The sequence below is a fragment of the Botryllus schlosseri genome, chromosome 8 (assembly GCF_051294905.1).
Source record: "Botryllus schlosseri isolate E-star chromosome 8, Bs_hap1, whole genome shotgun sequence".
Taxonomy (NCBI): Eukaryota; Metazoa; Chordata; class Ascidiacea; order Stolidobranchia; family Styelidae; genus Botryllus; species Botryllus schlosseri.
Window position 1 is genome coordinate 20,941,678 of NC_137243.1, and position 60,948 is coordinate 21,002,625.

General features: G+C 39.9%; 1 protein-coding gene and 1 long non-coding RNA gene across 4 annotated transcripts; both read right to left on the reverse strand.

Annotated features, from left to right (window-relative positions):
• Window positions 1-34,722: 34,722 nt before the first annotated feature.
• On the reverse strand, window positions 34,723-36,472 carry LOC145444052 (uncharacterized). Its single transcript, XM_080321959.1, has one exon. The coding sequence runs from the start codon at window positions 36,342-36,344 to the stop codon at window positions 34,878-34,880; it is 1,467 nt and encodes a 488-aa protein (XP_080178085.1). The 5' UTR covers window positions 36,345-36,472; the 3' UTR covers window positions 34,723-34,877.
• Window positions 36,473-44,700: 8,228 nt separating this feature from the next.
• Window positions 44,701-49,984, reverse strand: LOC145444694 (uncharacterized). Of its 3 annotated transcripts, XR_013916760.1 has the most exons (7): window positions 48,805-49,984; window positions 48,472-48,527; window positions 47,932-48,124; window positions 47,429-47,548; window positions 46,683-46,872; window positions 46,098-46,196; window positions 44,701-45,730 (listed from the first exon to the last, which is right to left on the reverse strand). It is a non-coding gene; the product is annotated as an uncharacterized LOC145444694 (long non-coding RNA). The 3 variants fall into 3 exon arrangements; XR_013916759.1 differs by lacking the exon at window positions 44,701-45,730 and having other exon boundaries at window positions 45,841-46,196; window positions 48,805-49,981; XR_013916761.1 differs by lacking the exons at window positions 44,701-45,730; window positions 48,472-48,527 and having other exon boundaries at window positions 45,841-46,196; window positions 48,805-49,979.
• Between the last annotated feature and the right edge of the window lie 10,964 nt (window positions 49,985-60,948).

Genomic DNA, 60,948 nt, shown 5'->3' on the forward strand with positions numbered 1-60,948 from the left:
TGTGAAATATCGAACGACATTGGAGCACAAGCTAGTTATTAGTAATCATGAATATTCAAAAAAGCCGACCGCGATCGGCGTTGTTTGTAGCGAATACCCATCTTAATTCAACCAATTTATGAAGTCATAGTATCTTGGGCGTATATAATTCGTGAGTCGTGGGTACATTTACGGGACAAGCCCTCATCTTCAAGACATGCGATCGAACCAATGATGGATCTTATCAATATAGTCCTAAAAATCGATATTTATGATTGACTTCTTGTTAATCATACCGATTGATCGTGATTCTTGCGTGTTGTGAAATATCGAACGACATTGGAGCACGAGCTTGTTATTAGTACTCATAAATAATAAAAAAAGCCGACCGCGATCGGCGTTGTCTGTAGCGAATACCCTCCTTAATTCAACCAATTTGTGAAGTCATGGTATCTTGGGTATACATAATTCGTGAGTCGTGTGTACATTTGCGGGACACGCCCTCATCTTCAAGTCATGCGATCGAACCAATGATGGATCTTATCAATATAGTCCTAAAAATCGATATTTATGATTAACTTCTAGATAATCATACAGATAGATCGCGATTCTTGCGTGCTGTGAAATATCGAACAACATTGGAGCACGAGCTAGTTATTAGTAATCATAAATAATCAAAAAAGCCGACCGCGATTGGCGTTGTTTGTAGCGAATACCCACCTTAATTCAACCAAGTTGTGAAGTCATAGTATCTTGGGCGCATATAATTCGTGAGTCGTGTGCACAATTACGGGACAAGCCCTCATCTTCAAGTCATGCGATCGAACCAATGATGGATCTTATCAATATAGTCCTAAAAATCGATATTTATGATTAACTTCTAGATAATCATACCGATAGATCGTGATTCTTGCGTGCTGTGAAATATCGAACGACATTGGAGCACGAGCTATAGTTATTAGTTATCATAAATAATCGAAAAAGGCGACCGTGATCGGCGTTGTTTGTAGCGAATACCCACCTTAATTCAACCAATTTGGGAAGTCATAGTATCTTGGGCGCATATAATTCGTGTGTCGTGTGTACAATTACGGGACAAGCCCTCATCTTCAAGTCATGCGATCGAACCAATGATGGATCTTATCGATATAGTCCTAAAAATCGATATTTATGATTGACGTCTAGATAATCATACCGATAGATCGTGATTCTTGCGTGCTGTGAAATATCGAACGACATTGGAGCACGAGCTAGTTATTAGTAATCATAAATAATCAAAAAAGCCGACCGCGATCGGCGTTGTCTGTAGCGAATACCCTCCCTAACTCAACCAATTTGTGAAGTCATGGTATCTTGGGTATACATACCTCGTGAGTCGTGTGTACATTTACAGTTAATGGCCTTATCTTCATTCTTCAGTACATGCGATCGAACCAATGATGGATCTTATCAATTAAGTCCCAGCATCGATATCTATGATTGACTTCTTGATAATCATACTGATAGATCGCTATTCTTGCGTGCTGTGAAATATCGAACGACATTGGAGCACGAGCTAGTTATTAGTTATCAAAAAAGCCGACCACGATCGACGTTTTTTGTAGCGAATACCCACCTTAATTCAACCAAGTTGTGAAGTCATAGTATCTTGGGCGCATATAATTCGTGAGTCGTGTGCACAATTACGGGACAAGCCCTCATCTTCAAGTCATGCGATCGAACCAATGATGGATCGTATCGATCTAGTCCTAAAAATCGATATTTATGATTGACTTCTACATAATCATACCGATAGATCGTGATTCTTGCGTGCTGTGAAATATCGAACGACATTGGAGCACAAGCTAGTTATTAGTAATCATGAATATTCAAAAAAGCCGACCGCGATCGGCGTTGTTTGTAGCTAATACCCACTTTAATTCAACCAATTTGTGAAGTCATGGTATCTTGGGCGTATATAATTCGTGAGTCGTGTGTACATTTACGGGACAAGCCCTCATCTTCAAGTCATGCGATCGAACCAATGATGGATCGTATCGATATAGTCCTAAAAATCGATATTTATGATTGACTTCTACATAATCATACCGATAGATCGTGATTCTTGCGTGCTGTGAAATATCGAACGACATTGGAGCTCAAGCTAGTTATTAGTAATCATGAATATTCAAAAAAGCCGACCGCGATCGGCGTTGTTTGTGGCGAATACCCATCTTAATTCAACCAATTTATGAAGTCATAGTATCTTGGGCGTATATAATTCGTGAGTCGTGGGTACATTTACGGGACAAGCCCTCATCTTCAAGACATGCGATCGAACCAATGATGGATCTTATCAATATAGTCCTAAAAATCGATATTTATGATTGACTTCTTGACATTCATACCGATAGATCGTGATTCTGGCGTGCTGTGAAATATCGAACGACATTGGAGCACAAGCTAGTTATTAGTTATCATGAATAATCAAAAAAGACGACTGCGATCGGCGTTGTTTGTAGGGAATACCCACCTTAATTCAACCAATTTGTGAAGTCATGGTATCTTGGGTATACATAATTCGTGAGTCGTGTGTACATTTACGGGACAAGCCCTCATCTTCAAGTCATGCGATCGAACCAATGATGGATCTTATCGATATAGTCCTAAAAATCGATATTTATGATTGACTTCTAGATAATCATACCGATAGATCGTGATTCTTGCGTGCTGTGAAATATCGAACGACATTGGAGCACGAGCTATAGTTATTAGTTATCATAAATAATCGAAAAAGGCGACCGTGATCGGCGTTGTTTGTAGCGAATACCCACCTTAATTCAACCAATTTGGGAAGTCATAGTATCTTGGGCGTATATAATTCGTGAATCGTGTGTACATTTACGGGACAAGCCCTCATCTTCAAGGCACGCGATCGAACCAATAATAGATCTCATCAATATAGTCCTAAAAATCGATATTTATGATTGACTTCTTGTTAATCATACCGATTGATCGCGATTCTTGCGTGCTGTGAAATATCGAACGACATTGGAGCACGAGCTAGTTATTAGTAATCATAAATAATCAAAAAAGCCGACCGCGATCGGCGTTGTCTGTAGCGAATACCCTCCCTAACTCAACCAATTTGTGAAGTCATGGTATCTTGGGTATACATACCTCGTGAGTCGTGTGTACATTTACAGTTAATGGCCTTATCTTCATTCTTCAGTACATGCGATCGAACCAATGATGGATCTTATCAATTAAGTCCTAGCATCGATATCTATGATTGACTTCTTGATAATCATACTGATAGATCGCTATTCTTGCGTGCTGTGAAATATCGAACGACATTGGAGCACGAGCTAGTTATTAGTTATCAAAAAAGCCGACCACGATCGACGTTGTTTGTAGCGAATACCCACCTTAATTCAACCAAGTTGTGAAGTCATAGTATCTTGGGCGCATATAATTCGTGAGTCGTGTGCACAATTACGGGACAAGCCCTCATCTTCAAGTCATGCGATCGAACCAATGATGGATCGTATCGATATAGTCCTAAAAATCGATATTTATGATTGACTTCTACATAATCATACCGATAGATCGTGATTCTTGCGTGCTGTGAAATATCGAACGACATTGGAGCACAAGCTAGTTATTAGTAATCATGAATATTCAAAAAAGCCGACCGCGATCGGCGTTGTTTGTAGCGAATACCCATCTTAATTCAACCAATTTATGAAGTCATAGTATCTTGGGCGTATATAATTCGTGAGTCGTGGGTACATTTACGGGACAAGCCCTCATCTTCAAGACATGCGATCGAACCAATGATGGATCTTATCAATATAGTCCTAAAAATCGATATTTATGATTGACTTCTTGACATTCATACCGATAGATCGTGATTCTGGCGTGCTGTGAAATATCGAACGACATTGGAGCACAAGCTAGTTATTAGTTATCATGAATAATCAAAAAAGACGACTGCGATCGGCGTTGTTTGTAGGGAATACCCACCTTAATTCAACCAATTTGTGAAGTCATGGTATCTTGGGTATACATAATTCGTGAGTCGTGTGTACATTTACGGGACAAGCCCTCATCTTCAAGTCATGCGATCGAACCAATGATGGATCTTATCAATATAGTCCTAAAAATCGATATTTATGATTAACTTCTAGATAATCATACAGATAGATCGCGATTCTTGCGTGCTGTGAAATATCGAACAACATTGGAGCACGAGCTAGTTATTAGTAATCATAAATAATCAAAAAAGCCGACCGCGATTGGCGTTGTTTGTAGCGAATACCCACCTTAATTCAACCAAGTTGTGAAGTCATAGTATCTTGGGCGCATATAATTCGTGAGTCGTGTGCACAATTACGGGACAAGCCCTCATCTTCAAGTCATGCGATCGAACCAATGATGGATCTTATCAATATAGTCCTAAAAATCGATATTTATGATTAACTTCTAGATAATCATACCGATAGATCGTGATTCTTGCGTGCTGTGAAATATCGAACGACATTGGAGCACGAGCTATAGTTATTAGTTATCATAAATAATCGAAAAAGGCGACCGTGATCGGCGTTGTTTGTAGCGAATACCCACCTTAATTCAACCAATTTGGGAAGTCATAGTATCTTGGGCGCATATAATTCGTGTGTCGTGTGTACAATTACGGGACAAGCCCTCATCTTCAAGTCATGCGATCGAACCAATGATGGATCTTATCGATATAGTCCTAAAAATCGATATTTATGATTGACGTCTAGATAATCATACCGATAGATCGTGATTCTTGCGTGCTGTGAAATATCGAACGACATTGGAGCACGAGCTAGTTATTAGTAATCATAAATAATCAAAAAAGCCGACCGCGATCGGCGTTGTCTGTAGCGAATACCCTCCCTAACTCAACCAATTTGTGAAGTCATGGTATCTTGGGTATACATACCTCGTGAGTCGTGTGTACATTTACAGTTAATGGCCTTATCTTCATTCTTCAGTACATGCGATCGAACCAATGATGGATCTTATCAATTAAGTCCTAGCATCGATATCTATGATTGACTTCTTGATAATCATACTGATAGATCGCTATTCTTGCGTGCTGTGAAATATCGAACGACATTGGAGCACGAGCTAGTTATTAGTTATCAAAAAAGCCGACCACGATCGACGTTGTTTGTAGCGAATACCCACCTTAATTCAACCAAGTTGTGAAGTCATAGTATCTTGGGCGCATATAATTCGTGAGTCGTGTGCACAATTACGGGACAAGCCCTCATCTTCAAGTCATGCGATCGAACCAATGATGGATCGTATCGATCTAGTCCTAAAAATCGATATTTATGATTGACTTCTACATAATCATACCGATAGATCGTGATTCTTGCGTGCTGTGAAATATCGAACGACATTGGAGCACAAGCTAGTTATTAGTAATCATGAATATTCAAAAAAGCCGACCGCGATCGGCGTTGTTTGTAGCTAATACCCACTTTAATTCAACCAATTTGTGAAGTCATGGTATCTTGGGCGTATATAATTCGTGAGTCGTGTGTACATTTACGGGACAAGCCCTCATCTTCAAGTCATGCGATCGAACCAATGATGGATCGTATCGATATAGTCCTAAAAATCGATATTTATGATTGACTTCTACATAATCATACCGATAGATCGTGATTCTTGCGTGCTGTGAAATATCGAACGACATTGGAGCTCAAGCTAGTTATTAGTAATCATGAATATTCAAAAAAGCCGACCGCGATCGGCGTTGTTTGTGGCGAATACCCATCTTAATTCAACCAATTTATGAAGTCATAGTATCTTGGGCGTATATAATTCGTGAGTCGTGGGTACATTTACGGGACAAGCCCTCATCTTCAAGACATGCGATCGAACCAATGATGGATCTTATCAATATAGTCCTAAAAATCGATATTTATGATTGACTTCTTGACATTCATACCGATAGATCGTGATTCTGGCGTGCTGTGAAATATCGAACGACATTGGAGCACAAGCTAGTTATTAGTTATCATGAATAATCAAAAAAGACGACTGCGATCGGCGTTGTTTGTAGGGAATACCCACCTTAATTCAACCAATTTGTGAAGTCATGGTATCTTGGGTATACATAATTCGTGAGTCGTGTGTACATTTACGGGACAAGCCCTCATCTTCAAGTCATGCGATCGAACCAATGATGGATCTTATCAATATAGTCCTAAAAATCGATATTTATGATTGACTTCTTGACATTCATACCGATAGATCGTGATTCTGGCGTGCTGTGAAATATCGAACGACATTGGAGCACAAGCTAGTTATTAGTTATCATGAATAATCAAAAAAGACGACTGCGATCGGCGTTGTTTGTAGCGAATACCCACCTTAATTCAACCAAGTTGTGAAGTCATAGTGTCTTGGGCGCATATAATTCGTATGTCGTGAGTACATTTACGGGACAAGCCCTCATCTTCAAGTCATGCGATCGAACCAATTATGGATCTTATCGATATAGTCCTAAAAATCGATATTTATGATCGACTTCTTGATAATCATACTGATAGATCGCTATTCTTGCGTGCTGTGAAATATCGAACGACATTGGAGCACGAGCTAGTTATTAGTTATCAAAAAAGCCGACCACGATCGACGTTGTTTGTAGCGAATACCCACCTTAATTCAACCAAGTTGTGAAGTCATAGTATCTTGGGCGCATATAATTCGTGTGTCGTGTGTACAATTACGGGACAAGCCCTCATCTTCAAGGCACGCGATCGAACCAATGATGGATCTTATCAATATAGTCCTAAAAATCGATATTTATGATTGACTTCTTGTTAATCATACCGATTGATCGTGATTCTTGCGTGCTGTGAAATATCGAACGACATTGGAGCACGAGCTTGTTATTAGTACTCATAAATAATAAAAAAAGCCGACCGCGATCGGCGTTGTCTGTAGCGAATACCCTCCTTAATTCAACCAATTTGTGAAGTCATGGTATCTTGGGTATACATAATTCGTGAGTCTTGTGTACATTTGCGGGACACGCCCTCATCTTCAAGTCATGCGATCGAACCAATGATGGATCTTATCGATATAGTCCTAAAAATCGATATTTATGATTGACTTCTAGATAATCATACCGATAGATCATGATTCTTGCGTGCTGTGAAATATCGAACGACATTGGAGCACGAGCTAGTTATTAGTAATCATAAATAATCAAAAAAGCCGACCGCGATCGGCGATGTCTGTAGCGAATACCCTCCCTAACTCAACCAATTTGTGAAGTCATGGTATCTTGGGTATACATACCTCGTGAGTCGTGTGTACATTTACAGTTAATGGCCTTATCTTCATTCTTCAGTACATGCGATCGAACCAATGATGGATCTTATCAATTAAGTCCTAGCATCGATATCTATGATTGACTTCTTGATAATCATACTGATAGATCGCTATTCTTGCGTGCTGTGAAATATCGAACGACATTGGAGCACGAGCTAGTTATTAGTTATCAAAAAAGCCGACCACGATCGACGTTGTTTGTAGCGAATACCCACCTTAATTCAACCAAGTTGTGAAGTCATAGTATCTTGGGCGCATATAATTCGTGAGTCGTGTGCACAATTACGGGACAAGCCCTCATCTTCAAGTCATGCGATCGAACCAATGATGGATCGTATCGATCTAGTCCTAAAAATCGATATTTATGATTGACTTCTACATAATCATACCGATAGATCGTGATTCTTGCGTGCTGTGAAATATCGAACGACATTGGAGCACAAGCTAGTTTTTAGTAATCATTGTTAATCAAAAAAGCCGACCGAGATCGGCGTTGTTGGTAGCGAATACCAACCTTAATTCAACCAATTTGTGAAGTCATAGTATCTTGGGCATACATAATTCGTGAGTCGTGTGTACATTTGCGGGACAAGCCCTCATCTTCAAGACATGCGATCGAACCAATGATGGATCTTATCAATAAAGTCCTAAAATCGATATTTATGATTGACTTCTTGATAATCATACCGATAGATCGCGATTCTTGCGTGCTGTGAAATACGGAACTACATTGGAGCACGAGCTATAGTTATTAGTTATCATAAATAATCGAAAAAGGCGACCGTGATCGGCGTTGTTTGTAGCGAATACCCACCTTAATTCAACCAATTTGGGAAGTCATAGTAACTTGGGCGTATATAATTCGTGAATCGTGTGTACATTTACGGGACAAGCCCTCATCTTCAAGGCACGCGATCGAACCAATAATGGATCTTATCAATATAGTCCTAAAAGTCGATATTTATGATTGACTTCTTGTTAATCATACCGATTGATCGCGATTCTTGCGTGCTGTGAAATATCGAACGACATTGGAGCACGAGCTAGTTATTAGTAATCATAAATAATCAAAAAAGCCGACCGCGATCGGCGTTGTCTGTAGCGAATACCCTCCCTAACTCAACCAATTTGTGAAGTCATGGTATCTTGGGTATACATACCTCGTGAGTCGTGTGTACATTTACAGTTAATGGCCTTATCTTCATTCTTCAGTACATGCGATCGAACCAATGATGGATCTTATCAATTAAGTCCTAGCATCGATATCTATGATTGACTTCTTGATAATCATACCGATAGATCGCGATTCTTGCGTGCTGTGAAATACGGAACGACATTGGAGCACGAGCTATAGTTATTAGTTATCATAAATAATCGAAAAAGGCGACCGTGATCGGCGTTGTTTGTAGCGAATACCCACCTGAATTCAACCAATTAGTGAAGTCATGGTATCTTGGGTATACATAATTCGTGAGTCGTGTGTACATTTAAGGGACAAGCCCTCATCTTCAAGTCACGCGATCAAACCAATAATGGATCTTATCAATATAGTCCTAAAAATCGATATTTATGATTGACCTCTTGTTAATCATACCGATTGATCGCAATTCTTGCGTGCTGTGAAAAATCGAACGACATTGGAGCACGAGCTTGTTATTAGTAATCATAAATAATCAAAAAAGCCGACCGCGATCGGCGTTGTCTGTAGCGAATACCCTCCTTAATTCAACCAATTTGTGAAGTCATGGTATCTTGGGTATACATAATTCGTGAGTCGTGTGTACATTTGCGGGACACGCCCTCATCTTCAAGTCATGCGATCGAACCAATGATGGATCTTATCGATATAGTCCTAAAAATCGATATTTATGATTGACTTCTAGATAATCATACCGATAGATCGCGATTCTTGCGTGCTGTGAAATATCGAACGACATTGGAGCACGAGCTAGTTATTAGTAATCATAAATAATCAAAAAAGCCGACCGCGATCGGCGTTGTTTGTAGCGAATACCCACCTTAATTCAACCAAGTTGTGAAGTCATAGTGTCTTGGGCGCATATAATTCGTGTGTCGTGTGTACATTTGCGGGACACGCCCTCATCTTCAAGTCATGCGATCGAACCAATGATGGATCTTATCGATATAGTCCTAAAAATCGATATTTATGATTGACTTCTTGATAATCATACTGATAGATCGCTATTCTTGCGTGCTGTGAAATATCGAACGACATTGGAGCACGAGCTAGTTATTAGTTATCAAAAAAGCCGACCACGATCGACGTTGTTTGTAGCGAATACCCACCTTAATTCAACCAAGTTGTGAAGTCATAGTATCTTGGGCGCATATAATTCGTGTGTCGTGTGTACATTTACGGGACACGCCCTCATCTTCAAGTCATGCGATCGAACCAATGATGGATCTTATCGATATAGTCCTAGAAATCGATATTTATGATTGACTTCTAGATAATCATACCGATAGATCGTGATTCTTGCGTGCTGTGAAATATCGAACGACATTGGAGCACGAGCTATAGTTATTAGTTATCATAAATAATCGAAAAAGGCGACCGTGATCGGCGTTGTTTGTAGCGAATACCCACCTTAATTCAACCAATTTGGGAAGTCATAGTATCTTGGGCGTATATAATTCGTGAATCGTGTGTACATTTACGGGACAAGCCCTCATCTTCAAGGCACGCGATCGAACCAATAATAGATCTCATCAATATAGTCCTAAAAATCGATATTTATGATTGACTTCTTGTTAATCATACCGATTGATCGCGATTCTTGCGTGCTGTGAAATATCGAACGACATTGGAGCACGAGCTAGTTATTAGTAATCATAAATAATCAAAAAAGCCGACCGCGATCGGCGTTGTCTGTAGCGAATACCCTCCCTAACTCAACCAATTTGTGAAGTCATGGTATCTTGGGTATACATACCTCGTGAGTCGTGTGTACATTTACAGTTAATGGCCTTATCTTCATTCTTCAGTACATGCGATCGAACCAATGATGGATCTTATCAATTAAGTCCTAGCATCGATATCTATGATTGACTTCTTGATAATCATACTGAGAGATCGCTATTCTTGCGTGCTGTGAAATATCGAACGACATTGGAGCACGAGCTAGTTATTAGTTATCAAAAAAGCCGACCACGATCGACGTTGTTTGTAGCGAATACCCACCTTAATTCAACCAAGTTGTGAAGTCATAGTATCTTGGGCGCATATAATTCGTGAGTCGTGTGCACAATTACGGGACAAGCCCTCATCTTCAAGTCATGCGATCGAACCAATGATGGATCGTATCGATATAGTCCTAAAAATCGATATTTATGATTGACTTCTACATAATCATACCGATAGATCGTGATTCTTGCGTGCTGTGAAATATCGAACGACATTGGAGCACAAGCTAGTTATTAGTAATCATGAATATTCAAAAAAGCCGACCGCGATCGGCGTTGTTTGTAGCGAATACCCATCTTAATTCAACCAATTTATGAAGTCATAGTATCTTGGGCGTATATAATTCGTGAGTCGTGGGTACATTTACGGGACAAGCCCTCATCTTCAAGACATGCGATCGAACCAATGATGGATCTTATCAATATAGTCCTAAAAATCGATATTTATGATTGACTTCTTGACATTCATACCGATAGATCGTGATTCTGGCGTGCTGTGAAATATCGAACGACATTGGAGCACAAGCTAGTTATTAGTTATCATGAATAATCAAAAAAGACGACTGCGATCGGCGTTGTTTGTAGGGAATACCCACCTTAATTCAACCAATTTGTGAAGTCATGGTATCTTGGGTATACATAATTCGTGAGTCGTGTGTACATTTACGGGACAAGCCCTCATCTTCAAGTCATGCGATCGAACCAATGATGGATCTTATCAATATAGTCCTAAAAATCGATATTTATGATTAACTTCTAGATAATCATACAGATAGATCGCGATTCTTGCGTGCTGTGAAATATCGAACAACATTGGAGCACGAGCTAGTTATTAGTAATCATAAATAATCAAAAAAGCCGACCGCGATTGGCGTTGTCTGTAGCGAATACCCTCCCTAACTCAACATATTTGTGAAGTCATGGTATCTTGGGAATACGTAATTCGTGAGTCGTGTGTACATTTACAGTTAATGGCCTTATCTTCATTCTTCAGTACATGCGATCGAACCAATGATGGATCTTATCAATTATGTCCTAACATCGATATCTATGATTGACTTCTTGATAATCATACTGATAGATCGCTATTCTTGCGTGCTGTGAAATATCGAACGACATTGGAGCACGAGCTAGTTATTAGTTATCATGAATAATCAAAAAAGACGACCGCGATCGGCGTTGTTTGTAGCGAATACCCACCGTAATTCAACCAATTTGTGAAGTCATAGTATCTTGGGCGTATATAATTCGTGAGTCGTGTGTACATTTACGGGACAAGCCCTCATCTTCAAGGCATGCGATCGAGCCAATGATGGATCTTATCAATATAGTCCTAAAAATCGATATTTATGATTGACTTCTTGATATTCATACCGATAAATCGTGATTCTAGCGTGCTGTGAAATATCGAACGACATTGGAGCACGAGCTAGTTATTAGTTATCATGAATAATCAAAAAAGACGACCGCGATCGGCGTTGTTTGTAGCGAATACCCACCGTAATTCAACCAATTTGTGAAGTCATAGTATCCTGGGCGTATATAATTCGTGAGTCGTGTGTACATTTACGGGACAAGCCCTCATCTTCAAGGCATGCGATCGAACCAATGATGGATCTTATCAATAAAGTCCTAAAATCGATATTTATGATTGACTTCTTGATAATCATACCGATAGATCGCGATTCTTGCGTGCTGTGAAATATGGAACGACATTGGAGCACGAGCTATAGTTATTAGTTATCATAAATAATCGAAAAAGGCGACCGTGATCGGCGTTGTTTGTAGCGAATACCCACCTTAATTCAACCAATTTGGGAAGTCATTGTATCTTGGGCGTATATAATTCGTGAATCGTGTGTACATTTACGGGACAAGCCCCCATCTTCAAGGCACGCGATCGAACCAATGATGGATCTTATCAATATAGTCCTAAAAATCGATATTTATGATTGACTTCTTGTTAATCATACCGATTGATCGCGATTCTTGCGTGCTGTGAAATATCGAACGACATTGGAGCACGAGCTAGTTATTAGTAATCATAAATAATCAAAAAAGCCGACCGCGATCGGCGTTGTTTGTAGCGAATACCCACCTTAATTCAACCAAGTTGTGAAGTCATAGTATCTTGGGCGCATATAATTCGTGAGTCGTGAGTACATTTACGGGACAAGCCCTCATCTTCAAGTCATGCGATCGAACCAATTATGGATCTTATCGATATAGTCCTAAAAATCGATATTTATGATTGACTTCTAGATAATCATACCGATGGATCGTGATTCTTGCGTGCTGTGAAATATCTAACGACATTGGAGCACAAGCTAGTTTTTAGTAATCATTAATAATCAAAAAAGCCGACCGCGATCGGCGTTGTCTGTAGCGAATACCCTCCTTAATTCAACCAATTTGTGAAGTCATGGTATCTAAGGTATACATAATTCGTGAGTCGTGTGTACATTTGCGGGACACGCCCTCATCTTCAAGTCATGCGATCGAACCAATGATGGATTTTATCGATATAGTCCTAAAAATCGATATTTATGATTGACTTCTACATAATCATACCGATAGATTGTGATTCTTGCGTGCTGTGAAATATCGAACGACATTGGAGCACAAGCTAGTTATTAGTAATCATAAATATTCAAAAAAGCCGACCGCGATCGGCGTTGTTTGTAGCAAATAAAAACCTTAATTCAACCAATTTGTGAAGTCATAGTATCTTGGGCGTATATAATTCGTGAGTCGTGTGTACATTTACGGGACAAGCCCTCATCTTCAAGGCATGCGATCGAGCCAATGATGGATCTTATCAATATAGTCCTAAAAATCGATATTTATGATTGACTTCTTGATATTCATACCGATAAATCGTGATTCTAGCGTGCTGTGAAATATCGAACGACATTGGAGCACGAGCTAGTTATTAGTTATCATGAATAATCAAAAAAGACGACCGTGATCGGCGTTGTTTGTAGCGAATACCCACCGTAATTCAACCAATTTGTGAAGTCATAGTATCCTGGGCGTATATAATTCGTGAGTCGTGTGTACATTTACGGGACAAGCCCTCATCTTCAAGGCATGCGATCGAACCAATGATGGATCTTATCAATAAAGTACTAAAATCGATATTTATGATTGACTTCTTGATAATCATACCGATAGATCGCGATTCTTGCGTGCTGTGAAATACGGAACGACATTGGAGCACGAGCTATAGTTATTAGTTATCATAAATAATCGAAAAAGGCGACCGTGATCGGCGTTGTTTGTAGCGAATACCCACCTTAATTCAACCAATTTGTGAAGTCATTGTATCTTGGGCGTATATAATTCGTGAATCGTGTGTACATTTACGGGACAAGCCCCCATCTTCAAGGCACGCGATCGAACCAATGATGGATCTTATCAATATAGTCCTAAAAATCGATATTTATGATTGACTTCTTGTTAATCATACCGATTGATCGCGATTCTTGCGTGCTGTGAAATATCGAACGACATTGGAGCACGAGCTAGTTATTAGTAATCATAAATAATCAAAAAAGCCGACCGCGATCGGCGTTGTTTGTAGGGAATACCCACCTTAATTCAACCAATTTGTGAAGTCATGGTATCTTGGGTATACATAATTCGTGAGTCGTGTGTACATTTACGGGACAAGCCCTCATCTTCAAGTCATGCGATCGAACCAATGATGGATCTTATCAATATAGTCCTAAAAATCGATATTTATGATTAACTTCTAGATAATCATACAGATAGATCGCGATTCTTGCGTGCTGTGAAATATCGAACAACATTGGAGCACGAGCTAGTTATTAGTAATCATAAATAATCAAAAAAGCCGACCGCGATTGTCGTTGTCTGTAGCGAATACCCTCCCTAACTCAACATATTTGTGAAGTCATGGTATCTTGGGAATACGTAATTCGTGAGTCGTGTGTACATTTACAGTTAATGGCCTTATCTTCATTCTTCAGTACATGCGATCGAACCAATGATGGATCTTATCAATTATGTCCTAACATCGATATCTATGATTGACTTCTTGATAATCATACTGATAGATCGCTATTCTTGCGTGCTGTGAAATATCGAACGACATTGGAGCACGAGCTAGTTATTAGTTATCATGAATAATCAAAAAAGACGACCGCGATCGGCGTTGTTTGTAGCGAATACCCACCGTAATTCAACCAATTTGTGAAGTCATAGTATCTTGGGCGTATATAATTCGTGAGTCGTGTGTACATTTACGGGACAAGCCCTCATCTTCAAGGCATGCGATCGAGCCAATGATGGATCTTATCAATATAGTCCTAAAAATCGATATTTATGATTGACTTCTTGATATTCATACCGATAAATCGTGATTCTAGCGTGCTGTGAAATATCGAACGACATTGGAGCACGAGCTAGTTATTAGTTATCATGAATAATCAAAAAAGACGACCGCGATCGGCGTTGTTTGTAGCGAATACCCACCGTAATTCAACCAATTTGTGAAGTCATAGTATCCTGGGCGTATATAATTCGTGAGTCGTGTGTACATTTACGGGACAAGCCCTCATCTTCAAGGCATGCGATCGAACCAATGATGGATCTAATCAATAAAGTCCTAAAATCGATATTTATGATTGACTTCTTGATAATCATACCGATAGATCGCGATTCTTGCGTGCTGTGAAATATGGAACGACATTGGAGCACGAGCTATAGTTATTAGTTATCATAAATAATCGAAAAAGGCGACCGTGATCGGCGTTGTTTGTAGCGAATACCCACCTTAATTCAACCAATTTGGGAAGTCATTGTATCTTGGGCGTATATAATTCGTGAATCGTGTGTACATTTACGGGACAAGCCCCCATCTTCAAGGCACGCGATCGAACCAATGATGGATCTTATCAATATAGCCCTAAAAATCGATATTTATGATTGACTTCTTGTTAATCATACCGATTGATCGCGATTCTTGCGTGCTGTGAAATATCGAACGACATTGGAGCACGAGCTAGTTATTAGTAATCATAAATAATCAAAAAAGCCGACCGCGATCGGCGTTGTTTGTAGCGAATACCCACCTTAATTCAACCAAGTTGTGAAGTCATAGTATCTTGGGCGCATATAATTCGTGAGTCGTGAGTACATTTACGGGACAAGCCCTCATCTTCAAGTCATGCGATCGAACCAATTATGGATCTTATCGATATAGTCCTAAAAATCGATATTTATGATTGACTTCTAGATAATCATACCGATGGATCGTGATTCTTGCGTGCTGTGAAATATCTAACGACATTGGAGCACAAGCTAGTTTTTAGTAATCATTAATAATCAAAAAAGCCGACCGCGATCGGCGTTGTCTGTAGCGAATACCCTCCTTAATTCAACCAATTTGTGAAGTCATGGTATCTAAGGTATACATAATTCGTGAGTCGTGTGTACATTTGCGGGACACGCCCTCATCTTCAAGTCATGCGATCGAACCAATGATGGATTTTATCGATATAGTCCTAAAAATCGATATTTATGATTGACTTCTACATAATCATACCGATAGATTGTGATTCTTGCGTGCTGTGAAATATCGAACGACATTGGAGCACAAGCTAGTTATTAGTAATCATAAATATTCAAAAAAGCCGACCGCGATCGGCGTTGTTTGTAGCAAATAAAAACCTTAATTCAACCAATTTGTGAAGTCATAGTATCTTGGGCGTATATAATTCGTGAGTCGTGTGTACATTTACGGGACAAGCCCTCATCTTCAAGGCATGCGATCGAGCCAATGATGGATCTTATCAATATAGTCCTAAAAATCGATATTTATGATTGACTTCTTGATATTCATACCGATAAATCGTGATTCTAGCGTGCTGTGAAATATCGAACGACATTGGAGCACGAGCTAGTTATTAGTTATCATGAATAATCAAAAAAGACGACCGTGATCGGCGTTGTTTGTAGCGAATACCCACCGTAATTCAACCAATTTGTGAAGTCATAGTATCCTGGGCGTATATAATTCGTGAGTCGTGTGTACATTTACGGGACAAGCCCTCATCTTCAAGGCATGCGATCGAACCAATGATGGATCTTATCAATAAAGTCCTAAAATCGATATTTATGATTGACTTCTTGATAATCATACCGATAGATCGCGATTCTTGCGTGCTGTGAAATACGGAACTAAATTGGAGCACGAGCTATAGTTATTAGTTATCATAAATAATCGAAAAAGGCGACCGTGATCGGCGTTGTTTGTAGCGAATACCCACCTTAATTCAACAAATTTGGGAAGTCATAGTATCTTGGGCGTATATAATTCGTGAATCGTGTGTACATTTACGGGACAAGCCCTCATCTTCAAGGCACGCGATCGAACCAATAATGGATCTTATCAATATAGTCCTAAAAATCGATATTTATGATTGACTTCTTGATAATCATACCGATAGATCGCTATTCTTGCGTGCTGTGAAATATCGAACGACATTGGAGCACGAGCTAGTTATTAGTTATGAAAGAAGCCGACCGCGATCGGCGTTGTTTGTAGCAAATACCCACCTTAATTCAACCAAATTGTCAAGTCATATTATCTTCGGTATACATAATTCGTGAGTCGTGTGTACATTTACAGGACATGGCCTTATCTTCATTCTTCAGTACAGGCGATCGAACCAATGATGGATCTTATCAATAAAGTCCTAAAATCGATATTTCTGATTGACTTCTAGATAATCATACCGATAGATCGTGATTCTTGCGTGCTGTGAAATATCGAACGACATTGGAGCACAAGCTAGTTTTTAGTAATCATTGATAATCAAAAACGCCGACCGAGATCGGCGTTGTTGGTAGCGAATACCCACCTTAATTCAACCAATTTGTGAAGTCATAGTATCTTGGGCATACATAATTCGTGAGTCGTGTGTACATTTGCGGGACAAGCCCTCATCTTCAAGACATGCGATCGAACCAATGATGGATCTTATCAATAAACTCCTAAAATCGATATTTATGATTGACTTCTTGATAATCATACCGATTGATCGCGATTCTTGCGTGCTGTGAAATATCGAACTACATTGGAGCACGAGCTAGTTATTAGTAATCATAAATTATCAAAAAAGCCGACCGCGATCGGCGTTGTCTGTAGCGAATACCCTCCCTAACTCAACCAATTTGTGAAGTCATGGTATCTTGGGTATACATACCTAGTGAGTCGTGTGTACATTTACAGTTAATGGCCTTATCTTCATTCTTCAGTACATGCGATCGAACCAATGATGGATCTTATCAATTAAGTCCTAGCATCGATATCTATGATTGAATTCTTGATAATCATACCGATAGATCGCGATTCTTGCGTGCTGTGAAATACGGAACGACATTGGAGCACGAGCTATAGTTATTAGTTATCATAAATAATCGAAAAAGGCGACCGTGATCGGCGTTGTTTGTAGCGAATACCCACCTGAATTCAACCAATTAGTGAAGTCATGGTATCTTGGGTATACATAATTCGTGAGTCGTGTGTACATTTACGGGACAAGCCCTCATCTTCAAGTCACGCGATCAAACCAATAATGGATCTTATCAATATAGTCCTAAAAATCGATATTTATGATTGACTTCTTGTTAATCATACCGATTGATCGCGATTCTTGCGTGCTGTGAAATATCGAACGACATTGGAGCACGAGCTTGTTATTAGTAATCATAAATAATCAAAAAAGCCGATCGTGATCGGCGTTGTCTGTAGCGAATACCCTCCTTAATTCAACCAATTTGTGAAGTCATAGTATCTTGGGCGTATATAATTCGTGAGTCGTGTGTACATTTACGGGACAAGCCCTCATCTTCAAGTCATGCGATCGAACCAATGATGGATCTTATCGATATAGTCCTAAAAATCGATATTAATGATTGACTTCTAGATAATCATACCGATAGATCGCGATTCTTGCGTGCTGTGAAATATCGAACGACATTGGAGCACGAGCTAGTTATTAGTAATCATAAATAATCAAAAAAGCCGACCGCGATCGGCGTTGTTTGTAGCGAATACCCACCTTAATTCAACCAAGTTGTGAAGTCATAGTATCTTGGGCGTATATAATTCGTGAGTCGTGTGTACATTTACGGGACAAGCCCTCATCTTCAAGGCATGCGATCGAACCAATGATGGATCTTATCAATATAGTCCTAAAAATCGATATTTATGATTGACTTCTTGATAATCATACCGATAGATCGCTATTCTTGCGTGCTGTGAAATATCGAACGACATTGGAGCACGAGCTAGTTATTAGTAATCATAAATAATCAAAAAAGCCGACCGCGATCGGCGTTGTTTGTAGCGAATACCCACCTTAATTCAACCAAGTTGTGAAGTCATAGTATCTTGGGCGTATATAATTCGTGAGTCGTGTGTACATTTACGGGACAAGCCCTCATCTTCAAGGCATGCGATCGAACCAATGATGGATCTTATCAATATAGTCCTAAAAATCGATATTTATGATTGACTTCTTGATAATCATACCGATAGATCGCTATTCTTGCGTGCTGTGAAATATCGAACGACATTGGAGCACGAGCTAGTTATTAGTTATGAAAAAAGCCGACCGCGATCGGCGTTGTTTGTAGCGAATACCCACCTTAATTCAACCAAATTGTCAAGTCATACTATCTTCGGTATACATAATTCGTGAGTCGTGTGTACATTTACAGGACATGGCCTTATCTTCATTCTTCAGTACAGGCGATCGAACCAATGATGGATCTTATCAATAAAGTCCTAAAATCGATATTTCTGATTGACTTCTAGATAATCATACTGATAGATCGTGATTCTTGCGTGCTGTGAAATATCGAACGACATTGGAGCACAAGCTAGTTTTTAGTAATCATTGATAATCAAAAACGCCGACCGCGATCGGCGTTGTTTGTAGCGAATACCCACCTTAATTCAACCAAATTGTCAAGTCATACTATCTTTGGTATACATAATTCGTGAGTCGTGTGTACATTTACAGGACATGGCCTTATCTTCATTCTTCAGTACAGGCGATCGAACCAATGATGGATCTTATCAATAAAGTCCTAAAATCGATATTTCTGATTGACTTCTAGATAATCATACCGATAGATCGTGATTTTTGCGTGCTGTGAAATATCGAACGACATTGGAGCACAAGCTAGTTATTAGTAATCATAAATATTCAAAAAAGCCGACCGCGATCGGCGTTGTTTGTAGCGAATAAAAACCTTAATTCAACCAATTTGTGAAGTCATAGTATCTTGGGCTTATATAATTCGTGAGTCGTGTGTACATTTACGGGACAAGCCCTCATCTTCAAGGCATGCGATCGAGCCAATGATGGATCTTATCAATATAGTCCTAAAAATCGATATTTATGATTGACTTCTTGATATTCATACCGATAAATCGTGATTCTAGCGTGCTGTGAAATATCGAACGACATTGGAGCACGAGCTAGTTATTAGTTATCATGAATAATCAAAAAAGACGACCGCGATCGGCGTTGTTTGTAGCGAATACCCACCGTAATTCAACCAATTTGTGAAGTCATAGTATCCTGGGCGTATATAATTCGTGAGTCGTGTGTACATTTACGGGACAAGCCCTCATCTTCAAGGCATGCGATCGAACCAATGATGGATCTTATCAATAAAGTCCTAAAATCGATATTTATGATTGACTTCTTGATAATCATACCGATAGATCGCGATTCTTGCGTGTTGTGAAATACGGAACGACATTGGAGCACGAGCTATAGTTATTAGTTATCATAAATAATCGAAAAAGGCGACCGTGATCGGCGTTGTTTGTAGCGAATACCCACCTTAATTCAACCAATTTGGGAAGTCATTGTATCTTGGGCGTATATAATTCGTGAATCGTGTGTACATTTACGGGACAAGCCCCCATCTTCAAGGCACGCGATCGAACCAATGATGGATCTTATCAATATAGTCCTAAAAATCGATATTTATGATTGACTTCTTGTTAATCATACCGATTGATCGCGATTCTTGCGTGCTGTGAAATATCGAACGACATTGGAGCACGAGCTAGTTATTAGTAATCATAAATAATCAAAAAAGCCGACCGCGATCGGCGTTGTTTGTAGCGAATACCCACCTTAATTCAACCAATTTGTGAAGTCATAGTATCTTGGGCGTATATAATTCGTGAGTCGTGTGTACATTTACGGGACAAGCCCTCATCTTCAAGGCATGCGATCGAACCAATGATGGATCTTATCAATATAGTCTTAAAAATCGATATTTATGATTGACTTCTTGATAATCATACCGATAGATCGCTATTCTTGCGTGCTGTGAAATATCGAACGACATTGGAGCACGAGCTATAGTTATTAGTTATCATAAATAATCGAAAAAGGCGACCGTGATCGGCGTTGTTTGTAGCGAATACCCACCTTAATTCAACCAATTTGGGAAGTCATTGTATCTTGGGCGTATATAATTCGTGAATCGTGTGTACATTTACGGGACAAGCCCCCATCTTCAAGGCACGCGATCGAACCAATGATGGATCTTATCAATATAGTCCTAAAAATCGATATTTATGATTGACTTCTTGTTAATCATACCGATTGATCGCGATTCTTGCGTGCTGTGAAATATCGAACGACATTGGAGCACGAGCTAGTTATTAGTAATCATAAATAATCAAAAAAGCCGACCGCGATCGGCGTTGTTTGTAGCGAATAAAAACCTTAATTCAACAAATTTGTGAAGTCATAGTATCTTGGGCGTATATAATTCGTGAGTCGTGTGTACATTTACGGGACAAGCCCTCATCTTCAAGGCATGCGATCGAGCCAATGATGGATCTTATCAATATAGTCCTAAAAATCGATATTTATGATTGACTTCTTGATATTCATACCGATAAATCGTGATTCTAGCGTGCTGTGAAATATCGAACGACATTGGAGCACGAGCTAGTTATTAGTTATCATGAATAATCAAAAAAGACGACCGCGATCGGCGTTGTTTGTAGCGAATACCCACCGTAATTCAACCAATTTGTGAAGTCATAGTATCCTGGGCGTATATAATTCGTGAGTCGTGTGTACATTTACGGGACAAGCCCTCATCTTCAAGGCATGCGATCGAACCAATGATGGATCTTATCAATATAGTCCTAAAAATCGATATTTATGATTGACTTCTTGATAATCATACCGATAGATCGCTATTCTTGCGTGCTGTGAAATATCGAACGACATTGGAGCACGAGCTAGTTATTAGTTATGAAAAAAGCCGACCGCGATCGGCGTTGTTTGTAGCGAATACCCACCTTAATTCAACCAAATTGTCAAGTCATACTATCTTCGGTATACATAATTCGTGAGTCGTGTGTACATTTACAGGACATGGCCTTTTCTTCATTCTTCAGTACAGGCGATCGAACCAATGATGGATCTTATCAATAAAGTCCTAAAATCGATATTTCTGATTGACTTCTAGATAATCATACCCATAGATCGTGATTCTTGCGTGCTGTGAAATATCGAACGACATTGGAGCACAAGCTAGTTTTTAGTAATCATTGATAATCAAAAACGCCGACCGAGATCGGCGTTGTTGGTAGCGAATACCCACCTTAATTCAACCAATTTGTGAAGTCATAGTATCTTGGGCATACATAATTCGTGAGTCGTGTGTACATTTGCGGGACAAGCCCTCATCTTCAAGACATGCGATCGAACCAATGATGGATCTTATCAATTAAGTCCTAGCATCGATATCTATGATTGACTTCTTGATAATCATACCGATAGATCGCGATTCTTGCGTGCTGTGAAATACGTAACGACATTGGAGCACGAGCTATAGTTATTAGTTATCATAAATAATCGAAAAAGGCGACCGTGATCGGCGTTGTTTGTAGCGAATACCCACCTGAATTCAACCAATTAGTGAAGTCATGGTATCTTGGGTATACATAATTCGTGAGTCGTGTGTACATTTACGGGACAAGCCCTCATCTTCAAGTCACGCGATCAAACCAATAATGGATCTTATCAATATAGTCCTAAAAATCGATATTTATGATTGACTTCTTGTTAATCATACCGATTGATCGCGATTCTTGCGTGCTGTGAAATATCGAACGACATTGGAGCACGAGCTAGTTATTAGTAATCATAAATAATCAAAAAAGCCGACCGCGATCGGCGTTGTTTGTAGCGAATACCCACCTTAATTCAACCAAGTTGTGAAGTCATAGTGTCTTGGGCGCATATAATTCGTGTGTCGTGAGTACATTTACGGGACACGCCCTCATCTTCAAGTCATGCGATCGAACCAATGATGGATCTTATCGATATAGTCCTAAAAATCGATATTTATGATTGACTTCTAGATAATCATACAGATAGATCGCGATTCTTGCGTGCTGTGAAATATCGAACGACATTGGAGCACGAGCTAGTTATTAGTAATCATAAATAATCAAAAAAGCCGACCGCGATCGGCGTTGTTTGTAGCGAATACCCACCTTAATTCAACCAAGTTGTGAAGTCATAGTGTCTTGGGCGCATATAATTCGTGTGTCGTGAGTACATTTACGGGACAAGCCCTCATCTTCAAGTCATGCGATCGAACCAATTATGGATCTTATCGATATAGTCCTAAAAATCGATATTTATGATTGACTTCTTGATAATCATACTGATAGATCGCTATTCTTGCGTGCTGTGAAATGTCGAACGACATTGGAGCACGAGCTAGTTATTAGTTATCAAAAAAGCCGACCACGATCGACGTTGTTTGTAGCGAATACCCACCTTAATTCAACCAAGTTGTGAAGTCATAGTATCTTGGGCGCATATAATTCGTGTGTCGTGTGTACAATTACGGGACAAGCCCTCATCTTCAAGTCATGCGATCGAACCAATGATGGATCTTATCGATATAGTCCTAAAAATCGATATTTATGATTGACGTCTAGATAATCATACCGATAGATCGTGATTCTTGCGTGCTGTGAAATATCGAACGACATTGGAGCACGAGCTAGTTATTAGTAATCATAAATAATCAAAAAAGCCGACCGCGATCGGCGTTGTCTGTAGCGAATACCCTCCCTAACTCAACCAATTTGTGAAGTCATGGTATCTTGGGTATACATAATTCGTGAGTCGTGTGTACATTTACAGTTAATGGCCTTATCTTCATTCTTCAGTACATGCGATCGAACCAATGATGGATCTTATCAATTAAGTCCTAGCATCGATATCTATGATTGACTTCTTGATAATCATACTGATAGATCGCTATTCTTGCGTGCTGTGAAATATCGAACGACATTGGAGCACGAGCGAGTTATTAGTTATCAAAAAAGCCGACCACGATCGACGTTGTTTGTAGCGAATACCCACCTTAATTCAACCAAGTTGTGAAGTCATAGTATCTTGGGTATACATAATTCGTGAGTCGTGTGTACATTTACGGGACAAGCCCTCATCTTCAAGTCACGCGATCAAACCAATAATGGATCTTATCAATATAGTCCTAAAAATCGATATTTATGATTGACTTCTTGTTAATCATACCGATTGATCGCGATTCTTGCGTGCTGTGAAATATCGAACGACATTGGAGCACGAGCTTGTTATTAGTAATCATAAATAATCAAAAAAGCCGATCGTGATCGGCGTTGTCTGTAGCGAATACCCTCCTTAATTCAACCAATTTGTGAAGTCATAGTATCTTGGGCGTATATAATTCGTGAGTCGTGTGTACATTTACGGGACAAGCCCTCATCTTCAAGTCATGCGATCGAACCAATGATGGATCTTATCGATATAGTCCTAAAAATCGATATTAATGATTGACTTCTAGATAATCATACCGATAGATCGCGATTCTTGCGTGCTGTGAAATATCGAACGACATTGGAGCACGAGCTAGTTATTAGTAATCATAAATAATCAAAAAAGCCGACCGCGATCGGCGTTGTTTGTAGCGAATACCCACCTTAATTCAACCAAGTTGTGAAGTCATAGTATCTTGGGCGTATATAATTCGTGAGTCGTGTGTACATTTACGGGACAAGCCCTCATCTTCAAGGCATGCGATCGAACCAATGATGGATCTTATCAATATAGTCCTAAAAATCGATATTTATGATTGACTTCTTGATAATCATACCGATAGATCGCTATTCTTGCGTGCTGTGAAATATCGAACGACATTGGAGCACGAGCTAGTTATTAGTAATCATAAATAATCAAAAAAGCCGACCGCGATCGGCGTTGTTTGTAGCGAATACCCACCTTAATTCAACCAAGTTGTGAAGTCATAGTATCTTGGGCGTATATAATTCGTGAGTCGTGTGTACATTTACGGGACAAGCCCTCATCTTCAAGGCATGCGATCGAACCAATGATGGATCTTATCAATATAGTCCTAAAAATCGATATTTATGATTGACTTCTTGATAATCATACCGATAGATCGCTATTCTTGCGTGCTGTGAAATATCGAACGACATTGGAGCACGAGCTAGTTATTAGTTATGAAAAAAGCCGACCGCGATCGGCGTTGTTTGTAGCGAATACCCACCTTAATTCAACCAAATTGTCAAGTCATACTATCTTCGGTATACATAATTCGTGAGTCGTGTGTACATTTACAGGACATGGCCTTATCTTCATTCTTCAGTACAGGCGATCGAACCAATGATGGATCTTATCAATAAAGTCCTAAAATCGATATTTCTGATTGACTTCTAGATAATCATACTGATAGATCGTGATTCTTGCGTGCTGTGAAATATCGAACGACATTGGAGCACAAGCTAGTTTTTAGTAATCATTGATAATCAAAAACGCCGACCGCGATCGGCGTTGTTTGTAGCGAATACCCACCTTAATTCAACCAAATTGTCAAGTCATACTATCTTTGGTATACATAATTCGTGAGTCGTGTGTACATTTACAGGACATGGCCTTATCTTCATTCTTCAGTACAGGCGATCGAACCAATGATGGATCTTATCAATAAAGTCCTAAAATCGATATTTCTGATTGACTTCTAGATAATCATACCGATAGATCGTGATTCTTGCGTGCTGTGAAATATCGAACGACATTGGAGCACAAGCTAGTTATTAGTAATCATAAATATTCAAAAAAGCCGACCGCGATCGGCGTTGTTTGTAGCGAATAAAAACCTTAATTCAACCAATTTGTGAAGTCATAGTATCTTGGGCTTATATAATTCGTGAGTCGTGTGTACATTTACGGGACAAGCCCTCATCTTCAAGGCATGCGATCGAGCCAATGATGGATCTTATCAATATAGTCCTAAAAATCGATATTTATGATTGACTTCTTGATATTCATACCGATAAATCGTGATTCTAGCGTGCTGTGAAATATCGAACGACATTGGAGCACGAGCTAGTTATTAGTTATCATGAATAATCAAAAAAGACGACCGCGATCGGCGTTGTTTGTAGCGAATACCCACCGTAATTCAACCAATTTGTGAAGTCATAGTATCCTGGGCGTATATAATTCGTGAGTCGTGTGTACATTTACGGGACAAGCCCTCATCTTCAAGGCATGCGATCGAACCAATGATGGATCTTATCAATAAAGTCCTAAAATCGATATTTATGATTGACTTCTTGATAATCATACCGATAGATCGCGATTCTTGCGTGTTGTGAAATACGGAACGACATTGGAGCACGAGCTATAGTTATTAGTTATCATAAATAATCGAAAAAGGCGACCGTGATCGGCGTTGTTTGTAGCGAATACCCACCTTAATTCAACCAATTTGGGAAGTCATTGTATCTTGGGCGTATATAATTCGTGAATCGTGTGTACATTTACGGGACAAGCCCCCATCTTCAAGGCACGCGATCGAACCAATGATGGATCTTATCAATATAGTCCTAAAAATCGATATTTATGATTGACTTCTTGTTAATCATACCGATTGATCGCGATTCTTGCGTGCTGTGAAATATCGAACGACATTGGAGCACGAGCTAGTTATTAGTAATCATAAATAATCAAAAAAGCCGACCGCGATCGGCGTTGTTTGTAGCGAATACCCACCTTAATTCAACCAATTTGTGAAGTCATAGTATCTTGGGCGTATATAATTCGTGAGTCGTGTGTACATTTACGGGACAAGCCCTCATCTTCAAGGCATGCGATCGAACCAATGATGGATCTTATCAATATAGTCTTAAAAATCGATATTTATGATTGACTTCTTGATAATCATACCGATAGATCGCTATTCTTGCGTGCTGTGAAATATCGAACGACATTGGAGCACGAGCTATAGTTATTAGTTATCATAAATAATCGAAAAAGGCGACCGTGATCGGCGTTGTTTGTAGCGAATACCCACCTTAATTCAACCAATTTGGGAAGTCATTGTATCTTGGGCGTATATAATTCGTGAATCGTGTGTACATTTACGGGACAAGCCCCCATCTTCAAGGCACGCGATCGAACCAATGATGGATCTTATCAATATAGTCCTAAAAATCGATATTTATGATTGACTTCTTGTTAATCATACCGATTGATCGCGATTCTTGCGTGCTGTGAAATATCGAACGACATTGGAGCACGAGCTAGTTATTAGTAATCATAAATAATCAAAAAAGCCGACCGCGATCGGCGTTGTTTGTAGCGAATAAAAACCTTAATTCAACAAATTTGTGAAGTCATAGTATCTTGGGCGTATATAATTCGTGAGTCGTGTGTACATTTACGGGACAAGCCCTCATCTTCAAGGCATGCGATCGAGCCAATGATGGATCTTATCAATATAGTCCTAAAAATCGATATTTATGATTGACTTCTTGATATTCATACCGATAAATCGTGATTCTAGCGTGCTGTGAAATATCGAACGACATTGGAGCACGAGCTAGTTATTAGTTATCATGAATAATCAAAAAAGACGACCGCGATCGGCGTTGTTTGTAGCGAATACCCACCGTAATTCAACCAATTTGTGAAGTCATAGTATCCTGGGCGTATATAATTCGTGAGTCGTGTGTACATTTACGGGACAAGCCCTCATCTTCAAGGCATGCGATCGAACCAATGATGGATCTTATCAATATAGTCCTAAAAATCGATATTTATGATTGACTTCTTGATAATCATACCGATAGATCGCTATTCTTGCGTGCTGTGAAATATCGAACGACATTGGAGCACGAGCTAGTTATTAGTTATGAAAAAAGCCGACCGCGATCGGCGTTGTTTGTAGCGAATACCCACCTTAATTCAACCAAATTGTCAAGTCATACTATCTTCGGTATACATAATTCGTGAGTCGTGTGTACATTTACAGGACATGGCCTTTTCTTCATTCTTCAGTACAGGCGATCGAACCAATGATGGATCTTATCAATAAAGTCCTAAAATCGATATTTCTGATTGACTTCTAGATAATCATACCCATAGATCGTGATTCTTGCGTGCTGTGAAATATCGAACGACATTGGAGCACAAGCTAGTTTTTAGTAATCATTGATAATCAAAAACGCCGACCGAGATCGGCGTTGTTGGTAGCGAATACCCACCTTAATTCAACCAATTTGTGAAGTCATAGTATCTTGGGCATACATAATTCGTGAGTCGTGTGTACATTTGCGGGACAAGCCCTCATCTTCAAGACATGCGATCGAACCAATGATGGATCTTATCAATTAAGTCCTAGCATCGATATCTATGATTGACTTCTTGATAATCATACCGATAGATCGCGATTCTTGCGTGCTGTGAAATACGGAACGACATTGGAGCACGAGCTATAGTTATTAGTTATCATAAATAATCGAAAAAGGCGACCGTGATCGGCGTTGTTTGTAGCGAATACCCACCTGAATTCAACCAATTAGTGAAGTCATGGTATCTTGGGTATACATAATTCGTGAGTCGTGTGTACATTTACGGGACAAGCCCTCATCTTCAAGTCACGCGATCAAACCAATAATGGATCTTATCAATATAGTCCTAAAAATCGATATTTATGATTGACTTCTTGTTAATCATACCGATTGATCGCGATTCTTGCGTGCTGTGAAATATCGAACGACATTGGAGCACGAGCTAGTTATTAGTAATCATAAATAATCAAAAAAGCCGACCGCGATCGGCGTTGTTTGTAGCGAATACCCACCTTAATTCAACCAAGTTGTGAAGTCATAGTGTCTTGGGCGCATATAATTCGTGTGTCGTGAGTACATTTACGGGACACGCCCTCATCTTCAAGTCATGCGATCGAACCAATGATGGATCTTATCGATATAGTCCTAAAAATCGATATTTATGATTGACTTCTAGATAATCATACAGATAGATCGCGATTCTTGCGTGCTGTGAAATATCGAACGACATTGGAGCACGAGCTAGTTATTAGTAATCATAAATAATCAAAAAAGCCGACCGCGATCGGCGTTGTTTGTAGCGAATACCCACCTTAATTCAACCAAGTTGTGAAGTCATAGTGTCTTGGGCGCATATAATTCGTGTGTCGTGAGTACATTTACGGGACAAGCCCTCATCTTCAAGTCATGCGATCGAACCAATTATGGATCTTATCGATATAGTCCTAAAAATCGATATTTATGATTGACTTCTTGATAATCATACTGATAGATCGCTATTCTTGCGTGCTGTGAAATGTCGAACGACATTGGAGCACGAGCTAGTTATTAGTTATCAAAAAAGCCGACCACGATCGACGTTGTTTGTAGCGAATACCCACCTTAATTCAACCAAGTTGTGAAGTCATAGTATCTTGGGCGCATATAATTCGTGTGTCGTGTGTACAATTACGGGACAAGCCCTCATCTTCAAGTCATGCGATCGAACCAATGATGGATCTTATCGATATAGTCCTAAAAATCGATATTTATGATTGACGTCTAGATAATCATACCGATAGATCGTGATTCTTGCGTGCTGTGAAATATCGAACGACATTGGAGCACGAGCTAGTTATTAGTAATCATAAATAATCAAAAAAGCCGACCGCGATCGGCGTTGTCTGTAGCGAATACCCTCCCTAACTCAACCAATTTGTGAAGTCATGGTATCTTGGGTATACATAATTCGTGAGTCGTGTGTACATTTACAGTTAATGGCCTTATCTTCATTCTTCAGTACATGCGATCGAACCAATGATGGATCTTATCAATTAAGTCCTAGCATCGATATCTATGATTGACTTCTTGATAATCATACTGATAGATCGCTATTCTTGCGTGCTGTGAAATATCGAACGACATTGGAGCACGAGCGAGTTATTAGTTATCAAAAAAGCCGACCACGATCGACGTTGTTTGTAGCGAATACCCACCTTAATTCAACCAAGTTGTGAAGTCATGGTATCTTGGGCGCATATAATTCGTGTGTCGTGTGTACAATTACGGGACAAGCCCTCATCTTCAAGGCACGCGATCGAACCAATGATGGATCTTATCAATATAGTCCTAAAAATCGATATTTATGATTGACTTCTTGTTAATCATACCGATTGATCGTGATTCTTGCGTGCTGTGAAATATCGAACGACATTGGAGCACGAGCTTGTTATTATTACTCATAAATAATAAAAAAAGCCGACCGCGATCGGCGTTGTCTGTAGCGAATACCCTCCTTAATTCAACCAATTTGTGAAGTCATGGTATCTTGGGTATACATAATTCGTGAGTCGTGTGTACATTTGCGGGACACGCCCTCATCTTCAAGTCATGCGATCGAACCAATGATGGATCTTATCGATATAGTCCTAAAAATCGATATTTATGATTGACGTCTAGATAATCATACCGATAGATCGTGATTCTTGCGTGCTGTGAAATATCGAACGACATTGGAGCACGAGCTAGTTATTAGTAATCATAAATAATCAAAAAAGCCGACCACGATCGACGTTGTTTGTAGCGAATACCCACCTTAATTCAACCAAGTTGTGAAGTCATGGTATCTTGGGCGCATATAATTCGTGTGTCGTGTGTACAATTACGGGACAAGCCCTCATCTTCAAGGCACGCGATCGAACCAATGATGGATCTTATCAATATAGTCCTAAAAATCGATATTTATGATTGACTTCTTGTTAATCATACCGATTGATCGTGATTCTTGCGTGCTGTGAAATATCGAACGACCTTGGAGCACAAGCTAGTTTTTAGTAATCATTGATAATCAAAAAAGCCGACCGAGATCGGCGTTGTTGGTAGCGAATACCCACCTTAATTCCACCAATTTGTGAAGTCATAGTATCTTGGGCGCATATAATTCGTGAGTCGTGAGTACATTTACGGGACAAGCCCTCATCTTCAAGTCATGCGATCGAACCAATTATGGATCTTATCGATATAGTCCTAAAAATCGATATTTATGATTGACTTCTAGATAATCATACCGATAGATCGTGATTCTTGCGTGCTGTGAAATATCAAACGACATTGGAGCACAAGCTAGTTTTTAGTAATCATTAATAATCAAAAAAGCCGACCGAGATCGGCGTTGTTGGTAGCGAATACCCACCTTAATTCATCAAATTTGTGAAGTCATAGTATCTTGGGCATACATAATTCGTGAGTCGTGTGTACATTTATAGGACAAGGCCTATCTTCATTCTTCAGTACATGCGATCGAACCAATGATGGATCTTATCAATTAAGTCCTAACATCGATATCTATGATTGACTTCTTGATAATCATACCGATAGATCGCTATTCTTGCGTGCTGTGAAATATCGAACGACATTGGAGCACGAGCTAGTTATTAGTTATCAAAAAAGCCGACCGCGATCGGCGTTATTTGTAGCGAATACCCACCTTAATTCAAGCAAATTGTCAAGTCATACTAACTTCGGTATACATAATTCGTGAGTCGTGTGTACATTTACAGGACATGGCCTTATCTTCATTCTTCAGTACAGGCGATCGAACCAATGATGGATCTTATCATTAAAGTCCTAAAATCGATATTTATGATTGACTTCTAGATAATCATACCGATAGATCGCGATTCTTGCGTGCTGTGAAATATCAAACGACATTGGAGCACAAGCTAGTTTTTAGTAATCATAAATAATCAAAAAAGCCGACCGCGATTGGCGTTGTCTGTAGCGAATACCCTCCCTAACTCAACATATTTGTGAAGTCATGGTATCTTGGGAATACGTAATTCGTGAGTCGTGTGTACATTTACAGTTAATGGCCTTATCTTCATTCTTCAGTACATGCGATCGAACCAATGATGGATCTTATCAATTATGTCCTAACATCGATATCTATGATTGACTTCTTGATAATCATACTGATAGATCGCTATTCTTGCGTGCTGTGAAATATCGAACGACATTGGAGCACGAGCTAGTTATTAGTTATCAAAAAAGCCGACCACGATCGACGTTGTTTGTAGCGAATTCCCACCTTAATTCAACCAAGTTGTGAAGTCATAGTACCTTGGGAGTATATGATTCGTGAGTCGTGTGTACATTTACGGGACAAGCCCTCATCTTCAAGGCATGCGATCGAACCAATGATGGATCTTATCAATATAGTCCTAAAAATCGATATTTATGATTGACTTCTAGATAATCATACCGATGGATCGTGATTCTTGCGTGCTGTGAAATATCTAACGACATTGGAGCACAAGCTAGTTTTTAGTAATCATTAATAATCAAAAAAGCCGACCGCGATCGGCGTTGTCTGTAGCGAATACCCTCCTTAATTCAACCAATTTGTGAAGTCATGGTATCTAAGGTATACATAATTCGTGAGTCGTGTGTACATTTGCGGGACACGCCCTCATCTTCAAGTCATGCGATCGAACCAATGATGGATTTTATCGATATAGTCCTAAAAATCGATATTTATGATTGACTTCTAGATAATCATACCGATAGATCGTGATTCTTGCGTGCTGTGAAATATCGAACGACATTGGAGCACGAGCTAGTTATTAGTAATCATAAATAATCAAAAAAGCCGACCGCGATCGGCGTTGTTTGTAGCGAATACCCACCTTAATTCAACCAAGTTGTGAAGTCATAGTATCTTGGGCGCATATAATTCGTGAGTCGTGAGTACATTTACGGGACAAGGCCTCATCTTCAAGTCATGCGATCGAACCAATTATGGATCTTATCGATATAGTCCTAAAAATCGATATTTATGATTGACTTCTAGATAATCATACCGATAGATCGTGATTCTTGCGTGCTGTGAAATATCAAACGACATTGGAGCACAAGCTAGTTTTTAGTAATCATTAATAATCAAAAAAGCCGACCGAGATCGGCGTTGTTGGTAGCGAATACCCACCTTAATTCATCAAATTTGTGAAGTCATAGTATCTTGGGCATACATAATTCGTGAGTCGTGTGTACATTTATAGGACAAGGCCTATCTTCATTCTTCAGTACATGCGATCGAACCAATGATGGATCTTATCAATTAAGTCCTAACATCGATATCTATGATTGACTTCTTGATAATCATACCGATAGATCGCTATTCTTGCGTGCTGTGAAATATCGAACGACATTGGAGCACAAGCTAGTTTTTAGTAATCATTGATAATCAAAAAAGCCGACCGAGATCGGCGTTGTTGATAGCGAATACCCACCTTAATTCAACCAATTTGTGAAGTCATAGTATCTTGGGCATACATAATTCATGAGTCGTGTGTACATTTACGGGACAAGCCCTCATCTTCAAGGCATGCGATCGAACCAATAATGGATCTTATCAATTAAGTCCTAACATCGATATCTATGATTGACTTCTTGATATTCATACTGATAGATCGCTATTCTTGCGTGCTGTGAAATATCGAACGACATTGGAGCACGAGCTAGTTATTAGTTATCAAAAAAGCCGACCACGATCGACGTTGTTTGTAGCGAATACCCACCTTAATTCAACCAAGTTGTGAAGTCATAGTATCTTGGGCGCATATAATTCGTGAGTCTTGAGTACATTTACGGGACAAGCCCTCATCTTCAAGTCATGCGATCGAACCAATGATGGATCGTATCGATATAGTCCTAAAAATCGATATTTATGATTGACTTCTACATGATCATACCGATAGATTGTGATTCTTGCGTGCCGTGAAATATCGAACGACATTGGAGCACAAGCTAGTTATTAGTAATCATAAATATTCAAAAAAGCCAACCGCGATCGGCGTTGTTTGTAGCGAATACCCACCTTAATTCAACCAATTTGTGAAGTCATAGTACCTTGGGAGTATATAATTCGTGAGTCGTGTGTAGGACGGGACAAGCCCTCATCTTCAAGGCATGCGATCGAACCAATGATGGATCTTATCAATATAGTCCTAAAAATCGATATTTATGATTGACTTCTTGATATTCATACCGATAGATCGTGATTCTGGCGTGCTGTGAAATATCGAACGACATTGGAGCACAAGCTAGTTATTAGTAATCATAAATATTCAAAAAAGCCAACCGCGATCGGCGTTGTTTGTAGCGAATACCCACCTTAATTCATCAAATTTGTGAAGTCATAGTATCTTGGGCATACATAATTCGTGAGTCGTGTGTACATTTACGGGACAAGCCCTCATCTTCAAGGCATGCGATCGAACCAATGATGGATCTTATCAATAAAGTCCTAAAATCGATATTTATGATTGACTTCTTGATAATCATACCGATAGATCGCGATTCTTGCGTGCTGTGAAATACGGAACGACATTGGAGCACGAGCTATAGTTATTAGTTATCATAAATAATCGAAAAAGGCGACCGTGATCGGCGTTGTTTGTAGCGAATACCCACCTTAATTCAACCAATTTGGGAAGTCATTGTATCTTGGGCGTATATAATTCGTGAATCGTGTGTACATTTACGGGACAAGCCCTCATCTTCAAGGCATGCGATCGAACCAATAATGGATCTTATCAATTAAGTCCTAACATCGATATCTATGATTGACTTCTTGATATTCATACTGATAGATCGCTATTCTTGCGTGCTGTGAAATATCGAACGACATTGGAGCACGAGCTAGTTATTAGTTATCAAAAAAGCCGACCACGATCGACGTTGTTTGCACATTTGTGGTGTTTTTATGTGTCCCGTTACGGCCTTACTTCAGAGAAGCAGGTGCGTAAAGGGTTACACATCTCGTTCTTCAATTCCTTTTCATTCCATTCCATTCATATTCCCTTTTGTGTCCTCTATTTTCTGGTATCCCTTTCTTCTTTCGTTATATTTCCTTCATCTGTCTTCCTCCGTTTTTGAACCTTGCCCTCTTGAGCATACCTTGAGCAGTCCTCAAAGGCTTCCCACATTTTGGGCAGTTAGCTACCCATTCTCCTTCTTCCGTTCTTATCGTTTTCCCACAGTTTAGGCATAACTGGCATTCTTTACGGCATATTCCGCACTTTCTTTTTTCCCCTTGTCTTGGTTTTTTTCCTGCGTATATCATCATCACGTCTCTTTTACAGCATGTGTAGAAGAGGTAGTGATCCATACCACACTCTACGCATTTGGTATGCTCCTCGCGTTCGTCTGTTACTTTCTTCCCACATCCTCCGCATGGGTATTCTATTATGTCCTTCCATTCCCTGGTCAAACTTTTGTTTTGCCATTCTGCTTCTGTGCTTGTATCCGATTCTATGCTTCCCTGTCGTTCGGTATCTTCTTTTCCTTTTAGCATATCTATATGCTTTTGCCAGTGTTTTTCTGATGATTCGAACCATTCCGACTTCTTGCTTTCTTTTTCTGTGCTGTCTTCATTGCTAGAACTGCGGGTTTCCGCCTCTTTACTTCGTTGCATCGGTGTATCGAATGATTTCCCTGCCGCACCCTTTTCGTCTCTCGTTACGCTCGGTTGACTTTCGTCATCGCCCGTCGATTCTCTTGGCCGCTCTGTTTCGTGCCCTAATTTGGGCATGCTGTATTCTTCCGCGTCTATTTCTCGCGCCATTTCTGTTTCCATCTCTTTTACGGTCGCGCCCGTTTCTCTTGCGCCCTCTTGCGTCTCTATATCTGTGATCTCGTGATGTTTCCTTTTCTTTATTGGTGTGGACTGTATTTCCCATCTGGTTCCGGTTTCTTTCCCCATACCAGTGTCGGTCCGCTTTTTCATTTTTTCTATTCTCTGGTCACACAATCTGGCTATGTGCCCAGGTTCCCCGCACTCTCCGCATGTAGCGGTTGGTCCTTTGTGTTTTACTGCTATCTTCCATCCGTTTATCCAGATATAGCTTTTGATGGGATATTTTTCCAAGTGTCTTTTTTCAATGAGTAGGCTTCGTACTCCATTTTTTAGACCTTCTGCGTTTCTTTGTTGGTATATATTCTTTATTGGACCGTGATTTTCCAGAAAGTATTCCTCAATTCTTTCATTTGTTATTCTCGGGTGTACCCAGTTAAGGTACACCGCCGTATTTTGCGAGATATACATCCAATGAGCTGGAAGTTCCCGCCCGTTTTTTTTTATATTGTTTATCCTTTCATCTGCCTTTATCACCATTCGTCTTTCACAGAATGTTAGATCCGTTTGCCCGTTTGGGTACTGTATTACTCCCTCGAGCTCTTCTTTGTTTATATCCATTTTTTCGAGTAATTCCCGTAAGTCCTTCGGGTTCAGTAAATCCCTCGTTTTAAATCCCAGGTCGCATGATCTGTCGACCGTAATAGCTCCTGCCGCATTGGCATATGTATCCATATAGTCCTTTTTTCCTCTCCTTCCTTACTGCAGACTACATACTAGACAGATTTACGAGCTGTCTGCTTTGTTCTTGCCGTTTGTTTTGTTCGCGCCATAGTCGTTCGTTCTAGTCGGACGTAGATAGACGATAGACGGTGCAGCGCAAAGCACACGAAACCCTTGGTTGAAAGCCTAAGGCAGTGCTTTGCAACCTGTGTGACGGTTCGCACTTGTGCGAATGAAAAAAATTGCAGTGCGAATGACGAAGGTGATGCGAACGGTGCGAATGAGAATCCCGGATGAGTGCGAATGAAAATCGTGATTGAGAATTGGTCATTTTTTCTGACCTGGAATAATTCGAATAAACCTAATAGGAAATTTATGGGCAGTGTAACTTTTGTTGTTGCGACGCAATTGTATAACTTGTTCAAATTACGACGCACCACTATAATCGCAGAAGCCGTAGTGAATTAATATTTTCGCACTATAATTATTATGTAACCTAAAGCCTGGTTTGGACGCGTGTGTACTGTGTAGTGGCAGACATACAGCATCCCAGCCCGTCTTAGCCTGCGACAGGCTGAAAAAATGACGTCAAATTGACTTTCTGCTTTCTTCCGCTAAACAATCATCATACTTTCGTAATAACTGTTCGATTAGTGCGAGGCACGAGGATAGTAGTAAATACCATCATTAGGCTGTAGAGTCACATTTGCAAGTTACTGTAACGCAAATTTTTACCCCTTCGATGGTTATCAAAGTATGGACCGCAACGGGCATAATTTTGGGTCGAGACGGTGCCAGAGCTATCTGTTAATATGTATGTAATATTTGTTGAATTTATTGCAGAAAATCCTGCAATAGTTTTTACAAATCTGGGGTCACGGTGTTGGGTAGCCTACTGTAGCCAATAAGCGAGACACGCAGAAAATATGGCTTTATCATGAGAATTCATGATAAGATTTGTCCGACTGGGTTTTCTGGAAAACATAGCCGAAGACCGTTGGAATGAACCAGTGTGGGGGCTAGGGATGTGCAACGAGAGAGTTCAGGTCTGAGACTCATTCATTTCGAGGCCAACCCCATCTGAGTCGGGTCACTTGAAGACGCGAAGTTTTCGCCAACAAACCACTGATAAAATGCGATGAGAAAACATAAGCGTCGACAAAAACTCGGCCAAAAATGACCGATGCTGGAACCATTCGATATGGATATGCTCCGTTGTCGGCACGGAATAGTCTAGTCTCGTTCTTGCAATCTGACTATAGACAGTAGCACAACTGCGACACGCAGAGGAATATAATTCCCCCTAATTTGAAATCGCGTGCGTCAAACATGTTTCGAATAGAGCTGTGTTGGATAGAATTGTCGTGTTCGCGTTCTGTATGTCATGTATGTCCGTAAATTCGCAGCATACTACTACTGTAATATTAAAAATGAATTCCTTTTCATGGGTGAGGCTCGGGTCACGAGATGCCACAAAAACTCGGATTTTGGTGGTAGTCTATAAAACTGCTTTAACGTTAATAAACTGTTATGAATTCTGAAGTTAGATTGAGCTAAAGAGCAGAGCACACAGTATCGTGAGTTTATTTGCTCTTCCCACATACTCGCGAGACAGAAAATGGGAAATCGAAAGAAAAAGTTGAAACAACGTGTCAAAAGGTAGTGAGCTCTAATGCGCCTACTCTTCTTGATCGTTTGGACCTTATATTTCCCAACACATAAGGCAAAAGACTCAACATAAACAAGTGGGTTTTTCACCCTTTCCACATACTGGAGCCTCTTAGACCTTTTTGTCAGCTCTCAAAATCTATTTCTTATAGCAAGCATTTTTCACTCGTGAAAAATACGTTGTATTTTGGATAGGAGTGCAGAACAGATTTTAAAACCTGGCCGTCCAAGCGCTAGTACAAAACCCAACAACTTGTTTGGTCGAGAGGGGTTTTACTGAAATAGTTTTTCTCGCTTCGCGCGATCTACATTCATTTATACTTGTTGCTCTGTATTCTTGGTCTTAGTTATAAATTTAAAAATCTCTCATCCACAGTTGTAACCTTCCATGCCATATAACTATCCGTTAGGTTTGCTAGCATCCTGGTTGCGTTTTGTGATATGACAATAAGGGGGAGTATGGCGCGCTATGGCACGCTACCTGAGTGTGGACTATACGCCGCGTTCCCTCTAGGGTCCGCAACAGAGAGTCGGCGAATACGTTGGCCAGCACTTTATTGTACAACATAAACTCGAACAGACTAAGGATAAAACATTGGATAAAATAAACAGCGTTGGTCGTGCAGCGTCGGTAGATCGTCAGATAAAAAGCCGGCGTGCATCTAACGAAGGTCTTCTTTAAATAGTCGGAATGCAGACACCGTCGCGCACAATGATCAGCAATGATTGTTAATCGTTCGTCCGACGTCGAGAGGGTATGTGCGGTACACCAATCCGCCATAAGGGTCCCCCCGCTTGGAAAAGCTTTAGGTACCGGATGAGAGCGATTCAGATCGAGGAAAAAAAATCATTAGAACGGAGTGAAATAGCATAGCAACCAAGCATGTATAATACACACATCGAATAACAATACATGTTCAGTACATACCGAAGGGTTATAAACAGTGAGACACAACAGAGCGGTAAAAAAAATTCAAATCTGCATTTCAAACACTGGTGCGAGTACGAAATTTTGCAAGTGACTGGGTGTTCTGACAACACGACCACTATTCGTAATCGTTGTAGTTTGAGATTCGGGAAGGGTTGCGTTTTGAGCGGTATCATTAGATTGGCAGTTTTCAAAACATTGCAAGGGCAACCGACCCGGAATCAAACGGTCAGTAGAGGCGTCATAAGGACCTTTACTAGTCTCGATAGTAAAACACTTCGGAGTGCGCTTCAACACTTTGTGCGGACCAGTATAAACGGGGTCAAGTGATCGGCGTGAGCCGTCGATCCTTAGAAAAACGTGGGTGCAAGTGGTTAAATTATTGGGAACTTGTGACTTTGGGTTACAGTGAAAATTAGTGGAAGTTTGGCCAATGGCCGAAAAGAATCGTCTCATATTGCTCACGAAGGTTGGATTGTCGGTGCTATTCCTATACGGAACGGGATCAACTAATTGACCAGGCAAGCGTAATGAAGTACCATAAGTCAATTCGGAAGACGAGTACCCTAAATCCTCTTTTATTGCACAACGCAACCCCAAGAGTACTAAGCCTAAATTATGATACCAATCGGACGGGCTCTCCTTTGTACGCAACGCGTCTTTTAACGTGCGATTAAATCTTTCGACCATTGAATTTTGCTCAGGTTTACGGGCTAGGGTAGTAATATGATGAATTCCAAGCAATTGCATAAGTTGGGACCATTCGCTAGACGTAAATTGGCTACCTCGATCAGTTATAAGTTTCCTGGGTGCGCCGAATCTAGATATATAGCCGAGGTTAAAAGCGTCAATGACTGTCTGGGTGCGCATATCACACATAGGGATACACTCCGGCCAACGAGAAAATCTATCAATGCACATCAATAAATATGAAAAACCGCAACTGTTAGGCAAAGAAAGGATATCAACATTTACGGTATGAAAACGTTCAGAGGGCACTGGAAGGTTGGTTATTGGCGTTCGAGTATGTCGGGTTATCTTCGAGCGTTGACACGGGAGACACTGTCGAACAAACTCGGTTATGTGCCGCTTCATATGAGGCCATACGTACCGGTCCGTTATCAGCTTCGTAGTCGCTCTAATGCTAGGATGAGAAATGTTGTGAAGTCCGTTGAGCACTGCGTCGCGCAAAGAATGCGGTACGAACGGGCGATGTTTGCCAGGCAGCGACCTGTCGAAAAGAACGGGGCCATGCAACCCTTCAACTGTTACCTCCACAAGATCCAAAGAATGTTCGTCGGAGTTAGACAGTAGATCTCGCAATTCGTCGTCGTCTTTCTGGGCGTCAAACAGCATCTGTGGAGAAATCGGTACGGTATCCGGGAAAACCACATTGACTTCTAATCTTGAAAGGGTGTCGGCGGCAGTGTTCAGCGACCCCTTGATGTGGCGGACGTCGCTCGTAAACTCCGTGATGAACCTTAATTGTCTTGATTGGCGCGCAATGAGTCTTTCAGTAGGGTTCTGCAACGCTTTGACAAGACCATCATTATCTGTGACTAGTTGGAATTTCCTGCCCTTCAATTGTACGTGAAAATGTTTAATAGCAGAATACGCTCCCAAGAGCTCGCGATCGAATGCTGAATACGTTCGTTGGGTACGATTAAGGGTCTTCGAATAAAACCCAAGAGGTGACCATATACCTTTGTGTTGCTGTTGCAGAACTGCACCCATTCCTACTTCACTTGCATCCACGACTAGAGAAAGGTCCGAGTCATGAATAGGATGGACAAGCAAGGCATTACCTGAGAGATCAGATTTGATGCGGTCGAATGCTGACAATGCGGAGTCCGACCATACAATACGTCTGCGTTTGTTGGATGATTGATTTGCTATATCGTAGAGCGGCTTCAATATAGTTGCGCAGTCTTTCACAAATCGATGATAGTAACACACAAGTCCAAGGAAGGATCGTAGTTGCTTTACGTTATCTGGGCGAGGGTAATTTGTTATCACATCAACCTTTGCAGGCAGGGGACGGATTCCTTCGAGACCAACTAAATGTCCAAGGAATTCTATCTCCTTTTTACCAAATTCGCACTTGTCAACGTTAATAACGAGACCAAACTCACGTAGCTTCGAAAACAGTGTTCTGAGCGTCGTCAAATGTTCCTGTTCAGTGCGGGTGGCGATTAAAATGTCATCTAAAAACACGAAAATATGTCCGATTCCGGATGTAACCTCGGAGATAAAACGGCTGAAAGTGCTGCATGCATTCGTCAAGCCGAACGGCATGGTAGTTGGTTGAAACAGTCCTTCAGGGCAAATAAACGCGGCCTTCTCTTGGTCCTGTGGATGGAGAGGAATCTGACGGTACGCTTTCTGTAAATCAATCTTGCTGAATATGCTGCAACCGTGCAATTCGTTAGTGAAGTCTCGTAAAAAAGGGACTGGCCATCGATCTTTGATTGTTTGATTGTTTAACTTACGGTAATCGACGCAAATTCTAATATCGTCTTCACCTTTAGAAACAACGGTAATAGGTGACGCATACGGCGATTTTGAACGGACAATGTCTCCGGACGCTAAAAGCTCGTCCAATCGATCCCTTACCTTGCGTCTCAAATACGGCTGTAATAGGCGACAACGCGAACGCACAGGACCGCCAGTAGTTAATATCCGATGTACAGTGCCATGCTTGCCACGTAGGGACGCAATCTTTGGTGTGGTCAAATCTTTGAATTCCTTCAAGATATCGGCATATGGTTGCTTATGGTGGGGTGAGACTAAGTTGAGGCCGAAAACAGACGCAGGTTTCTTCCTACCTCTCACGAGAGTGTTCGAATTTGGGTCCAACATTACGTTATTTCTAATATCGACTACAAAAGAGAACTCCTCCAGGAAATCAGCTCCTATTATCGCAATTTTTGTATCAGCTACGTAGAATACAAAATCATACGTGTACCCGTTCGAGAGTCGGATCTTGCGAGATTTCGTGCCACGAGTCGGGATAGCGGTACCGTTCGTTGCGTACAGGTTTGGTCCACGGTCTTTGTTACGACGATCTTGCCGTGTGCTGGGCATGAGCGAAACGGATGCACCTGTATCTACTAAAAATTCAGTTCCAGAAATTTCGTCCTGTACATGTAATAGAGACACATTATGAGAGTTGTGCGAAACAACCAATGGATCTGTACGGCGTGGACGGAATCCTACGCCGTACCTCTGTCTAAAAAAGGACGAGCAGATTCGTAGCGTACACAACCAGGGCGACAATTCCGTGCACGATCACCAAACCGTTCGTGATAGTAGCAGAGACCACATTCCCGACTTCGCGGAGGGCCGTCAGTACACCAGTCATTACGCGAAACGGGATATCGATGCCCAGAGTCAGTATGCACGTCTTCAAATCGAGGGTGGTGACGAGTCGTCGCACCAGCGGCATAGGTCGGTCGTGGAGGCTCATGGACAGGAAGTGTATCCCGTACAGGCGGTCGAGATTGAAGCTGTCTAACTTCACGATTCAGGCTTGAAATTTCTCTTCGCATCTGATACAAGTCAGGGTTACCGGGCGCTTGATGATTAGTATGACGAGACCCACGGGCGTAGATATTGTCAGCTCGTACAGCCAGTTCATCCGCGGTATCAGTTACGTGTGACGATAAAATATTGGCTAAGGAATCAGGCAAGTGGTGCAGGAAGGCCTCCCGGAGGTAGCAATCGACACCAGGCCCTCCATGGGACATTCCCGTCGCACTCCTCAGCTTCTTGAGTATCTCGGGCGGTTTCAACCCACGACAGCGTCCACTATATAGCTCTTGAACACGATCTCGTAGCGGGACAGTATATTCATCTAGCAGGATTTGACGTAAAATTTCAAAGCAATCGGGGTTCTCGATGCCAGGAAGCCGTATTCGGATAGATTCAAGTTGATTTCCATCAAGGCAGCGCAAAACGTAGTTGTACCGAGCAACATCATCGTCGACGCCATAAGACTGGAATCCAGCTTCTGTAGACACAAACCAGGACTCCGGTGCATGCGACCAAAATTGCACTACAGGCATAGCTCCCCGCAGATGGGCGTTGAAAGGCTGGGTAGCAAGCTCATCTCGTTCGTCTTGCACGGCTCGTCGTCGGCGACTTCTTGTAGACATCACGTCGGGGTCACCAAAAGTATGGCGCGCTATGGCACGCTACCTGAGTGTGGACTATACGCCGCGTTCCCTCTAGGGTCCGCAACAGAGAGTCGGCGAATACGTTGGCCAGCACTTTATTGTACAACATAAACTCGAACAGACTAAGGATAAAACATTGGATAAAATAAACAGCGTTGGTCGTGCAGCGTCGGTAGATCGTCAGATAAAAAGCCGGCGTGCATCTAACGAAGGTCTTCTTTAAATAGTCGGAATGCAGACACCGTCGCGCACAATGATCAGCAATGATTGTTAATCGTTCGTCCGACGTCGAGAGGGTATGTGCGGTACACCAATCCGCCATAGGAGCGAACTCTTTTACCATCATAAGGGGGTGGGGTGGCGTGTCTTAAAAAGTTTGAAAACCACTTTTCTAAGGTAAATACTTCCTATATCATTTTTTATGTTTAATTTCTAGCGCGACATCCCGATCTCAAAGCCTCCCGCAGGTTGCAAGGTTTCAACTGCTAAACATCACAGAAATCATAAACGAGATTGACATAATTCGGATCACTAGTGTGATTTCAGATTGGCCAATCCAGTGTAAATTATTTCAGTGATGTGCTTATAAAAAACGATTCGCGTGTGCCTTAGGTAGATTCGTTCTCTGTATGTGCAGAATTAGTGTAGGTATTTTTATTTTATCTATACATAGTGGAAGCGTGTTTGAAGCTAACATGGTTATGATGCTGTCAGCATTGTGTGTCCTGGAACTGATCCAAAAGTGGAATTAGTATCATCATCATCATTGGTTTATTAGCAATTTTATCAGTTCAATACACCACAAAAAATGCGATACAATGAAAAGACAGGAAGGTGTCGAAGCGACAAGGAGCAGTCTATGGAATCTGACACCCACCTTGGCCTAGGCGATGTAAAGAGGAGGCATGCACACTGAATGAAAGTAAAGAAGATAGTATAGAAAAAGAAAGCGACAATAAATAGGGCGGCATGTCATGGGAAGCGAGATCGATAGGTCAGTCGTGGTCCGGTAATCTTGAGGATGGACTGTATTTATTTAGTAGTAATTGCTTGTATTTCGACTTGAATGTGGACATGCTCGTCGACTGTCGGATGGCCGGCGGGATACTGTTCCACACATCAGGTCCGGCATATTTGATAGAGCGATGATCTTTTCGGTCGATCATATGATATTTGGACGACGTGGACGCGCGTGTGTTGTACTTGTGCGCTTTTGATTCCGAGGTAAAGAAGTCATTGAAATATTCGGGGCAACGACCGCAGTGGAACTGATACATAAACTTGGCGATTTCTACACTGTAAATTCTGAAGTGTTACTCAACCCGGAAAATTGAACACGAAACGTGATCCAAAAATTGAACGCCTAGAAGTGTTGCGAAGTGTTTAAATTAAAAGTGTTTACCTAAAAAGTGTTCAGCCTCAAAGTGGCTGGTTGACTAGTCACAGGAACGCAGGGCTCAAAATAAAATCAGATTTTATTGATTCATGAATAGATGACGCTTATAACACCCAACCTGGGTGATTAAATACGTGCAAACATTGAAATTTCCAATAGCTGCTGTGACAGGGTTTCATAAATTCAGATCAGCAGTTGAAACCGTTTCCGGAATAGTCCATGAAATCACGAACATCACAAATGATCAAGAGCAAACTCACTACAAATATCATGCAACTCGTTCAATCATGAAAATGAATGCATAGGGAATTAGGGATAGTGATAACAAAATATCATTTAGTATCTTTAACTTTCGTGACAATGGCATGGAATCAAATTCATTGGTTACGTCCGTTAACGGAAAACATGATCAACACAAATCATTAAAACATATTTATAATTGATCAAATTATGGCTTGTAAATTTCTAATTTTATTGTAAAAAAACAAACAATGAATATATCAGTTTCACTACCACTACCACGATAAACAAGTAACAAAGTATTTTTTTACTCTTAATGAGATTGGGCCTGCTAACCAGGCATCAAAAATATTCTTGGGCTTGCATTACAAGGATTTATATCAGGTTAATGCCAATCACTTTTGTTTAAATAACAAAGAAATCGTTTCTTTGAGTCCATACAAATTTTGCAGATTTACAGAAAAGATTTTGTTGTTATTTGCCAGTCTGCTGCAAAATATGAAATCTGGAAGTCATTAGGGCACTGGTTCATGAACGTATTTGGACACGCCCCGTTATGATAGCAAAAAAAATTCACACACCCCTTATCGTCGTATCATGAAATTAAAAAAAGCAACCAGAACGCTAAAAATCCCAACTGATAGTTGGATGGCAGTGACGGTAATAGTTGTTGATGAGAGAATATTCAAATATTAAATTCTGACCATACACGGAGAAATAAGTAGAAGCTGCCATGTGCGAAAAAGATTTTAGTTGACAGCGGGTTCACGCCCCTTCAAATGCTTTCTCCTGTTTGAGAACCACTCCTTCAGGGCATGACAATCCAATGCATAGTAGCTCAAAACGTCAACAATGTTTCTGAATACTTCATTTTCACTGAAGCAGTTTTATATTCTTGGCATCAGCTACAATCCAGGATCGGTCAATCTCTGATTCGTGGCGTGCCATGATGTTTGCTTCTTTTCTACTGGTCAACTCCAAGTTGTGCTCCCTGAAAATGTGATTAAATTCCAAAGTTTTGAATATGTCAATGAAAATTCTAAATTTTATGCAGAAATAAATATAAATATTTCACACATGTAGGTTACACAAGCGCAGGAAAGGCGCTCGGATACATGTGAAATCCTATCACTGAGAAGGACTAAAATTCGCATAACGACTAATAAAAATATCTTGAATTAGGTCCGCGCTTTTTTCAATTCGGCCATTTTGACATTTACATTGACATTCAGACGCACAGGCCACAGTGAGAATGCAGAACTGTAACTCAGGATGAAATTTATAGCAGAACGTCTATGTACGTCTACGAACGGTCTATGTATATTTGTATGGTCCACAAAACAGAAAGATTACGATACCTGTTTCAATAAGACATGCGCTTGGGTCTTGGATTGTATTTGCTTGTCTCTCAATTTGGCTTGGAGAAGAAGACAGTTGACTTCATCAACCTCGTTTTGCTGAAAATGTAATTGATTGCAAACAAGATCCGAAAATAAATATAGTAGAATCGTTATTCCTATGGGTTTGGATTTCCATTACAATAATTGACCAGACAAAGGACACATTGATTGTCTTTAGTAAAGACTTTGTGACATCTTATCGAAGGTGTTGAATACTTTTCCTTCATTGCAGTAATTGTAATTGTTCTCAATCTTTCAAAATACTTCCTTCCTGATTAAATTTAATTAACGAAATTATTTGGACTTAGCACGACATGGGAAATGATCTCAATTTGATGTTCCAAGTATAGATCAGTAAGCAGTAGTTTAAATACAAGTTACCCCAGCTCTTTACATTCAACAACACCTCTGTTCAATGTACACAGATCAAGCCTCTCTTCAGCTCATATCGCATATATAGATAGTTATTAAGAAAATTAGGACTGCAAAAACCAGCACATTACATGATCAATGGTGATATATGAAATGAGTAAATAGACTTACATGATCACATGTTTCCATGGGTTCTTGAGGCAAAAGTATTATCGCAAAAGATGACTGCACCGGCACAAAATCCGTTCAGATGACTCCTCACGTCACTATCAACATTGTCTGTTAGCACAGGCACGGTAGAACCAGGGGGTCTCTTCGAAGAGTCGACACCAGTTGGATGAATTTGAAGATCAATCCAAGACTGTTGAAAAGAAAATACTTGTTTCAAAAATTTGCAATACAAGGGAACTATTCAATATTCGAACAGCTTCTTCGAGGTGCAAAACTTCAATATAAAATTGAATAGTATATGCATATTGAAATGAGCCCGAATATTTTCGGCTGAGACTCGTCAGGGGTAATCGTCAGTAACTAGTAGAGAACTCGAAAGAACGTTGTACATCAAAAATCGTATCACAAAATATCACGTCACCGGCATTCAGTATTACGCAGATATCACACTGGATACATTTGTATGTGACAAAAGGGTGTCTTTCATAGAACAAATAATTATTGTAATGGAAAGTTGCATGTGACCGTACCACCAATTTTACTACAGCACGAGTAGCATACTTTCCTGGATTGTTAATCATTTTAGTGGAATTTTACCAGCAAACATTCATAAAAATAACCAAATGCAGCAGAATCAGATTCATTATCTAAGGATATACCAGTTTACTTACGAAATACCGCGATGCTTACCAGTATTTAAAACAACAAATGCATTTCAAGAAGGTGCCAATTGCAATACATACTACCTGCACATTAGGGCATTTTTCATATTCTTTCCATCAGCCGCAACCCAGGCTTGATGAGTCCCTGATTCGTGGCGTGCCATGGCGGATCTTTTTTTTACTGGTCAAATCCAAATGCTGCTCCTAGAAAATACGAAACATTACAAAGGAAAATTGTAAATTTGATGCAGAAGTAAATATAAATATTTCACACAGATAGGTTACAGAAGCGCATGAGAGGTGATCAGCCCCCCAGGTTGAGAACAACTGACCTAGCCCATTATAGTTCAGTAAGCAATAGTTAAAGTACAAGTTACACGAGCTCATTACGTTCAACTACATCTCTGTTCAGTGTACACAGTTCAGGGTACACTTTACTGTGCAGTGTACACAGATGAAGCCTTTTTCAGCTCATATCGAATAGCCCGTAAGCTACTCTGCGAGATAGTTCGTGAGAAAAGTAGGACTGCAAAAACCAGCAAATTACATAATCAATGGTGATATATAAAATGAAAAAATAGGCTTACATAATCACATGTATCCATGGGCTCTTGAGACAAAGGTCTGTATCACATAAGATGACCGTGCCGGCACAAAACCCGTTACGAACGACTCCTCACGTCACTGTCAACATTGTCTGATAGCGCAGGCACGGTAGACCCAGGGGGCTCTTTTTAAAGAGTGGACATCAGTTGAACGAATTTGAGGATCAATCCAAGACTATTGAAAAGAAAATATTTGTTGCAAAAATTCGCAATTCAATTGAACTGCTCAGTAATCACGCAGATATCATACTGGATACAGTTTTTTTTCTGCAATAAGTTGTGCGTGACAGAAGGGTGTATTTCATAGAATAATTGAGTAATGGAATGGAAAGTTGCACATGACGTTACCACCAATTTTACTCTGGCACAGCTAGTATACTTCCTGGATTGTTAACAATTTTTGTGAAATTTTACCAGCAAACTTTCATAAAAATCTTTATCACAAAGATAACCGATTGCAACAGAATCAAATTCATTTTCTAAGGATATACCAGTTCACTTACAAAACACCGTGATGCTTACCAGTATTCCATACAGCAAATGCATTTCAAAAAGGTGCCAAGTTCAATACATACTACCTGCAAAATAGAGTTTAGTTGAGTTACCGTATCACAATAAACTCAGAAAAGTCAAATTTGGGGATTGGGCAAAACAAATACTACCCCTTGTGATCCATGGTTTGTTGAAAAGATTGTTTGTTTGGCTGTGCTATTATTGGGGCGATTTTTTGGACGTAAAAAGGTAAGATTTTGACTAAAAAATTCAAATTCACACATATTTTGATGATGAAAAACTTAATTTTGACCCCATGTACTTAAATTAGGTGTTTCTCACATAGTGTTAGAATTGTATTACCAGAACTTATCTTTATTTCTGGCTGGAGCTGTCTGTTCTTCCGAAGTAATTTGATCTGAAAAAATCTTTTAGCATGAAAATTGACAAATTTTTACATGAAAAAGAACTTATTTTATCGAAATCTGGACCCATGAATAATTCTAGTATTAGTTACATCTCGTATTATGGTAGAAATATTTAAAAATTTGTTGTAGTACAACGAAAGATACTTTCCTACATTTTCAGGTAGAAAGTGTCTGTCCTAACTAAGTAGCTTGGCAAGAATGAAGAAAGAACGTTCACCAGCTGCAGTTGTTGGCCGGCAACACTGAAGTTGTGCGTACACTGCACTCTCTCTCTCATTATGACAAAGTTGTCTACATTGCAAGTATTCATCATACGGTTTTAAAAGAAGAACCAATGCCCACGCAGTTTTGCTTCAGTTAGGATAGTGCAATAGGCTACGTTGAGTATTTGTTTCATTTGACAGTTTATGATTCACAATGAGCAGACGATGGTCCGTCTACAACGGTAGGACTATAAAGTAGGCTACAAGATGTAAATTGTAAAATGATAAGTTCACCGACAGTGCAATCATCTATGATACAAACGAAATGCAAGTTGCCAACAAAATTTTGATTTTGTAAAGAATTTTGGCAATTTTTGACCTAACGGTACAATTTTGACAAAATTCTGACCTATTTTGACATTTCAAAAAAATCGCTTTAGGTAACACCTTACCACTTGGAATAAACAGTAGGCCTACAGTGTAAAACGTGTTGCAGTTGAAAAACAATCAAAACCGTTGCATGACTGTCATACCGGCATTCAATTGCTGACATTGCAGTACTTGTCCACAATGGACCACAATATCGCCTACATAGTGATATTTCAGTGTGGATAGAGAGAACATCCCTTTATCCATATGTCAAAAAAGTTAATTTTATAGCAGCTTCCCATCAGTACCGTAGTACTGGACCTGGTCGCAGCCTGGTATATTATCAGATTCGAAGCTCGATCATCCAGCAATAATATCAGACGAATCATATACTACAAAACATCTAAAGAACATTCAAATGAATAAGGGATATGAGTAGCCTGCTAAAACATCTAAAACAAACGACGTTACTGCAATATCAAAACGAGTTAATTTTATGACTATTCTCACATTACATACATTCAATAACATTTACCGCATCTCCATACCTTACAGTACATGGAATTTATGATGCTTTACGCCATCAGGTAGCAGAAACTGCTTCAATATATCCATTTCGCCAAGTTTTTTCGTGTACCTAACTCTCTGCCTGAAGCCTGACGAACCACCAATTCAAATCCAAACTGACATCGAGCGCGCTCTACCGTGACGAAGGTTGTGACCCCTCTGCGTCACAGGGAAATATGTATATTTCATTGAAATATTACCCTTAAACTTAGTGTTGGGTCAAGTGAGTAATATTATTTTACATATACCGTGATTTAATGTGATCTCCAAACGTAGCGATGGTTTATGAATGCAAAATTGATGATAAATTACCAAGTATAAATTTTCTTGAAAATAAGCCGCAGTGACGAAGTGTTACATGTAAACGGAGAAATACGCAGAAGCGTTGCGACGATAATGGCCCAATGCGTTTATATGCCCAAAAAGTGTGTCTGTACGCAGAAAAAAGTGTTATGAAGTGTTCAATACGACCTTGCGGATTTACAGTGTAGTTTCCGCATATCTTCTATGTTTAGGACGCCGAATCTCTTCAGCAGCGACTTGTTGGATGGGCAGCCAGGCCCCTTTGGGGCCCTAGCTATGAAGCCATGAAGGGATCGCTGCTCACAGATTTAAATTTCAATCCTGTTCTAAGAAATGGGACAACCGGCTTTTTTTCTCTCTAGTCTTGACAAATTGGTTATTGAGGTCGACCAGCCTATGAACTCTCGCCACTGTTTATGACGCGTGTATACGATATCATCAAAGCAATGTTTAGATTGATTAAATAAGCGTATATATTATCTCCTTGTCCACACTATATAATCAAATACCTATATTGCGTTTTGGTTTATAATCCCAATTTTATATAGTGCGGCCCGCGAATGGATTCAGATATTGAATGCGGCCGGCGAGCTCAAAAGTTTGCCCACCCCTGCCCTATCAGTACATAATACTGCTTTTCTAATATTCACGTTGTCTTTTGTTCAGCGCCACAACCTATGCAGCGAGTACAGCCAACAATATAACTTGCACAACTCACTATCAGAAAGAATATATACACGGTGTATTTGGCCATTCTATAATTGCGTCAAAGTATTTCTGGATATTTCCAACTGTCGTAGCATATTCCCGAGCTGAATCCCAAAGTGCTGTGTAGGCTATCACTTGAGCTGCGACAAACATGACCATGTAAACTCGGTCGGATTTACAGCACTTTGGCAAGCCGTCTCATGACGTCACTCCAAGACGACTTGACTTCGATACGACTTGACCATGTAAATGGGCTTACAGATGCATCGGAAATTGCCAGAGAAATATTGCGCAATAAAATAATCGATTTAGTGACAACGCTCGCAGAACGGGTAACAGCGTCGTCTGAATCATCAGGCGAGAAGGAACATGAGTATGACGTCCCTCTTAATAAATATGGGAAACTTTTTGCATCATATGGAAGAAGCAGGTTAGCTAAAAAGCAGCAAGCTTCAGCATTGACCCAATTCCTCAAGCATTTTGATTCTGATGGAATTGCTAACCACATGTCACTAGAAGACATCTGTCCAATTACATACTGGGCCGAGAAAAAAAATCTGAATTTGTTGTACAACCTGGCGAAACGAGTGCTGGCTAGACCTACGTCGAGTGCCCCTGTGGAAAGAGTTTTTAGTCAGGGTGGCATCCTAATGCGACCCCACAGAGCCCGGCTGAGCCCGGCTATCTTCTACAACTTTGTCAGACTTGATATTCGTGAAATGTAACGCGAATATTTAGCTGAAACGAAGGCTATACGTCAATATTTTCACGTTTCGTTATTGCTGCATGTGTCTATAAATTTAATGTGTGTACTCTGAATTGTGAGTACTCTCTTTCTGTTTTGCAATTCGAATAAAGTAAGACCACAGTGGTATTTTAGAGTGATATCATACTTTCAGGCCAAGTGTCAGTGCCGGCGTGATCGTGCATGTGGTCCTTGTGGCTCAATAAGTGATTTTTATGTTATGACCTAGATGTCGGGTGTGCACCAAAAAATTGTTTTAAATTTGCTTTACCACGGTATGTGAGAGCAATGCAATGTCCTTTTCATGCATAATTAAAACAATATTCGTTACTCTATTCAGAATAAATGGCGAGTCAATGTGCAAACCGCTTGGAAATCATGCCTCGTAAGCTACTTCGAAAATTCAACTTGACTTGAATTGTGATTTGACTCGTGACCTGACTTGACTTGACTTGACCCGAGTCACCTTTGAAAATCGATTAACTTGACTTGACTCTAGTTAAAATGTCCAATGACTCGAGATGACTCGTGACTCAGTTGTAGTGACTTGATCCCAACACTGCAACCTTCATAGATTGTACATCGTTTTTGATGTTGTGTAATACCTGGCCAAGCTCACAGCACAGAGTCACTAAATATTCACAAACGGAAAGGTGAATATTTCGAGCAAACTTTTGTTAACAAAGCAAGTAAAATTTTTGAGATTGTCAATGTATATGCTCCTTAAGTGTTGATTTTTCATGCTGCCACCGCCATGCAGAGAGTGGCCCGAAGTTGAAATGCATAGACTTTCAACCGAATCTGTTATATTGACGTAAAAAATTGTAATATCTGCAAAAGGTTCACAGTGCGAAACCTACCAAGGTTCATTTGTGAACGTGAACCTCTACAATTTTGCGGTTCATACACTGAACGAGAATTTGAACCTCCCGTTCACACCAGAGTTGGATCAATTACAATATTTTTATTCAATTACAATTACAATTACTTCCTTGCATGTTTAAATTACATTACAATTACAATTACTCAATGCTAAAAATATCAAATTACAATTACAATTTTAATTACTGTAAAACATGTAATTGATTACAATTATAATTACAATTACAATTACTTTTAAACAGGTAATTGATTCAGTAAAGAGGTGTTCTTTGACAACCGTAGCGGCGTAATTAGCAACAATCTCAAAGCTATTCATGTTTCATTCCTGATATGTAGAATACCCTTTAATTAAAAAAAACTCGACCGTATTGGAACTATTCCCAATCACGAGTACTGAAAACTACAAGCACAGAAAAATGTTTCAAGCGACTGTTAAAAACCAAAGGTTTGAGCGACTAACGGCGAATAGGCTACAGGACAGTCAATGAAATGTAATTAAACGATTAGGCTACTCAGAGCTGAATCAGAATAATGAAATGTAATTGGTAAGGCGTCAGCGATAAGGATGACACCGATAAGGGGCGTAAAATTAAAATAAATGCAAAAGGAAAGAACCTCCTGCTAACTAAGAATTACAATATTTTGGTTCGCATTTACATTTTCACTTGCTCGGAAACTGTTGGATCGCATTTGATGAACATAAGGGTGCGAAAAGTTTCTGGCCCCAGTAAATTTGGCCAAGAGTGGAGGTAAAATTGGGATAACATCTCTACAAATGCGTGATCAAGTTTGATGAAGCCTTAATTGGTTGGAAACTTGAATTTATTTTGCTATTGTTGCAACAAGCCTCGGTACTAGCCAGAGATTGAAAAAACTTTAACCGTGGTGTAGGAAATGGTTCAGCACAGTTGTCAGAAGAGTTTATTTGCTGTTCAACCATTTTTGAACTAACAGGATTTAGTTTATCCAACTGTTTCTCGAACTTTTTTAGACACGCCCCCCTTTATGACAATGAATATTCCGTGCCCCCCCCCCCTTATCGTCATATCACACAATGAAACCAGAAAGTTAGCAATACTTACATATAGTTTGATGGTATGGAAGGTTATGAATGACTGGTGATGAGAGAATTCTTCAATACGAAATTCGGACTATACACAGAGCAATAACCATAAAACGGAGGGGAATCGAGCCAAACGCGGAAAATATTGCAGTTCACTGGAGAGTCTCGCCCCGCTCAGATGCCTTCACGCCGCCCAAGGGAGCACGCCCCCGCAGTTTGAGAATCACTGATTTAGCCTATATTGTGATTCACAAAGTTTTCTGTTGCTACTGAAGTATGTGAAACAGTTAATCGTGACTGAATTATCTAGTTATAACGCAGCACGCATAGAACACCGATGTAAATTGGCTAATTATTACATGTGGTGAATGTTTACTTCAATGTTGGGATGAATCGAGTCATGACTTGACTTGAGTCCCACTCGAGTCATTTTTTCGTATGACTTGACTTTACTCGAGTCACTTTGCTAAAATGACTTGACTTGACTTGACTCGGCTTATCAGAAATGTGGATTGACTCGTGACTCGGAGCAAAATTCACGAGTCAATTTCAAGTCATCAAGTAATCGGTGTCGATAAAAATCACCGTATCTTTCATATGTTCGGATTGTTCGCGCAACGCAGGTGTGACTCGTGAGAGCGACCAATCATTCAATGATGTTTTATTGAAATTGAATTCGCAAATAGTTTATATATTCCTCAACCATTTGCGCAGGCTCGAATTGTATCATATCAATTTGCAAAAGGTTAATGTATTGCATCGTATCAATTCGTTTCTCTATTCTCTATTCTGGCTGGTATCTATAAACTGAGGCTGTGCAGTGTGCAATTACTTGCGTAGAATAATAGTTCTACTTATACGTGAGCGATACAGCCCCTTACTTGCATGTATATTTAACTCTATATTCGTTCATCGGTTCAAAATCAATGACCACTCAATCTGTATTTCAGACAGCTAGCAAAATACAATGACGTAATCATGCCTCATACCTCGAAAAGGCAATTTGACTTGAATTGTGACTTGACTTGACTTGACTCGACTTGACTAGAGTCACCTCCAAAAATCGACTGACTTGACTTGACTCGAGTCAAAATGTGCAATGACTCGAATTGACTCGAAGGTATTGACTTGATCCCAACACTGATTTACTAAGGCCTTAAGGCCCCTCGTCGTCATCCTGGTTCATACCGGATTTTCACTGGTGCGACGAATAAATGATTGATTAATTGATTATTTTATGTTGTGATTGTCAGGTTTCCATGAAAATGTAATTGTGATTGCAATTGAGCAAAATTTTGATCAAATTACAATTACAATTACAACTACACAAAATAGAAATGCTTCAATTACAATTACAATTACATGAAAATATGTAATTATTTACATTCAGCTCAATAACAAATTACAATTGATTCAACTCTGGTTCACACCATCCTTGGAATATAGCTAACAGTGAGCATAATGATTTTAATTGAAACCCTTTCAATAGCGATGAAAAAATACAATGGATTGAGTCAACTCCATATTCTCTGAGATACATATTACAGATATATCTAACACTAATTAGTTTTTTCGCAATTTAGATTTGACTCGTTAGCAGAGGCAATGAAAATAGTTATTGCTGCTACTCAAGTACAAGCAGCGATATGCAAGTAAGTAACAAGTATATGTAGTTTTGACTGATAATAATCATAATATTTCGCTTTGAAGTGGGAGTACTCTAAAAACACAACCACTTGATAAAGTAGTGCAAGTAGGCAAAATCTACTTGACTATTCAGTAAAAGTAAACTACTTCGTTACTGACCATCTCTGCTCGTTAGACAAAGCACGATTTGGTAATCAGAAATGTTATGTTCTTGATCTTGTTTGAACAATAACTCATACGTCGAGGTTGCAATATGAAATCAGTATATTATACAGCAGAATAACTTTAAGGCAGGCGACACGATCCAGAGTGCAGTTTAACGAAAGACGAGTAAATGACAGAACACAGGGTATATATACAACGCAAGGCACACGAGGAAATAATGATTGGCGCTAATTACTAGTCCTATACAAAATAGGAAGAAACGATACCAACGTAAATACACGAACATAACAGTCCTCCCCTGTAACTTGACGGGTACAATTCACGTTCACGTTGGCCGATAGAAATCAGTCTGTTTTCTATTTCTAAGCGAATAACGTCTGCCCGACGTTCGAGCAGGACTAGCTGCAGGACGTTGTGCCCTATGTCTGACCAATGGTTGCTCAGATTGTGACTGTAGCGGCTGAGCAACTTCCTGTGTGACTGTATCATGACCAGTGGAAATCAAGCGTGGTTGGAGCAGTGTTGGGATCAAGTCACTACCTTCGAGTCACGAGTTATTTCAAGTCACTGCACATTTTGACTCGAGTCAAGTCAAGTCAATCGATTTTCGATGGTGACTCGAGTCAAGTCAAGTCACTCGATTTTTGGAGATGACTCGAATCAAGTCGAGTCAAGTCAAGCCAAGTCACGAGTCAAATCACTATTCAAGTCAAGTGACGAGGATAATCCGAGAAATATCAACGAAAAACTCCAATAACTCCGCTTCTGCTGGTCGGAATTGACTCAAATTCGTTTTGCATGTTCTCTGAAGACAGCTCAACAATTTCATGGGGTAGGCAGAAAAATTTAGATTTTTTTTAAAATTTTTTTGTCTAAATTAAAAAATTCAATTGGATCTGCGGAGCCCTATACTTGTTAGAATTGAACCAAATTTGGTGGGCAGCGTTTTTTAGGGTAACCTAATGATTTAAGAGGTGACCGGCTTGAATCGGGAAAAAAAAGTTATTTTTGAACAGCCCTAATGTGCGTCTTTGGATTCCAGTTACCATGAGCGACAGATAATTTCACTAGTTTCATGGTGTTGTCTTTCACCGTCGCGTCACGAATTTCATTGCGAGTTAACGGTAAGCCATCGAATGCCATATTAATAGCGTGAACGATCTCCTCGTTCTCACGAATTTCCAGTTAGTCATACTCAGGGTCTGAACCCTTTGGTAGGCGAGATAAACCGTCGGCGTTTCCGTGCTGATTGGTCGGTTTATAGCGAATGTCATAGTGGTAAGCCATGAGCTTTAGTGCCCATCGCTGTAAGCGTTGCGCTGTAATCACGGGAATTTCTTGTCCGGCGAGAAAATAGCTAAAAGCGGTTTGTGGTCCGTGCCGAGCGTAAATTTTCTACCATACAAGAATTGATAAAATTTGGTGACTCCGTGAATGATTGACAGAGCTTCCTTCTCTATTTGAGAGTAGGATTTTTGCGAATCGAAAAGCGTTTTCGATGCGTGAGTAGTATAGGCGATCGCTCGTGATGTGCCTGGGGTTCTTATGGGCGGGGTGGTGGCCTGCCTGAAAACCCGGGGTGATGACCCCACCCTTTTAGACCCCCCTTGTGGTGGTGACCTGCCATTGTTTCTTATGGGCGCGGTGATGACCCCACCCTTTCAGGTATAGGCTGCGGCGATGAGATATCTTGAAAACTCGTGTTGGTGACCCCACCCTTTCGGTATATGCTGCGGCGATGACCTGCCATCTGGTATTCGAGGGAATTCCAGCGTTTACGGTGAGCGCGACTTTAATATATCGTTATTCTTATGGATGCGGCGGTGAGGTGCCTGAAAACCTGGGGTGGTGACTCGCCTTTTTTGCTATAGGCGGTGGCGGTGATTCGCCTGTCGTGTATTCTTGCGCGATCTGTGGTGATTCGCCATGTGTTCTTATGGGTGCGGTCGTGATTCGCACTTTCAGGCATCTCTCGCGCGGTGTTGAATATGTACGAGTCACCAACAATAACCGCACAAACGGAAACGTGGCTTGTAAGAGGATTTACGCAGTGCGTGCGACCTATATTTCGAATGACCTACGCGCTGAATTGTTTCCGTGCAGCTGTGTGCTACTATCGAATATTACACTATTCCATTCAGTGCGAAATAGTTTGATCGTAAATTATTATATATGATATCGTAGTTTAATCGTGTCAAATGTCCGATCGTGTTCTCTTTCCTCGCTATTGATTGCTAGCTGAATAATACTTTCGGTTTATTCACACCGCTGTTTCGCGCCTACAAAATAATCTGCTGTTCACAGTCGCAACTTCATCGCGATAGTACAATTTTCACACCTCGATCAGTAGAACAACACCGCGCTAATCCAGTTGTCGAATCACATAGGTCATACATTTTACGTGAAAATGAAATATTGTATGGTGGTATACAAATATGCAAACTATTCTTTCAATTCGACAAGTCTAGTTAACTGATCGATTTTTAATCTGCCGACACAGTTTTTAACACGAGTGAGTTGATATTTCTTCCCGGGTACGAGCGAGGCTTTGCTACATTGATCCAAAACCACCTCCCCAGTATCATCCTTCAATGTAAAACTGTATAATTTCAACTCCTTTCCGGCACCAGAATTGACCATCTTCTCCTCTCGAGAAACACAAGTAACGGCGATCGAGACGTATTCATCTTTATTTCCGTATACCGATTCACAGGTCAATAATGGGTATTCTTCAGTCGTATGTCTCGATTTTCCATGTAGAGTTACTGACGAAGCCCGTCCCAGTAATACAGCAGGTTTTCCAGTAAACTTATCAATTTGGACCCAACCGCTTATTCAAAAGGGTGTGATATAATTTTAAAATCCAACGACCACTCACCGGATAATGCTTCAGACTTAGCAATCCCTCATGCCCGCTCACAAGGTAATATTTCGGTAATTAGTTTGTCCCAGAACCATCGCAGACGGTGATTCGAAAACCAACAATTTGTCACTTGCCCGCGATCGCTATATGTTTCACGCCTCTCGAATAGTGGCTGACTTTAGTTGCGTGATAAGATCCATGAAAATATTCACTCAATGTGTTAGTTTGTCAACTTGAAATGTAACTCACTACACAAATCAAGTTGAATCGTATTTGAATGTATTGATTCGACCCAACTCAAATCCTTTGACAAATCCTATAAACACGATCTGTTGAATCGAACGTAACCTGAATATTACTGACGCCAACATTCACCCGCATCGGATCATTCACACATTTCACGCCGCTGTTTTAACACTTATAGAATCAATACCAACTATCTCTAACCCGATAATATTCAATCATTTTGGTAATTTGCCAACTTTAAATCCATTCGCGGGATGTACTAAAAGTAAATCCAAATAATCCAGAATGAAATATTTGGACTTTGACATAGTCTAAATTGAAATAGATTGACAAACATGACTACCAACTTTCCCGCAGTCCCATTTCAATATTATACGCACATTGATTTGAAACAAGTAATGATATCTTACAACTCTATTCGCGATCCGGCTTTTCGTTTGTCAAAGCGACATTTTAACATCTCACCATACTCAAAAGAATTATTCACAACATCACCAAGTGTTAAAAATCTAGTTTTCACTTACTTGATTATATCACTACAACTACAACAAAGTATTTACTAATCGGTGCATATACGATTTGACTTGAACATATTATATTTTGAGTATACGAGATTTGAATGTCTGAACAATAACTGACTAATAATTTATCACAATTAAATCCGTATATTACAGCGTAAAAGATATTTGAATGTCAGCAACTCGGTAAGGTCATAGTTACTACCACATTACCTAATTTACCCGACCAACTCGTCATGATCATTCCTGAAATCAACACAAACATGACTACTGACTTGAGTTAACCACGAAGCAGCATCAAGTTTTAAATCCACTTGTAGCTTACGGCTTATTTGAATGCGGGTTATGTTTTGTTGTAATTGAGTGTACGGAAATAGTATTACATCTCGACATCTTACCATCTCACCATATTCAAAGAGTCAACCACGAAAACATTGCCAAGTAAATCCGTTTGTAACTTACCCAACCAACTCAACAGTATCCTTATGAAAAGTAGACAAGACTACGCGAGTAATCACCACAATCCGAAATCCATAGCGAGTTCAGTTGTATTCATAGTCCGCCAACTCGTATTTTTTTATTCAACTGTAAAAGTCGTTACTATTCTGTAACCTAAAGTAATTACTACTCGGTGCGCACAACTTGAGATTAACATAATATGTTTGAGTATACGAGGTTTGAAAGTTTGACCAACGTAGTTGAGAATTCATTTCTTACAATCGAACGCGGGCGTTATATTGAAAATTATAATGATGTAAACATAAGGTTCGACACATTGATTTGACATATGAGATTTTGTAATGCTCGACCACGACTTGATTATTAAATTATTTTGAATCGCCTGAAATAATTGTCGTCATCTAACCAGACTACTGAAAGTCGTTGCCATCACAAAAACAATTTGCATGACGTTTATTAAATGTGTCCTATAGTTAGAATTATTTGTAAAACACACACACAATCAGAGAAATTGAAAATCTTCCTAATGTCATTCGTCAAAGTAAATGTCATCACAATACTCAGTCACTAAAAGACCTTACTTGTACGGGATTGAAGCACCGATAATTAACTAGCTAAACCGAACTCCAAAGAAATTTTACTCACTCGACGGATATGAAACAGCATCGCTTAATCGGTCTACATCGTTTTTCTAAATGCAAATCATATCCAGCCAGCAGAAAAAAATTTTCACTCGCTTGGTAATGAAACCGAAGTCTCCATTTGATATTTTATTTTTGGTCAAATACTATGCAATGAACACATTTGAGTGGCTGAGCTTTACATCATCAAGCTGTCATCTGTAAATCAAGATTACATCCAACTTGTAACTGTATCGTTTAACTACCGGGTTGCATCAGTTTGCTATTTTTTTCATTTAGTGACTGCTGAACATACCAAACGATGCACATTCACTTACGAAATACTGTGTTGATCGTAATTTCCACCTTCGTGATAATCGAAGTACATTTGTTTCGAGTTCATAACAACCGACTACTTCTCTATGACATGGCGAATTTTTTGAAAAGTTATGCTTGGAAGATTGGTGCATCTCGCGAAAAATAATATACCACTCATATTGATACTGTTACTCCATTGACCGGTATTTTCAAACGAGTCGATTTTCAACCGAGCAAAATTTATTACTTGAGTTGTCCCGCTTACTATATTTAAATGTAAACTCACCCGTCTTTCAACAACAAACAATGATAAAAAAGTACACAAGCAAACACAACAAGTTTTACTTTTGTAGGACACTAATTATTATTCCACGCATCTCATTTCATACTAAGTGTATATGAA

Bases quoted from the DNA above. Each gene is read 5' to 3' on its own strand.
- LOC145444052 (XM_080321959.1), bottom strand. From the start codon at position 36,344: ATGGATACATATGCCAATGCGGCAGGAGCTATTACGGTCGACAGATCA.